Source organism: Nanorana parkeri, unplaced genomic scaffold (assembly GCF_000935625.1).
Source record: "Nanorana parkeri isolate BGI_ZX_2015 unplaced genomic scaffold, ASM93562v1 scaffold1356, whole genome shotgun sequence".
In the NCBI taxonomy this organism is placed as follows: domain Eukaryota; kingdom Metazoa; phylum Chordata; class Amphibia; order Anura; family Dicroglossidae; genus Nanorana; species Nanorana parkeri.
The window spans coordinates 391228-460891 of NW_017307624.1; the positions used below are offsets into that span (position 1 = coordinate 391228).

General features: G+C 42.9%; 4 protein-coding genes and 1 pseudogene across 4 annotated transcripts; all 5 read left to right on the plus strand.

Moving 5' to 3' along the window:
• Positions 1-14749: 14749 nt before the first annotated feature.
• LOC108797866 (olfactory receptor 1G1-like) lies at positions 14750-15622 on the plus strand. The gene has a single exon (XM_018569559.1). It carries the CDS (start codon positions 14750-14752, stop codon positions 15620-15622), a length of 873 nt encoding a protein of 290 aa, XP_018425061.1.
• A 6780-nt stretch (positions 15623-22402) lies between these two features.
• On the plus strand, positions 22403-23299 carry LOC108797867 (olfactory receptor 2B6-like). Its single transcript, XM_018569560.1, has one exon. It carries the CDS (start codon positions 22403-22405, stop codon positions 23297-23299), a length of 897 nt encoding a protein of 298 aa, XP_018425062.1.
• Positions 23300-28857: 5558 nt separating this feature from the next.
• LOC108797868 lies at positions 28858-29786 on the plus strand (annotated as a pseudogene).
• A 1115-nt stretch (positions 29787-30901) lies between these two features.
• LOC108797870 (olfactory receptor 5V1-like) lies at positions 30902-42055 on the plus strand. Its single transcript, XM_018569561.1, has 2 exons — positions 30902-30908; positions 41190-42055. The coding sequence occupies exons 1-2, from the start codon at positions 30902-30904 to the stop codon at positions 42053-42055; spliced, it is 873 nt and encodes a 290-aa protein (XP_018425063.1).
• A 9599-nt stretch (positions 42056-51654) lies between these two features.
• LOC108797871 (E3 ubiquitin-protein ligase TRIM39-like) lies at positions 51655-53199 on the plus strand. The gene has a single exon (XM_018569562.1). It carries the CDS (start codon positions 51655-51657, stop codon positions 53197-53199), a length of 1545 nt encoding a protein of 514 aa, XP_018425064.1.
• Positions 53200-69664: the final 16465 nt, after the last annotated feature.

Genomic DNA, 69664 nt, shown 5'->3' on the forward strand with positions numbered 1-69664 from the left:
GCCTATAGTCCGCACACAAGCGGGTCGGGCCATCCCGTTTTGGGACTAATACTACAGGGGAAGCCCAGGGGCTTGCTGATGGCTCGATCACCCCTAACTCGAGCATCTCCCTAATCTCTGCTCTCATCCCTTCTTGCACGGCTCCGGGAATCCTATAGGCTGGTTGTCTCAGGGGCTTCTGCCCGGGGGTCTCTACCTTGTGCACAGCTATGTGAGTGTACCCAGGGAGTGCTGAGAACATCTCCTGCCGGTCCTGGAGTAATTCCCTGACCTGTTCTCGTTCTTGGGATCCTAACCTATCTCCTAGCCGAATATCTTCCACCCCCCCTGGACGGGTACTGATTTCGGGAAGCTCCAGCATCGGTAGGTATTCAGAGTCCCCAGTGTCAGGAGCGCATATGGCCGCTACTGCCTCAGCCCTCTCGTGATAGGCCTTCATCATATTGATGTGGAACGTCCTCTTAATTTTTGTGTCTGCACAGCTGGCGACCACGTAGGTGGTATCGCACAGCTGTTTTACCACCTGATAGGGGCCCTGCCAGGAGGCCTGTAATTTATTTTGCTTCAGGGGTTTTAGTACCAGGACTTTCTGTCCGACACAAAAGGTACGATTCCGCGCAGACCGATCGTACCAAACCTTCTGCTGACTCTGGGCCGATTGCATATTCTCATGGACTAGATCGGTAAGTTCCCGCAGTCGCTCCCTGAGTTCCAAGACATAACTAAGGATGGGGAGGCCTTCCGGATCCTCTACCCCCTCCCACTGGGCCCTCACTAAGTCTAAGGGTCCCCTAACCCTTCGCCCATACAACAGCTCAAATGGGGAAAACCCCGTGGACTCTTGGGGTACCTCTCTATAGGCGAACAGTAGATGGGGAAGATATTTCTCCCAATCCCTTCTACTCTCCACGAAGGCCCGAAGCAGCTGCTTCAGGGTACCGTTAAATCTCTCACACAGCCCGTTAGTCTGTGGGTGGTAGGGTGCGCTCTGGAGGGGTTTAATCCCACAGAGACGCCAGAGCTGCTGCGTCAGCTCGGCTGTGAACTGGGTTCCCTGATCTGACAATATCTCCTGGGGGAACCCTACCCTAGTGAACACCCGCAGTAAGGCATCGGCTACCGTATCAGCCTGGATATTGGATAGGGGAATGGCCTCCGGGTAGCGGGTGGCGTAATCCACCACCGTAAGAATATACTTCTTCCCAGTGGCACTGGGGCGGGCCAGTGGGCCTATAATATCTACCGCTATCCGGCTGAAGGGTTCTCTAATGATTGGCAGGGGGTGCAGAGAGGCTTTTGGGTGATCCCCTGTCTTCCCTACTCTCTGACAGGTCTCACAGGTCCGGCAGTATTCTCGCACCTCAGCATGTAACCTGGGCCAGAAGAAAGCACGAGACAACCGACTCTGGGTCTTAGCTATCCCTAAATGTCCAGCCAAGGGGATGTCGTGAGCCAGCCGCAATAGCTCCCGTCTGTATTTCTGGGGTACGACTAGCTGTTTGTGGGGACCCTGTCGCTTCCCGGTGCCCACCCCCTCAGTGTAACGATAAAGAAATCCCCCCTCCCACTCTATTCTGTCTTCCCCCAACCCCCCTGGATCCTTGCCCGCCCTGTCCCGATAACCAGCTAAAGTAGGGTCACTCTGGGTCTCTTGCCTAACGTCGGAGGGAGAATCCCAGGACACGGGGTTGTCAAGTCGGGGTAACGTAGGAGGATTTGGTCTTACCTGGGTCCCCATAGGAGTGGAGTTGCCTTGAAGTTGGCTCTGTCGTCGGGTGGTCACGGCCATGGCGGTCTCTGGAGCATATGAGGAAGTTAAATGCCCCAAATCGTTCCCCAAAAGTACTTCCGCGGGTAACTCACGTAGTAACCCCACTCGCACTTGTCGCTCCCCTGAGCCCCAATCCAAGTGGACTCGGGCAGTGGATAAACGTAGCACCTTGCCCCCTGCTACCCTTACTGCAACAGTCTGGCCGGTCCGGGCCGACTGGGGAATCATGTGAGGCTGAATGAGGGTAATCGTAGCCCCGGAATCGCGGAGTCCCTGGGCCGGCTGCCCATTAACCCATACTGCCTGACGATGGTGCTGCCGATTATCTCCGGCAGCAGCTTGGACGGGATCCGCCTCAAAAAGTTCGCCGCACTCTTCCTGAACATCTCGCTGGTTGGGCTCATTCTGGAAGCAATGAGCCGCTGGTCTGGATGGATGAGCAGTCTCTCGGTACCTCGTGGATCGGGTAGGGCAATATCGCTGCAGATGACCGGTTTGGTTACAGGTATAGCACTTAGGTCCGGTAGAAGGGTTTGGTCGGGCTGAGGATCTAGAGGCAGACCACTGAGGTACTGGAGTTGGGTTAGAGGCTGGTAAACTGGGCCGAGGTAGTGGATAGCGCTCGCTTTCACCTGACCTCCGGGAGTCCAGATATTCATCGGCCAAAGTAGCCGCTTGCTGTACAGTCCGTGGTCGCTTATCTCGCACCCAATCCCGGACTACCGGAGGGGTGTGGTCAAAGAACTGTTCTAAGAGTACCAGCTGGGTGATGTCCTCTATGGTATGAGCGTTGCTTCCCTGGAACCAGCCCTTAAGGTTCCGCTGCAGACGATGTGCCCACTCCACGTAGGTTATGTTGGTTTGTTTCCGGGATTGTCGAAACTTAATCCGGCTGGCTTCGGGTGTAATGGCAAATCGGGCTAGCAGAGCTTCTTTTACCCGGTCATAATGCTTAGCGTCCTCGTCCTCCATGGCCCGATATGCATCCGCCGCTTTGCCAGTTAAATTACTCGCCAGTAAGGCGACCCAATCTTGGGACAGTACTTTATGTATCTGGCATAGTCTCTCAAAGTCCTGTAGGAACGCTTCAATTTCCTCCTCTCCTTCCTTAAATAGTTTGAACGCCCGAAAGGGCAACTTACGGAAAGGCGCTGTATCTCTAGGTGTCTCTGAATGCCGTATTTCCGCCATTCTCCACTCATGTTGCCGCTCAAGTTCTCTCTCAAGTCGCTCATCCTGCAGCTTGATGTCTCTAATGGCATTCTGTATGGCGGTCTCTGATGGGTTGGCACCATATAATGCCAACCGCTCTCGAACTCGTTGCTGAAACAAGTCCTCAACGGACCGGGGTCCAGCATCACCATCCCTCTGATCCATCTCGGCTAGCTCACTGATCAGGGTGTCCTTGTTCTTTGTCCCAGCGGTCCCTCCTCGGCTCTCAAGCAGGTCTTTCAGTGTGTCTCTCCTGCAGGCTGCGTAGCTGGTCATTCCCTGTGGTGGATTGGAGTGTCCCAATAACTGGAGAGCAGATCCCGCCGCTTGCCACCAATGTAACGAGCCCCTTGCTCGCTCGGTTCCACTCTCCCGGCACTCCTCTGCTACTAATGGATCAGAGGTCAGACCGCAACGTCTGATCCTTCGATCGTCCGATAATCCGGGATTGGAACTACAGCTATGTGCCGTTCCAATCCAGCTCAGAACAAACACCAGGCAGGCTGTATGTAAGTTCCAACAGGGATCTGCTTTATTGAATGCACACACACACACTTTTATAAACAACAGTTTGAACAACCCGCCCAAACCAACACCTTCCTATTGGTCATGCAAATGAAGGCTTGAAGCGGAGTCAGCAGGGATTGGTCCGATAACTTGAAGGGGAGGGCTGATATGTGTGGCCATGCAAAGGAGGACTTGAAACAGGGTCAGCAGGGATTGGTCCGATAACTTGAAGGGGAGGGCTGATATGGGTAATGACACAGAGAAGTCCCAGGAGATAATTAAATAAACACAGAACAATGCCTTCCTTCCAGACCCCGGAGCCGTTGGAGGGGATTATCCTTAAGACAAACTGTGACCAATGACACAAACACAGAGTGATTCAACCCTAAGACAGGGTGGAGGACCCACCACTGTGTAATATAGTCAAGGAGACATGGTTCAGTATTCCAAGGACCATGACAGGTACATTCCCGTATTAAGGAGGGGATGCCCACCACCGGTGTGGAGAGGCAAAGTAGCATGTCATCTGTGTATAGCCCCATCTTGTGAACCTAGGAGCTGACTCGAAGGCCCTGGACAGAATCATTAGCCCGAATTGCGTTAGCTAGGCGTTCCATGACAAGGATATACAGCAGCGGAGATAGAGGGTATCCCTGCCTGGTGCCATTGTGGATCTGAAAAGTAACCCGTTAACCCGTACTCTGGCAAAGGGACCTACATATAACTCCATAACTCTGTCCATGAATTCCGACAGAAATCCCCCCTGCAGCAGTGACCATTGGAGAAAGACCCAGTTGACCCTATCGAACGCCTTCTCGGCGTCCAACGAGGAGAAGCAAAGGGAGATTTTATGGGTCCGGGCATAATGTATCAGGGTGATAGCCTTTATAGTTTTGTCTTTGGCACTGCGGTTGGGCACAAAGCCCACCTGTTCCTTGTGAATCAAGGAGGGAATGTATGCAGACAATTGGGTCGCTAGGATCTTAGCATAGATCTTCACATCAAAGTTAATCAACGAAATAGTTATTACAGTGGGTTAGGTCCTTCCCAGGTTTGGGTAATACCACTATCTGGGCATCCAGAGATTGCCGAGGGAAGGGGCACGATGGAGAAATTGTGTTGAACGGATGTGATAGTGGAACCGTTAGCGCGTCCCCAAACTGCTTATAGAATTTGGCGGTGAGGCTGTGTAGACTTTTACCAGAAGGGAGTGCCTCAATGATCCGAAGAATTTCTGTTGTGGAAAATGGCTTGCGTGGAATCTGAAGGAAAAAATGAAAAAACGGACCGACTAACTAGTGTAGGAGGTCCAAGGGCTAACTGAAGATCGGCACAGACCCATTGGTGTTTAGTTTAGAAAATGTATTGGTTATAAAAATAGAAAAAAGACACAGCTGACCTCTTGCAATCAATCAATTAAAAACAATGTGACAGACAGTACAAAAAACATCAAATTACTGTAACAATTAGATCATTCAGTAGGATAAATTAACCCTAAAAATATATTCAGACACATCAATATCTCGATCGAAAATTCAGCTTCTAGATTTGGGTATATATTACACTCTCAGGCAGAATTAACCCTATTTCATCAATTCAGCACATCAATGTGCGGGGAAAGAAACATTAATTTGCTATCTCATTTCCTTAGTAGATCCTTGGGTTCGGTAATAGAGAATTTAATCATAAAAATAGCTTTTTAGTCCATGTATTCCCGTAATGTATGAGCTGGATACTTCGTAGTTAAAGGGTTTGTCAAATTGACACAGACATTCCGATAGTTCCTTTAATTAGAATATCTCAGATCAGAAAGGGGAGAAATATATTTCCCACTCGATTTAGAGTAGTTCTAATTCAATCACCACATTTAAACTGGGTAGATCATATGAATATCCGATATGAAGTGAGTCTTCCCCTTAGTACCGTGATGGTAAGGGGGTATTCATTCAGTAGTGGAAATATATTTCCCTTAATTGCCCTGGATCGGGCTAATAGGCAGCCTTACTCACATATCCGGATGTGTGTTTGTCTCCGTGCGGGAATCCGATGTATGTCTGGAGAACCCAAAAAGCGCTGAGGGTCAAGACATATTCACGATGTGTCAGGTAAGCTGAGGGTTATCCAACTGTTGCATGTTTGGCATCTACACGTTTCATCCCTCTCCCAGGGGCTTCGTCAGGACATGCAGATTCCCAGATGAGAGACGTATAAGATTACAGTCCTCATTTGTGGGCCATCTTTCAATCAGGTACATAGCAAATCGCTGGGTACTTTCTTTCCCATTGATCTTATAATAGTCATTAAACAAAATATATATAACATTTACATCGCACATAACTATATCGCACAAAGCTCAGAGGACCCAGTTTTATTTAGAGATAAACAGGGGCGAATACCAAAAGGTCTATTCTAGTGGTTCTTTAAGAGGTTCACAGAAACATATTCAAATTAAATTCGTTGTTTAGACCTTTTGGTATCATAGTGTTTAGCCTATAGATCCACATTTTTTCTTTTTGGAGGAGAATGGTATTAAAGTCCCCTCTACGTGCAGGTAGTTTCAAAGCATATATTGCCTTTACTTTTAGACCATCAAATGACCCGTCATGAAATTCCGAGAAATGTGTGGCTATAGGGCTATCTTTGTCTCTTTTCTTGATGTCGTTGAGGTGTTCTCAAATTCGGATCCGTAACTGTTTCTTTGTTTTTCCTATATAGTATTTGTGACATGGACATTCTAGCTGATATATTACTTTGCTAGTATCACAGTTGATGAAATGAGTTATATTGTATAGTTTAGTACCCTCCGTGTTTCTAAATGTGGCTGTTTTATCCACTAGGGGACATATCCTACAGTTACTGCAGGGGAACATTCCCCTTGGTTTGTTGGATCCCCAGGGTGGATGTTTTGGTCTGTATTCGGAACTGACTAGTGCAGTGGTTCTCAATCTGTGTAACCTCGGGACCCACATTTGTTCTCGTTCATTAAGTCGTGACCCAAGTTGCACTGCAATGGATCGCATGGCATTGAGGTACCACGCGTACCGATGCGGGCAGTAGAACTGTGGGTGGGAGGTGCGTTTGGGGAGCAATTCAAATGAATAGCAATGCAATGCACCTCTCACACCAGAATGCCTGGTATGTGCAATTGCATGCTATAGTGCGTTATTTGGACAGGACTAACACACTGTACTAGTGTGAATGGGCCCTCAAAAACACTGACAGACACACACAACTAGAGACACAATCTCACACACACATACGCACACTCCCCAAAAATTTTAATCTGAAAAAAAATCCACCCAGTCTCCCTAACTTATGAGAACTGGAGTGGATGCTCAGCCTGGGGTCCAATGTGGGTTGCTGTGCTGTGCTAGAGCTCCATCCATACGTGCATTACTTGTAATGCTCCCTTGTGCTCCCTGTAGAGGTGACGGGAGCCAGAATGTTACATCACTCTGGTCCAGGCACCTCTACAGGGCATGTGAGGGAGTAAGGGAAGTCAAACGACTATTAAATGATAAACATACATATGCGAAATTAAAAGAATCCCCTTTCAACAAACTGAGTATAGATTTCAATTTTAAAATAGGATTAGCATTAGAAGCATCATTACTAACTCAAAAATAATTTATTTTTATAAAGATAGGACAGTATAATACCCCAACCTTCTACATCATCCCAAAAATACACAAAAACCTTGAAAACCCACCAGGGAGACCAATTGTTTCAGCAATGGGAGGGCCCTTAGAAAATCTGGGCAAATACCTGGACACCTTACTTAAAAATATGGTCCTACAGTTACCATCTTATATCCGTAATACCATTGATGTCCTGAATAAAATATCAACTCTGGAGATAGGAAAGGACCATACATTGCCGCCCTCTGCGTGCGGATGGATTTGGCCAGAAGCCTACCACTTTTATCACTGTGTTCATGAAAAATACTTTTAACCCTGTCTCTATAAGAAAGGTATTTTGCATCTAACAATCACACTTTGGTCAGGTCTTGTGACAAGGAAGAGGACGGGTAACCCTTATGTGCCGTTTCTAAGGATGTCAACTGGGACAGTAGTGCCGCAAGAGAGGCACCTCGTTCTTTCTTCAGACGAGATCCGTGTTTAATAAAGACCCCTCGGAGGGTGGCCTTCAGAGCCTCCCACTGGAGAGTGGGCCGAAGTAGGGTCCCCAGCATGGTCAGAGACAAAATGAGAAATGGTGGATGTTACCTCTGCCTTACACAAAACATCCAAGAGAAGATTCTCGTTTAGTTTCCACAAGAACGGAGGTCTTGGGGCACCGGGATCTGAAGGGAAAGGAAAACAGGGGAGTGATCAGACCAAATTTGAGTTCCGATAGCCATGGAGGGAGACCATGATAAGGCATGGTGGGATGCTGGAAAAAAGTCTATCCTACTGTGGGACCTATGAGGGCCAGAGTAGCATGTGTAATCCCTACCCTGGGGATGTTGGACATGCAACACATCAATCAATTGTAAGTCATGGATACATTTTTTTAGTTTATTGAGAGAAGAAAAGGATATATGTGACTTTCCAGAGGTAGTATTGAGGCCTGGTTCCAACACCAAATTAAAATCGCCCCCTAAAATCAGAACGCCATCCGCGAAGTCTGCCAGCTGAGTCAGTATAGAGAGCAGTTGTGGGACTTGACCCTGGTTAGGTAGGTAAACATTCGCCATAGTGAATACCTTATTAAAAATTGAGCACTTTACAAAAATAAATCTCCCTCCCGGATCAACCTGTTCAGCAAGAATCTCGCATGCCAAAGAGGAGTGGAACCCCATGGCCACCCCCTTGGTTTTACGAAAGGGGTCAGAACTAAGAATCCATCTCGGGTAAAAACTGGAAATTAATTTGGGCGGCTTATGTAGTAGAAAGTGAGTTTCTTGTAAAAACAGGATCTGGCTGCGGAGCTTGTGCATGTTATAAAGTACCTGTGACCGTTTTTGCGGATAATTCATACCCCTAACATTAAGAGAGCCTATCTTCACGTCCCCCATGGAGTTGAAAAGTAGGGGAAGGATGCTTCATGAAATGGGACACCCCCATCTCTCCCACAAAGATAGAATACAAGAGAACAGGAGACCAGAGAGGAGGGAAAGAAAGAGAAAGAAGAACATAAAAAGAGAAGAGAGAGAGACATAGAATAAAACATAGAAGAACACAGGAAGCCAGTAAATACCAGTGCACTAACAGTGACAAAACCTACAGTCAGGACAAAATACGTCTCAAAATACCCCAGATGCCTGAAGACAGGTGGGGGAAAGCCTATGCAGGGGTGAATGGTTGCTTCAACCATACAGCCGCCCGAGACAAAACCCAATACGACAGAATCTTCAAAAACAAAACAGAGAGTCCCCCAACTATTGTGGGCAGCCCCCCACAGAGAACCCCCATAGCATGTAAATAATCACACATTAGTCCCAGTCTTGCAGGTGACTCATGGCATTTTTAAAATAAAAATGAACGGCAATGAAACTGCCATAGCAGGTATTGCATTCAGAAGTCAGCAAAAAAAGGGGGGTACATGAGATGGAAGCAGAAGAGGGACTCACAAAGCCATGAGCAGAGGAAAACAACCTGTAACAGTTCTGAACGTAAATTTACTGAAACGGCCATAGGTGCAGGATCCATATGCGAACCACCCGCAGCGAGAACATCACCAGGCATATTGACAGTAAGGGGGCTCGAATGCAGTGGCCTCAGGGGGAGGAAGCCGGTGCCGCATCCTCACGATACCCGTGGCGTCTTCTGCGGGGGAGAGCTGGTACCCACGACGAGGCCGCACCCAGGCGGGTAATACGGGATCAGGCCAGTCAGACAGGAGTACAGAAGCATAGAGACTGCAGAAATCCCGGTAGGTCGGCAGGTGAGCGTAAAAAAATATGATTTGCCGTCTTTCCGGGCGATCAACTGAAAGGGTTAACCCCAGCGGTAGGTGATAGAGGCATCCTGCAGCGCTTGAGTGAGTGGACGGAGAGCCCTGCGGCGAGCTAGGTCCCTGCGTGAGAGGTCCGGGAACAGCGTGATGTGTGCGCCATCAAAGTCAAAGTCTCTTTTTGCTTGTAAAAGTGCACTCTGGTACTCGGTTGCTGCAGGGAAGGGGCTCTAAATCCTGGTACTTTGTACTCTATGTACTCTATCCAGTTCTAGATGAGTAGTGGGATTCCCCAGTATCATGTTAAAGATGCCCAAGACAGTCGGCTGTAGATAAGACATACCTGTAGCCTCAGGGACACCCCGGAGCCGAATATTGTTACGTCGGTGTCTGTCCTCCTGATCATCAAGCTGAAGGCTTGAACCGTACGATGTTGCTCCCCCACTGTGTCCTGGAGTTGCTTCACCGTCACAGACAGGGACGTGGTCGTGCCCTCCAACTCGTCCAGACGCTGATGAAATGCGCAAACATGCCCTCCAGCTCTGACTTTGTCGGTAGGAGAGAGAAGTCAGAGCCCGCTCGACGAGCCCGCTGGTGCAGGGGAGAGGCATCAGAGTCCACTGCGTCCCCGTCCACACGTTCCGGCGAAGGGCCTGCGTCAGGAAGGCCCGAAGTTTTGAAAAAGGCTCCGATGGACGTTTTGGGAGGCTGAGGTGGGGCCCGAACCGGGGTCTGAGACCCCTTCTTGCTATTCCTGACCATGGGGGGAGAATAAAGAAGAATGGAAGTTGTCTCCGTGGGTTTCTCTTGGGTGGGTTGTCGGAGCTCCTACAACATGCAGCCGGTCTCCGCCATGCGCAAGCCACACCCCTTATTTTTTATTATTACTATGTATTTTATTTTTTTCACTTTTTTAAATCTTTTTTTTTTATGCATGCTGGCTGGTGAGTGTGCTGGGAAACGTTTTGCTATTACTGTATAAAGCCCTTCCATGTGCACCTTGCTGTAAAGCTGGTAACAAATTGATGAGTGCGTTTGCCATTTGTTTTTCCTGGTTCATACATGCACATATGGTGGCAGTGCCTAATAGTTGTGAAGTTTTGGGACCGTATTTTTAATCTACTTTCTAATCTCCTGGATAGACCCATTCCCAAAGACCCATCCGTAGCTCTTCTTAATTGCAAGCCAAATGATATCCCCTCTGCTTTTTTTTAAACGTTCTCTTCATATTCTTACAGCTGCAAAGAGGGAAATAGCCAAATCTTGGAAATCCCCTCCCCTTAGCATTCCTAATGTCAAACGTCATGTTCACTGGATAATGTCTCAAGAGAAAAGAACTGCTAAATTAAACAACACCATGCATAATTTTGAAAAATATGGTCACCATGGATGAAAAGATACTTACCCTCAGACCTACACCCGAACCTTTTTTCTCTTTGATGGATCATTTAACCATAGCTCAACAATGATAACCGGATACCTCCTTCCTGCACAGCCTGGACTTCTCTGTTTCTCTCTTTCTTTTTCTCTTTTCTTCTCTCGCTCTTCTTTCTCTTTCCTTCTTGTTGTCCGTTGCCTTTTTCTTCCTTCCTCTGTAATCATATATCTCTTTTTCTGCACAATATTGTATCTCATTTTTCTTTTCTTATATGGAGAGCTCGATTTTTACTATAGCTCCTATATTTGCCCTGACATCGTACATCTGTCAGTACGAATCCTACGTCCTCCTGAAATTGAAGAGTAGTAGATACGAAAATTTTTCTTAACAGCTGTGTAAGACTTCCTTGTACAGTTGGTATACAGTATATACACAGTACTTGTATATATTTTTGCTTGGCCGTTATGAAGAACCTAACCTAAAATTCCTCGGATTTGACGATTCGCAAGGACATTTTGACCATTATAGTTGATGATGCCTTTGACAATCTATAGCAATAATACTTCTTTTTTGTATATATATATATATTCCATGATGTACTTGTATTAAAATCTGTATTACTTATGATTGTACATTCCACACTGGCTCCCCTACTCTATTACAGCTTATCTCTTATGTATTGTTACATTTTTTTCCCAATAAAAATTTATTTGAGAAAAAAAAGAAACAATAATTAGAATTAGATTTTTCTTTACTATATTTTTTTTTTTTTATATGCATGTAAAGTGATAAATGAATGAACAAGAAATACAATTTTCCCCAAAAGGGGATCCCACCATTTCTTCAAAGTATGAAAAAATATTTTTTATATAAATAAAAATATATTTATTATCAAAATATTAAAATGTATGACAAATATATCAAAACTATCAAAAATATATCAAAACAATCACAAACACATACACATTGTGTTGCTCCAGGTCACAGAAATAATCTGGAGGGCAATAATTGTGACCTGGAGCAACACAAAAAAATCCCAATGGAACGAACATAGGAGTTCAGTGAAGGCACTGATTTAAAACAACCAGCATTAAAGCCGAGATCAATCTATTTCTCCTGAACTACCTATTTTCTCTGAATCGAACCCGTGAGAGCAGTAATAACAACCTGATTTCTTCAATTTGGATCCAGAAACGAGGACATAACTCACTGTGAGTTCATATTCACCTTACGATATTTTGATATTGACTGTCAGCTTTTTTCTCCCCTTTTTTCCTTTTTTGTCCATACACATGCATGTCTCATTTTGAAATACAGAGCTCTGTTCTCCAGAAATAGGGACACTATTTCCCGAATTAACGATTTTTGAACATGTCAGGTTTTAGTAATATACATGAAAAGAATCAGGTTTTTCCAGGGTATGCCTTAACATCGTTTTCAAATTTCCCCTTGTATATCTCTGATAAATGAATGACTGGGGAATATATTAGTATATTTTCTATAAAGACCTCCATAGAGGTTATGGTTAGTTAATATTTTTGAAAAACAAGACACTATTTAAAATGTCTTCTGGGATATAGTATCCTTATTTAGATGATGCTTATTGCAATAACACACAGTAGTGATGCAACCTTGTGACAAAGTAGTCCTACCACATATTCAGTGTACCTGTATATCTTTATAGCTGTGCTTCACCAGCATGTTGGATTTGAATAATTAAATAGTTCCATACTGCTTTCTTAAAAAAACTTGTGAGTGCCTCATCCTCCGTCCTCCAGCCGTTAATGACTTTCACTCAGGTTCTGCTCTTCACCTCTACTGTGTGCCTTCCAAATTCTATATAAAACTGTTTTAAAAAGTTTGGGCTTTTGATATACTATTATTTTGAATTTATGCAACATCATTACAACCATGGATAATATTTTTGTTTTATTCATCTGAAAACATTTTATTTTTGTACAGTTGTATTAACAGGAGCAGGTTGGTCTGGTTGTATCATTGGATTAGGAACTGTTCATAAATTAGGACTGTTCAGAAACCAATTATTTACAGTGCTTTGTTAAATCGGAACTAAATAATGATGTCTTAACGTGTAATTTCAGCCAGTTTTGGATAGGGCAGGAAGATGTTAAAGAAGACCTTTCCCCATATCTTTAAAATAGCAACAAACACGCCTTTAGAAATGTTTAGAAATAACAATCTACAAACACATACTTCTAGATAATTGCCGGCGTTGTATTCTTTGCATTCCTTATTTCTCTTTTCTTCCCCAGTCTTCTGACAGTGGCTGTGTTAACTAAGGGCAGGTTACTCACTCTCCCTTTACTTCCTGGAACTCTGGCTGATGTGACTAGGACACGTGACCATGTACATGATATCAGGGGAGGAAAATGCCTTTCATCAGAGCTGCATGCTGATGTGATTTTTTAATTTTCAATATTTCTTTATTGAAGTCAGGTTATGCATCACAGCAAATAGTCATATGGTATAAACAGGTGTGGGAAACATCAACCAGTCAGTAGTTCAAATAGTAATAGTAACATACATAGAGTATTATGCAGTATTAAAGCAAAATATTTCAGTTAAATTTTTCATTTGTAACGAACTTTGTACGGAACGGGGGGCTAGAGGGGGGACAGAGGGAAAAGAAGATGAAGAGGGGGAAGTAAGGTATGAACCGCTGATGTGATTTTTAGTGAAAGGGAGTAAAGGTCCAGTTTAAAGCCCCGGGCAGTTTTTTTTAATTTGCTGTTTGTCTATGACTGGGGATTGAGGAGTTAACTTCTTAGACAGTGGGAATTGAACAAGTGTCCTCTTTAGAAGAGTTCTCCTGATATCTCCTGTTCAATCAAAATTGTTGCTATCCCCTTACATTCTGTTTTGGTGACAATGGTCACCAATACAAATAGAAAGGTGAATCTGATAATTGAGGATAGCCATACAAATATAGCAGAGGATCTAACCTCACTTGGGAAATTCACCCTTTCTATGTGTTCCAGTGTCCCGTTTTCATCTTGAAAGAAAGTGATGGTAAATCCAAAATTATACAATTATCAAAGCAGTATAAGGTGAGAGGAAATTCTTCAAGGGTTTCACTTGGATAAAAATAGATTGCCCTAATTTTGGAGAGAACTTGGGGGTGATTTACTAACCTAAACACACGCATGCACCAGGTGCGTGTGATTTTCACACAGCAAAATGTATTTATCAACCAAAAAGTATCTAAAGGCATATTTCCACTAATGCCATATATGGAAAAATCATGCACATGATGCATATATAATGCTGCTTCACAGTTTAGACAAAAATGGTTAGCTCATGCATTTACATTCCTGCATTCATCAACGCAAGCAACATAACATAGAGCTAATTTAAACAACATCACCTTGCAATTCATGCAGGGCTTTGCACAACACACCTGCTGGGTGTGTACACACTACAAAGGTGTTTAGATTCCACCCATAGATCATGCTGGGAGGGAACAGACTACAGAGGTGTATACATGTTCGTGGTGTGTTTATAAGGTTAGTAAATCAACCCCCTTGTCTCAATTCTTGTTCTGTCTCCAGCACAGAAATTAAATACAAACTTCAACGAGACCCAGTTAGCAAAACAAATAGATGGTGTTTTAACCCAGCCCTAATTGATCCAGAACTCAAAGTTAAAGTTTTGGTTTTCGATATACTTTGAATAAAAGCTCCGCAGAGCATGAAGTCAAAACCCTGTAATCCCTTCAAAAGGCAGCGTGAAAAGCTTACTAAATCTGGATATATAGGAACGAATTATCTTTGTTGCCTCTAGTTACTTTTAATTTCTTTTTTAACTTTCTTTCAGATAATATGAGGAATAGAACAATATATACGATACAAACCATGTCTATAGTAATTTTCTTGAGTGTGAATGTGTGCTGGTCATACACTCATCAAATGGCAATTGGTAATAACAGAACAATAAGTAGAGAATTCAACCTAATTGCGTTTACCAGAATGTCAGACTTCTCCTTTCTTATTGTTTTTGGGGTTTTATTAATGTATATGTTGTCAGTGCTCGGTAACCTTATTATCATCACAGTTGTGTGTATAGCTCCACAGCTGCATTCCCCTATGTATTTCTTCTTATGTAATCTAGGTGTCCAGGACATCATATACGTATCTTCCATCCTGCCAAAATTTGTGTTCGTCCAAATTACTGGGGACACCAGCATTTTGTTTACTAGCTGTATCATACAGTTGATGGTTTTTCTAGTTTGCTTGGATGCAGAGTTTTTCCTATTAGGGGCCATGGGCTTTGACCGCTATGTGGCCATATGTGTCCCTTTGAAATATTCTTTAATTATGAACAAGAAAGCATGTCTGACATTGGCTTTCACCTCCTGGAGTGTTGGTTCCCTGAATGCACTATTGTTTGCCTTCCTAATATCCAATTTGACATTTTGTGACTCCAGAAGTATCGACCACTTCTTTTGTGAGATCAAGGCCTTAATGCGGCTCTCTTGCAGTGATATCACTCACATGAACACAATAATATTTGTTGAAGGGGGGCTCATTGGTTTTTTTCCTTTCACAATGATTTTGACTTCCTACACTTTCATCATAGCTGCTATTCTGAAGATCAGGACTTCAGTGGGCCGAACGAAGGCATTTTCCAGCTGTTCCTCACATCTAACTGTTGTTTTATTGTTTTGTGGCACATCGATTAGTGTTTATATGAAACCAGAGTCTGAAAACTCTGTAGAACAAGACCAGATCCTCTCTTTGCTGTATATTGCAGTGGTCCCAGCATTAAATCCCCTGGTGTACAGTTTGAGAAACAGAGAAGTATTGAAAGTTTTGCGAATGTGCAAGGAAAACTTTTTTTAAAGTTTGTTTTACTGAGATACAATGATACACAGCACAATGGCTTAGTGGTTAGAACTTCTGCATTGCAGCACTGGAGGTCCCTGAATGAAATTCCAGCCAGGACACTATCTGCAAGGAGTATGCGTGTTCTCCGTGTGCTTGTGTAGTTCCCTTCCACATTCCAAAGACATGCTGGAAGGTTAATTGGCTCCAGTCCTGTAAAGTCCTGTAAAGTGCTGTGTAAATTGTCGGCGCTATATAAATACCAATAATAAATTAAAGTAAAATCGCACTAACTGCTTAAAAGATTTGTATAAGTATTACCCAAATTTACCCTCAAACCTCTCTCTCCCACTCTAAAGTAGGGAAGAGCTAAACATACCTAGGTTTGATTCGGAGTGGGATTGTTGAACTGAACCCCATTGAAATCAATAAGAGCCTAATCTGTAAAATCAGTGATAGCCATATCCTGGCTGTTAGGCTAGGGATTGTCAAACCAATGCCATGGGTGGGCTGGACACTGCCCTGGGGACATTACCTAATGCAAAAAAATTAAAAAAAACTCCCCCTCCCATTTTGTTATTTTTTATTCTCCCCCCCCCCCCCCCCCAGTATTCAGAGACACGTACGAGCACCTGCATCATTCAAACCTGTATACCTAACACACAAATTGTATAGCAATATACTCATACTTAACTGTGTGCCTTACGTGATAACCTTTGTAACAGAGGTAGCTTTAGTCTGAGTAATGATTTTTTACCGTATTGCGTTACTTGATTCTCACAAGACTGTAACCATTACCTGTATTTTGTGAAAACCTAATGAAAAACTATGGTTAAAAAAATAAAATAAAAAAAACTTTCAAGTGAAAGCAGCTGTCTCAATGTGAATATTTAAAAATGCCCAATTCCTTTAAATAACCCGCCTTGGAGGTGCCCTAAGGCTGCCTATGAAGTGGTAAATTTGTATGATGTATGCAATGTACTACAGCAAATACTGACATTTGCAAATAAAAAATGCTTAAGAGTCTGGTATGCATTTTGGGGGAACCTTTCTGCATGGCTCCCCATGCTGTTTTTAGCTACGGCCAGATCCCTCGGCAGCTTCGTGAATAGACCCTTATATGTTTATGTACGGTTCTAATCTGCACACTCCTATGTATTTTTTAGTCCAGGATATCATTGTTGTCTCTGCTATCATACCTAAACTGTTGTCCATCACAATAACTGGTCATGATTGGATTTCCTTCCAAGGCTGCGTCAAACAAACGGTCATGTTTGCATCATGCGTTGATACACAGTTCTAACTACTTACCTCTTTGGCCTGCGACTAATATGCAGCCATCTGTTTGCCTCTACAGTACCATTTCTTTATGAATCAGAAAGTTTATGTACTATTGGCTGCTACGTCCTGGCTTTTCAGTTCCATAAATGCATGTATTTTTACTCCTATAATATCAAAGTTTTTCTGTCTGTATCACACTAAATGTCAACCATTTCTTTTGTGATCTGAAGACCATATAAAAAAGCCGACTTGTAGCCAAATTAGAACAATGAGCATCGTAATAGTTATAGAGAAAGTGTTTTTGGGGATTGTACCCTTTGCCTTAATCTTGACCTCCTACCTAAAGATAATATCCACTATATGGAAGATTCATATAGTAGAAGGAAGAATGCAAGCCTTCTCCAGCTGTTCCTCTCATCTCATCATTGTCTCCATCTTCTGTGTGACAGTTTTCAGCTTGTACATAAAACCAGAGTCTGCAAATAAGAGATAGACATAATCATCTTGTTATTGTATGCTGTTATGGTTCCTCTGTTAAACCCCTTGGTGTACAGCCCGAGGAACAAAGAAGTGCTGAAGGCTCTAAAAAGTAGAAAAAAATAAACAACACATCCATATGTGACACATCCATGTAACACATCCATATGTAACATTCCATATATACACTGCCTGTTCAAAAAACACACACTCTTATGTTTTATTGGACCACCGTTAATCTTTAACCTTGATTATGGCAACACCTTGCCTCCGTTTCAATAAGCTAATGCAATGTCAAAACATTTATTTCCATACAGAGTTGCATTCATTTTACACCAAGATCTTGTACTGATGATGGAAGAGTTGGACCACTGCGTAAACTCTTTTCCAGCACATCCCAAAGATTCTGAATGGGGTTAAGGTCTCGACTCTGTGGTGGCCAATCCATGTGTGACAATGATGTCTCATGCTCCCTGAACCACTCTTTCACAATCGGAGCCCGATGAATCCTGCCATTGTCATCTTTGAATACACCCATGCCATCAGGGAAGAAAAAAAAAATCCATTGATGGAAAAACCTGGTGATTCACAATATTCAGATAGGTAGCTGACCTCATTTTTTGGGGATAAAATATTGCTGAACCTAGAGCTAATATCCAGTGGAAGGCTCTGACCTATTTGCGTAGCTAAATCCATGTGGTGACTATTTTTTTGGACAGGCAGTGTTGATATAGCTCAGTAGTCACATAAAGGCAAGTTCCCCTTTTAGGATAATTTTAATGAGAAAGCATATTGTATTTTTAGTGAGCTCATGTTTTTGGTTATTATGGCAATGACTAATGACCTAAAAAATGATTATAGATGGTACATTGTTTTGTTTGCTCTTTCATTTGTTTATTATTTTAGAAATGCATGTAAGCTATTACAGGCACTGTAGAGAACCCATTACTATCACTCTACATTCCTGCTTAAAGTAGACTTTGCACTACCCATGCTGAAACGCTTGGTGAAAAAAAAACAAATTCCTGAGTGGGAAATGGGAATGATGTCACCTTCTTTCTGGTGAGATCCCAGAGATTGCTGCGTAGCCAAAGTCTCTAAGAAGGCATGCCAGCACAGATCAGGAGCATCTTCTTGTGAGATTTCCGGTACTCCATTTTCTGGAATCTCTCCAGAAATAATGCATCATCACCCTCGCCTAGATGCAATGGGCGGTAACTGGGATAAGTATATTAGATGACATTCCCCCCACAGGCTATTTAAAATTTTTTTTTTAGCATTGGGAGGAGCGAGTGTAAGTGGACCATGCTTTTTTTAGTGTGAAGTCTGCTTTAACAACTGCTTGGATAAAATATCTTCCCTGCCAGGATATTGTATTCTGACAGCAGTGGGTTTGCCACTGCTCAGAATACCCGAGCAGTGGGGTTGATTTACTAAAGGCAAATAGGCTATTCACTTTGCCAAGGGAGTTTGAACTCTGCAGTGGAATTTTCCCCTTAATTTAGTGAATGAGGTGAAACTCTTGTGTTGTCCATCACCCAATCATGTGCAAACAAAAGTACTCTTTTTTATTATTTTTTGTCCTTGCACGTGTGATAGTTTGGGAAATATCACACAACGGTAAGCGCTAAGAGACCACTCCTGAAGCCGACTTTAACCTAAAAGGACAGTCTTTATTCAGCATAAATTATGCATAACAGTTCATTCCGGAGTCTCATCAAGACATCGTGTTTGGTTTCACCAAGATCTGTCTGTCCCATACGCTCCCAGTGTGATAGTCCCAGGACTTTACCGTATTTCTCTGTGAATACAGTCCTCAGCACTGCTCAGCAGCTTTCCTCAGCTCCAAGCGGTTCAGTATTCACCCCTCGTGGGTCACTGCCTCTCTCTTTCTCTCTAGCGGGTATCTCAGGGTCCCCAACCATCTTGACCTCTCCAGCCTTCCTGGCCGTGTCACTTGTGCTCGCGCACGCAGCAGAGTCTGCCTGTGGTCGTGTGCCTTCTGCACACCCACAACTCTCCCCTGAGCACTGGGCTGGCTTCCTAATGAGGCTGCTCTCAGCCACCTGATCAGCCCATTGGCAAAACCCGGCTCCAGGACTCGAGATCTCATCCCACCCAGAGCTCTAAGAAATCTCCAGAGCTCCAGATCCCAGCTACAAATAGGAAAACTTGGAAGAATCTGAAAAGCCAGGTTCTTCCTTATAAAATGGTTCACATTCTGGACCCTCTCAGCCCCTCTGGCTTAGAGTCCTGGGTGCCAAAGTTGCCATACTACTCCATGGCATTGCCATGCACTGCCACACACATAATTGGGTATTCTTTGCAAAGTGACCTTTTACCTCATTCACCAAGCTAAAGGAAACTCCCCCTGCAAAGTGCAACTTTCCTTGCAAAGTGAATAGCCTATTTGACTTTAGTAAATCAACCTCAGTGACTGTAGCTGGTTTTCAACATACTGAAAAATAGACTTTTGTTGAAAAGAGCGGTTCAGGATCAATGTGTATGTTTTCTTGCTCATTTGATTTACAACTAATTTAGATGATGTCTCTGTAAAAAAAATAAATCGATTGCTGTATTTTTCTTGAAGATGTTTTGCTGGTCATTCAACTAGCTTTTTCAATACAGAATGACTTGTACAAAATTTATCTGGGAATAAATTTGATGAATGTTGCTCCAATGAACATAATCTGTTTAGGATGTCTCCTTGTCTAGAATGCTTACTTGACTGTCCTCAGAGAAGTGACCTTTTTCGTTTAGATGTAGGTACATGCCTGAATGCCTGAAGGGTTTGGCTCTTCTATGCTGTGCAATACACTGGTGTTACTGCTGTTTCCCCGACATAAAATTCTGAGCAATTCTCACTTCCCTGGACTGCATAAACAATGTTGTTCCTCTTGTGTTTAGGAGTTGGGTCTTTTGGGTGAACCAGTTGTTGCCTCTGTATATTGCTGGGTTTAAAGCAGAGAGGGATGCAATGTTTATTAAAAATCCTTCTGAGTTTCTCAGACACCCCAGCTACATATAGGATGACCATATTCTATCGTTTCCTTCTTTCTCTTCTGACAAAGGCCCAGTCTGGATACCCGCAAGTTTTAAGGGGTCTTCTGAGGTGTTTTATTTCCTTTGCCTTGGCCTCTGTGCTGCTGGGAATTTTCTCTGCTCAGTGTTGTAGAGTCCTGATGACTCCCAGTTTGTGACCTAGAGGATGGTGGGAGTCAAATAGCAGGTTTTGGTCCGTGCGAGTTTGTTTTCTGTAGACCTCTATTTGCAGCCTCCCGCCCTCTTTAACTGTTACCAAACAGTCCAAGAAAGCCAGTGTATTATTTTGCATAGCTTCAAACATAACCCTGATATTATGATCCACTGAGTTAATGTGGTCAGTGAAAGCCTGTAATTCATTTGTAAATTTTAACCCAAGTGTCATCTACATATCTGAACCAATGGCTGGGTTTTTTCCAAAGAATAAATGGAAAAGGACAATATTTTCCCTGAGAAGGCCCAGCATATGTCTGAACTTCTTTAGAAAAAATAGTTTTGTTAGTTACAGTTGATGTAACTTTCAAATACCCATGCTATTTTTTATAATTAGATTGTTCTCTACTATATATTTTTTTTAATAAATGTTGAATAATAAATGAATGGCTGGGGAATATATTTACTATAAAGACCTCGTTACGGCTCATGGTTAGTTTAGTTAATACTTTAGAAAAACAAGACACTAATTGAAATGTCTTCTGGGAATTAGTATCCTTATTTAGATGATTCTTATTGCAATAACACACAGTAGTGATGCGACTTTGTGACAAAAGTAGTCCTACCATATATCTAGTGTACCTGTATATCTTTATAGCTGTGCTTTACCAGCATGTTGGTTAAATACTGAAAAAGCTCCTTACTGCTTCCCTAAAAAGTGCCTCATCCTACCTATATTCCAGCTGTTAATGACTTTCTCCCAGGTTCTGCTGTTCACCTCTATTGTGCACCTTCCACATTCTTCATAAAACTTTTTAAAAAGTTTGGGCTTTTGATATACTATTGATTGGAATTTATACAACATCATTACAACCGTGGATAATATTTTTGTTTTATTTAACTAAAAATGTTTTATCTCAGTACAGTTGTATTAACAGGAGCAGGTTAGTCTAATTGTATCATTGGATTAGGAATTTAGGACTGTTCCGAAAACATTTTTTTTACAGTGCTTTGTTAAACTGGAACTGAATAATGATGTCGTAATGCGTATGTTCACCCCAAACTTACTTACAAATTTACAAACTAACAAATTACTTACAGATTAGACAGTTGACCTCAGAACAAGTGTCCCCTTTAGAAGATTGCTTCTCATCTCTTGTTCAACAAAAATTGTGGATAGCCCCTTACTTTCTATTTTGGTGACAATGGTCACCAGTACAAATGGAAAGGTGAATCTGATCATTGAGGATAGCCATACAAAAATAGCAGAGGGTCTAACCCCACTGGAGAGATTGACCCTTTCTATTTGTTCTGGTGTCTCATTTTCATTGTGATAGAAAGTGATGGGAAATCCAAAATTATACAAATATCACAGGAATAGAAGGTGAGAAGAAATAATTTAATGGTGTCACCTCGATAAGAAGAGATTGCCCTCATTTTTGAGAAACTTTGTCTCACTGTCTCTCTGTCTCCAGCACATGAATTAAATGGAAGCCTCAAGTGGATCCAAAACAGATGGTGTTGATGAAAAGTTTTGGTTTTCAATATACTTTGAATGAAAGCTCCACAGAGCATTGGGTCAAGAGCCCGTAATCCCTCTAAGTGAAAAGCTTACTAAATCTGGATACACGGGGATTAATTTTCTTGGTTGCCTCTAGTTACTTTTAATGTTTTTTTCGTTTTCTTTTAGATAATATGAAGAATAGAACAATATATATGTTACAAACCATGTCTATAGTAATGTTCTTGAGTGTGAATGCGAGCTGGTCATACACTCATCATATAAACGTGAATAGTAATAACAAAACAATAAATAGAGAATTCAACTTACTTGCATTTTCCGGAATGTCAGACTTCTCCTTTCTTATTGTTTTTGGGGTTTTATTAATGTATATGTTGTCAGTGCTCGGTAACCTTATTATCATCACAGTTGTGTGTATAGCTCCACAGCTGCATTCCCCTATGTATTTCTTCTTATGTAATCTAGGTGTCCAGGACATCATATACGTATCTTCCATCCTGCCAAAACTTGTGTTCGTCCAAATTACTGGGGACACCAGCATTCTATTTACTAGCTGTATCATACAAATGTTTGTATTTGCAGTTTGCTTGGATGCAGAGTTTTTCCTATTAGGGGCCATGGGCTTTGACCGCTATGTGGCCATATGCGTCCCTTTGAAGTATTCTTTAATTATGAACAAGAAAGCATGTCTGACTTTGGCTTTTACCTCCTGGAGTGTTGGTTTCCTGAATGCACTATTGTTTGCCTTCCTAATATCCAATTTGACATTTTGTGACTCCAGAAGTATCGACCACTTCTTTTGTGAGATCAAGGCCTTAATGCGGCTCTCTTGCAGTGATATCACTCACATGAACACAATAATATTTGTTGAAGGGGGGCTCATTGGTTTTTTTCCTTTCACAATGATTTTGACTTCCTACACTTTCATCATAGCTGCTATTCTGAAGATCAGGACATCAGTCGGCCGAACGAAGGCATTTTCCAGCTGTTCCTCACATCTAATTGTTGTTTTATTGTTTTGTGGGACGTCGCTTAGTGTTTATATGAAACCAGAGTCTGAAAACTCTGTAGGACAAGACCAGATCCTCTCTTTGCTGTATATTGCAGTGGTCCCAGCATTAAATCCCCTGGTGTACAGTTTGAGAAACAGAGAAGTATTGAAAGTTTTGCAAATGTGCAAGGAAAATTTAGTTTTGAAGTTTTTTACTGAGATACAATGAGACACAGCAAAGAAGGAAAAAGGGAAACGAGTGTGACTGCCTGGCGCAAAATGCATGAATAGGGAATGCCCCAGGACAAATAATGAATCAGGGTGAATGAATGTGAGAGGGTGGAGGTGATGTTTGACACTTACGTATGATGATGAGGGAGAGGACACAATGCTGGTTGGTGTGTGTTCAGTGGTGGGACACTCCTGATGATGTGGTCGTGGGGTCTCATAATTTGGGTAGACGGGTGTCACAAGAGTCGGTGGGCTGTCTTGATCCTTGCGTGGAAAACTGGTTGGAAACCGACGTGGAAGGGAAATTATAAAAATTGTTCAGAATTCCTGCGAGTGTGTATAATTGGATGTGAATTCTTTACTCATCATAGAATTTAGTGTGTAGTGATATCATCGTCGAAGGAGATTCTGTGATGGGTTGGAGGTGTGGAGGGGAGGCACGTTCTGATTCCTGAGGTTGCTGTTCAAAGTTGTTTCTATGCGGGTCACTGTTGTAGAGATGATGTGCATGTGACCTGCATAGAAACAATTTTGAACAGCAACCTCAGGAATCAGAACGTGCCTCACCTCCACGCCTTCAACCCACCAATGGATCTCCTTTGATGATGATATTGCTACACACCAAATTTTATTGGGAGTAAAGAATTCACATCCAATTATACACACTTGCAGAAATTCTGAACAATTTTTATTGTTTCCCTTCCACATCGGTTTCCGTCCGGAATTCCACGCAAGGATCAAGACAGCCCAACAACCCTTGTGACACTCTTCCACCCAAACAATGAGACCCCACAACCACATCATCAGGAGTGTCCCACCACTGAACACACAGCGACCCCATTAGAAAAGTTCACCACCATTGTGTCCTCCCTCTCCATCACATGTAAGTATCAAACATCACATCCACCAATTCACATTCATTCATCTTGATTCACCAATTGTCCTTGAACATTCCCTATCCACACATTTTGCACCAGGCAGTCGCGCTCCGTTCCCTTTTTCCTTCTTTGTTCAGTTTTATACAGTTGGGCACCCGAGTCTAACAACAAAAGGAGCCACACACCGGCCACTACATACCACAGCACCCCAGGAGTGCGCTAACCAGTCAGTCTGAGTTTCAACTTTGTACTTAATGAGACACAGCACTATGGCTTAGTGGTAAGAAATACTGCCTTGCAGCACTGGAGGTCCCCAGATTGAATCCCAACTGGGACACTATCTGCAATGAATTTGGGCGTTCTTCCTGTGCTTTCCTCCTACATTCCAAAGACATGCCGGAAGGTTAATCTTGCTCCAAATTGTCACACCTGCTCTTAAATGGAGGAGTTTGTGGATCACAACTGCGGAGGCTTCTCAGTCTCGAAACCCTGGTTTCACTCTCAGGCTTAGCGGAGAGTTAGGGTCTCTAGCATCACAGCCAAAACAATAAACGATAATTGGTGTAGTCAGGGTTATTTCCTCATACCCTGTACCTTAAGCAGCAACTGTTGCTATATGGGGATAGCGAGGAGCGTTTTCAGAGTGTGAACACAAAGCAGTAACTAATGTAACAGAAAAACCCCAGCAAGTGTGAGATGGAGCTTTCACAGTAAAGTCCTTTGTGGCAGAGAGTGCAACAGCACTGGGTACTTGCGCTTTGTAGTGTTGCAGAGCGGTAGGAGCTGGGGGTCCTTGGTTGTCTGGTCCTTTGGAGAGTGCTGGCAGTAAGGCTGGAGGTGATGGAGGGTCCCAGGAGACAGCAGACGTTCTGGCCCAATAGTGGAACGCCATGCTGTCTCGTCCGGCCGTTTAAATAGTGCTGGAGGGAGAGGGGGAGGAGCCGCCGCATGCCACGGCGCACTTCCGCGTTCCAAGGCGGAACGCAGCCGGCCTCCGAACCCGGAAGTGACGAGCGTGCGCTCCACCATGGGACACAAGCGGCCGGCACAATGAGCGGGTGAGTGCTATGGCTCCCGACGTCCTGCTACGGATGACGGCGGCCGTTACACAAATCGGCCCTGTAGGAGTGTGAGATATGGACCTTAACTTGTAAGCTCCTTGAGGGCAGGGACTAATGTGAATGTGTGCTGTGTAAATTGTCGGCGCTAAATAAATGCCAATGATAACTAAATTAAAGTAAGAAAGCACAAACTGTTTAAAGGATTTGTATAAGTATTACCTAAATTAACCCTTAAACCTCTCTCTCAGATAAGGAAGAGCTGAACATACCTAGGTTTGGTTTGAAGTGGGATTGGTGAACTTTAAACTTCACTGAAATCAATAAGTGTAAAATCAGTAATATGCATATATTGGCTGATAGGCTAGGGAATGTCAAACACATGCCATGGGTGGGCTGGACACTTCCATGGGGACATAAACTAATGCAAAAAAATTAAAAATCTTTTCAGGTGAAAGCAGCTGTTTTAATGCAAAAAATGTAAATTGCCCAATTCCTTTAAATAACCTGCCAGGGAGGTGCCGTAAGCCTCCCTGTGAAGTGGTGCATTTGTATGATGTATACAATGTACTACAGCAACACTGACATTTACACAGATAAAAAAATACTTTAAAAAAGACCTTCTCCTAAATACAAACCGGATCCTTAAGAGTCTGGTATGCATTATGGTGGGAACTTTGGGAGGTCCCCATTAACAAAAATAATGAAGCTGAATGGGAAAAGTCATTGATCATACATTTTAATTATGCTTTTCTTCTTTGTTATTGTCATTACAATAGTACATCGTGAACATATAGTAAATCAAGTAGAAGTACATAATACATCAGCAAAAATAACAATTAAAGGAAAAAATCAGCGTGGGGGGTTCTCACCCAAAAATAAATTCATACCAGACCCTTAACCTTGACGATGGTCTGTTATGGATTTTAAAAGAGAATTTACAAAACACAAAAAATGGCTTAGAATCCCCTCCAAAATCCATATCAGACCCTTCTTATCTGGCATGGATTTAAAGGGGAAACCCCCACACAAAAACAAAAGAAAATACCTGGGCCTCCCCAAATCAATACCAGACCCTTTTCCGAGCATGCAGTCTGGCAGGCCATGAAAGAAGAGAAGGCAAGCATGCTTTCCCCTCTCCTGAACCATACCAAGACACATAGACCTCAACATGTACATAGTACCCCTATTTAGTCACAAAAAATAGTGAAAAGTCAATAAAGACACCCAGACATTTGACAAGTTCTTTAATAAAATATAAAAAAAACCTGAAAGGCCCCATGCTGCAGATCCATCATCAATCATATGACCCCGTAATGTAGATCCTCACCAATTGTGATGAACAAAGCCCACTGTCAAAACGAACCTGCTGATCCACAAGCAATGATGGCCACTCATCACTGGCAGAACTACCAGGGTCGCAATGGTCGGATTTGTGACTGGGTCCTGGTGTTCCACCAGTTGGGGGAGCCCAGAGAGGAAGAAGAGGGCCTGCAGCTCCCTCATGCCGCCTGCAGTGTTCATGGAACTCAGGAATGTGGCAGGTGCTGTAGCCGGGGGTGTTCCTGGCCAGAGAACTACATTTTCCAGCAGGCAACGCGGTGAGGGAGCTGCAAGATACGGACTGGAGGTCCAGGCAGCATGGGCTCTGGAGAGAGAGGTGTGGGAATCAGCAGGCTAGAGGGACAGAGATTCAGAGAATGGAGAGCTGCAGGTACTGAGGATATCAACTATGTTATCCTCATTCCCCGTCCATCACTTACTGATGTTTGTGTCCCCCTCATACTGTCTGTGTTCTACGCACTGAGAATCTCCCAACCCCTCCACCTATGATAGACTGTATGACCCCCACTGATAACTCCCCCCACGCAAACTACCCCACCTACACCCATATACTACTCCCCATACCCCCATATCAACCATCATGGGAAAGAGACCCTTGCAGGGTCCTATGGAGCCACCCTTGACTGTGCTAGTAAGCTGTGTGCGTCTCCCCAAACACACTGGCACAGCAGGGCAAGACAATTCTCTGCTCCTCCCTCCTCCTTTCTCCCTTCTCCCAGCTTAGTAGATGTACAGTTACTGGAGATTGTTCTGTCCCTTGTGATCTTATATTGGACAGGAAGTTCATGGAAGCTGAGTTAAGAGAGTTGGAGCTGTTCTGAAACATGGTGACTGCAAGTGTTGGGCAAGAAATTAAATAAATACTTTTCTTGACAATGTATATTTGTTTGATCTGGATTCATTATTGAAAAAAGTTTGAGTGTTCAATAACACTCTATGTGGCAAATGGATTTTTTTTGTCTTTCTAAAATGTCACTTTTTCTGTAGCACATTCTACAGCAAATGTGACACAGAAAAAGAAGGAGTTCCTTACATTTTGAGAGGAGATCAGGTTGGCAGGTGATGAGGTTTGGTCTGAACCGGAACTCATCTGTAATTTTAAGTTCTGTAAAGTTCCTAAAGAAGAAAGGCTCTGACTTGGTCAGGCAATATTAAGAAGGTCTGAACATACATACAGAATGCATGGGAGGCATTAAGGGGACCAGTGCTGTTTCTGTGCCGTCTACAGTCTATGTCTGCCACTGTATAAATGTCAATAAAGTTTAGCATGCTGTATTTTTGACAACTATAATACAGTGTGAGGCTATCATTATTTTAATTGCATATAGTTTAGTTTGTGAATACCTGCAAGTTTTTAATATGAATACTGATTTCCCAAGTTAATTAGTTTAATTTTTCTCCCAGGACTCCAAAGTCTTTGTATTTCAGGCACCTAAACTTATAAATAGCATTAAGCTACAGATATGCATGCATCCCAGCATGACTTCCATTGAACGTTCAGATAATCGTATGCTTGATGTGTTAAATAATTTTTCACACCAGTATTTGAACACACAGGGTGAGGATTACATTCATAAAAAGACCGGATTAGATACATTTTTGTTACACCTGAATGAAAGGCGGTGTAATGCAGAGTTTGCCATGTGTGACAATAGATCGTAGATCAGGTTGCTGGACTGAATGGGATTATGTGATGAGATTTGCTTTTTGGACATGGTCCCTGTGTGTGTTGTAAAGTAGCAACTGCTCCAAGCTCACTGCTTTGATGGACTACAATTTCCAATTTAGTTTACTAATTTGTATAGAGATTGTAGTCCATCCTGGGAGCAAGCTTGGAGCGGTGACTACTTTACAACACACACAGCAACCATGGGGAACACAAGTAGCCCCCCTCCAGAAGGAAGGACAGTATCAGCACCAATTCCGAGATGATTTGAGGATCTACAGCCGAATGATACACAAATAAGATACATTTTTGAATGTATTTTTAGGATTTAATTCATAAGTTTAGTGGCACCTAAATTGCTCAGGACAAGGTTTCAAGGATTTCCCCCCTTAAGGTACAAGCAGTCCATGCATCAGGAACATACAGTAATCAGATGTGTTGTTACAAGTGCATTATCATGCACATTCATTTATACATTACAAAACTCTATTAGTTTTATGGGAATTGTAGATTATTAATGTTTGGAAGAATCGAAAAGCATTTATACAATCAAACGGTGATCGAGTGAACAACAAATTCATACTAAGACTTTAATGTTTTATCCAGAAACATGTGTTCCAATGATACTATCTATCAAACCAATTTTCATCTGCTGGCATTTTCTAGTTATGTCGTTTTATGGCAGATTTTATTTATCGTGGTCCTGATCATCTACCTGTTGACTGTAACTGCAAACATGATGATTATATTATCTGTATGTATTGTATCCAATCTCCACACTCCGATGTATTTCTTCCTATGTAACCTGTCAGTTCAGGATATTATCTATGTCTCTGCTATCCTACCCAAACTATTACATATCCTATTAACTGGAGATGATCGGATATCCTTCCAAGCCTGCTTCACACAAATGTTCATGTTTGTGTCGATACAGAGTTTTTCATACTTACCTCTATGGCCTATGACCGATATGTAGCCATCTGTTTGCCTCTTCAGTATCATCTCATTATGAATAAGAAAGTTTACTCACTATTGGCTGCTACATCCTGGCTTGTCAGTTCTATAAATTCATGTATTTTCACTTCTATAATATCAAAGTTATCATTTAGTATAACGCTAAATGTCAACCATTTCTTTTGTGATTTAAAGACCATTTTAAAGCTGGCTTGCAGCAAAATCAGGACAATAAGTGTCATAATATTTATAGAAATAGTGGTTTTGGGGATTGTGCCTTTTGCCTTAATCTTGACCTCCTACATAAAAATAATATCCACTATAATGAAGATGCATACAGTAGAAGGAAGACGACAAGCCTTCTCCAGCTGCTCCTCTCATCTCATCATTGTGTCCATCTTCTGTGGGACAGTTCTTAGCTTGTACCTGAAACCAGAGTCTGAAAATTCTGAAGAGCTGGAAAAATTCCTCTCATTACTGTATGCTGTTTTGGTTCCACTTTTAAACCCCTTGGTGTATAGTCTGAGGAACAAAGAAGTACTCAAGGTTCTAAAAAATGTTACTGGTAGAAGAATATCAAGATAGCAGTTCATCCATATTTGGAATTCAGTTTGTTTACCCCAAAAATTGCTTGTAAAGAGAGATAGCAAGTTGCCCAGTAGGACTATGTTAATGTAAATGTATAAGTATTGACACATCTATTAAGGGGCACCATGGTGACATAATAGCATGTATTTTTTGCAGACCTGAAGTTCTAGACTCAAACCCCATCATGGCCCTGTGTTCATAAATTATAATTTTCCCTTTTCATCTATATTTTTTTAGGCCACTTGATTCACTTACTGTAATATTGGTTCTAGTGTGGTGCTTCTATGACTGTGGTGGGGACTTGCAGAGCCTCCAATTCTACCTGATATATTTCAGGCTTTCAAATATGTTCATCATTTGAGAGGTGAAGAGAGTAACATTGATTATCTTGTTACACTGGCACCTGGACGCACCTGGGTGGAATATATTAGGCAGCAAGTAATGGTTTTGTCCCTGAAGTTGTTGTGTTGCCAGCAGAAAAAATAGGCAAGCATAAGGATTTGATCAACATTGACAAGGGCCCAATTGTGATGGCTAGACAACTGGGTCAGAGCAACTACAAAACTGCAGCTCATTTGGATGTTCCCACTCTGCAGTGGTCAGGACCTACCAAAAGTGGTCCAAGGAAGGAAAACTGGTGAGAAGGTGACCGACCGCACTAGGATGCACTGCTAAAGATGGCACCAGGATGCACTGTGGGAAGCGGGTGGAGGCATTGTGATGCTTTGGGCAATGTCCTGCTGGGAAACCTTGGGTCCTGCCATTCATGTAGATGTTACCATCTACTTAAATATTGTTGCTGACCATGTACCCCCTTCACGGAAACTGTATTTCCTGATGGCAGTGGCCTTTTTCAGCAGGATAATGCACCCTACCACACTGCAAAATGGTTCAAGAATGGTTTGAGGAACTCAACAATGAGTTTGAGATGTTGACTTGCCCTCCAAATTCTCCAGATCTCAATCCAATTGAGCATCTGTGGGATGCGCTGGAAAAACAATTCCAATCCATGGAGGCCCCACTTGCAACTTACAGGACTTGAAGAATCTGCTACTGACGGCTTGGTGCCAGATACCACAGCATACCTTCAGAGGTCTAGTGGAGTCTATGTCATGACGGGTAGGTGATGTTTTAGTGGCAATATACTGTATATAGAGATATATATATACAGTATATTGCACTTTTACTGATACTGATAAAGGTAGGTGGAGTAAAAGCACTGATTATTGTTCCCCATCTTCCGTGGCAATTTGCTAAGGCAGTTAAATATATACAATATTATTTGAATATTATTTAAAAAGACCTTTGTCTTTACCTTCACTCTTCTTTTCCATCATGGTATTTATGTATAGGGCAGTGATTCTTGATTTTAAAGTTTTAATTTTGTCTTTGTGCAAGGTGATTACATTGATCCATTATGATTTAATTACAGTTTTGACCTATCTCATAGGTTGGCTGTTGTATTTTCTTTTTAGAATGTATTTCCTATGAATAAGACAGTCAATGGTCATGCTAGCTGGTGAATCTACCACTAACCAGGAACATTTTTTTACACAGCTCTCCAACAGAGAATGGAGGGGGCCAAGAAAGATTAGGCGTTTCCAGAATCTAATCTTCCCTCTTCAATTACATTGCCGATTGTACTGAAATAAATTGGGAAGTAGATAGTAAAATTATTATTTCTATTTTCTTCTGAGACTAGATGGGGTTAGAGGTCAAAGGGAAAGTCTACCATTTTCTAAGTAAGAAAACACAAAATTGTATTCTCAGCATTTTGTAATTTTACTTTATTGGTGCATTTTTATGGCAGCATAAGATGGGTTGTGGCTTCGTCCCCATCAACCCCAAAGGAGTTATTTAAATTCTTATCCTAATGCTGGTAACTATTCTAATAACTATCTTCATCTCAGGACAGGATGGATTGTTGCTACACTCCCATCCACCTCATAGGCCTGGCTAGCTATTTAATTTCTTGCCCTAACTTTACCACCATTTTAAAAACTATTATGACTCCCTCTCATGACATTTAGGGTGCGAAGTTATGCTGTGACGAAGAGGCACAAGAAAAATATGTTTTCATTTTCTTGGTGCATCATGCCAGCATATAAAGGGAATTTTCTAGCACAAAAAGTCTCAAGGAATGAAAATCAATTTAAAGAAATTAATTGTGCAACACGTGCAGAGAAAAGTTGAATTATGTTTCTTCCAAACTCAGCAATGGTAAGTTAAGTTGGATCTATTCTGTAGTGGCTGATAACTGCGCCAACAGAAAACCAAGCATCTGCCTTGCAAATTGCCTCCGGAAAAACCTTGCAGAAAGCTGCCCAGGAAGCTACCATTACTTTGATGAAACAATCCCAAGAATTTTTCAGAGGCAAAAACATATTAAATCTTGTAAGCCTTCTGGACAGTTTTAAGCAACCAGGAAGCAATGGTTCTGGAAGATGCCTTTGATTGTTCTCTGCAGAATGATGAACTGTGTGACATCTAAATAAGATTAAAGGGGTTCTAAACCCTCCGGTTTTTTTTTTTGCTTATATCTACTGCTAGCAAGCAGTAGATATAGGCAAGAAGTGTAAAAAAAAAACCAAAAACGCTTGAAATCATTTTAAACTTACCTCGTTATCGCTGCTCGCTCCCGCGCCGAGAATCAGGAACTGCTCGTACAGCCGCAAAGGATCTTGGGGCGGGCGCATGCGCAGTTCCGATTCTCGGCCGGGAGACGAGCAGAGACGCAAGGTAAGTCTATGGACGCACCCGCATGCAGGCACCGCTGGATCGGAGGGACAGAGCAGTCAGCGCTGGATCGGAGTGACGCCACACCGCTGGAGGGACACATGAAAACATGGGGAAAGAAGAGGAAGACCAGAATAAGAGACATCATTTAAGGTAAGTGCTAACATTTACATGGGGGGAGGGAAAAAAATGTTTGCCTTTAATATCACTTTAAGGGCGCGTTTACCATCCCAGGCATGACCAAAGCCAGAAAGAATTGGTAAAGGCTGGATATTAGGGATGTACCAATACTGTTTTTTCGGTATTTAGTAGGAGTACCTATTTTTTTTTTGCTACTCGCCGATACCGAATACCGATACCGGAAGTTCCATTAAGGAAGCCGGGTGGTGTGTAATGACTTGTCGCCCGGCTTCCTGATTAGCCGGGAAGCCGAATCCATGCCCCCTCGCTACTACGTGATGAAGAAACATGAAGCACACTTTCTGGCCAATCAGGAAGCCGGGGGGCGGGTAATGACTCGCCTCTTGGCTTCCTGATTGGCCAGCTTCTTGACCAATCAGGAAGCCAGATGGCAAGTCATTACATGCTCCCTCCAAGTAACGAGGGAGCAGCATGGAGCCGGGTTCCAGGCCAATCAGGAAGCCGGAGCTGGAGGGGCAAATCATAACCCACCCCCAGCTTCCTGATTGGCCGGGAATTCGCCAGCTCCATGATCCCTGGTGACTTGGGAGCATGGAGCCAGTTTCTCTGCCAAACAGGAAGCCGGGCGGTGTGTAATGACTCGCCACCTAGCTTCCTGATACTGGATGTTCCGGTATTGGGATAAGTATAGGGAGCATTTGGGTGAGTACAAGTAGTATTGGTATCGGTGCATCCCTACTTTTTATTCTACAGAGCCTCTACTTTCAGAAAATATATCATTGTTTGGGGTTCTGAAGCTGTTTTCTAGCCAAACATGCAGATTTTATCATGTGTGTGCACATGTAAGAAATTGCTCTGGCAAGCAAGTGGTTAATGATGAATTAAGTTTAGGTCTTCCAGTTGATTAGGAACTTAGCCATTTCTCTCTGAGAGTCTGAGTGACTAGTAGAATGTTGTGGGAGTGGTGGACAAGCTAAAGGGAAGCTTAATTGATAAAGCATAGAACAAACTGAGAAACTTTGAAAGACATTTCTGATTTGTATCTGATAAATATATAAAAGCATGCAATTCATGTTATTGCTATATTAATATTAGCACACAATATTTCATATTTAAATGAAATATTTTTTTTAAAAAGTATTTTTTTTAGTGAAGAAAAATTTACAAGTTCAGTACACATTCTTTTAAACCTTAGAACAGGGGTCGGCAACCCCCGGCACGCGTGCCCGGCATGGCACGCGAGTCTGTCTCTGCTGGCACGTGTGAGCAGCTGTCAGTTACCTGATTCGCCCACCCACCTCTGACATTGCTGCATTTCATTGGCTTGCAAAGGCGCGCTGAGGAGGCTCTCAGCGGTCTGCCCGATCTCCCGCCTGCAGTCCCTGGCGGTTCCCTCACATGTCAGACGTACAGCAGCAAAATCTGTTCCCTGCCCAGTTTCATCAGGAGTCAGATCGCAGTGGAGAGAGCTGAAGGATCACCCTGCAGGTATACTGTAAAAATGAAAATCTAACTAACACTATGGAGCGCTGTTGTTCACTGGCACCCGGTTGTCTGATGGTTTCAAAAATGGCACTCGGTGTGTAAAAGGTTGCTGACCCCTGCCTTAGAATATAATCAACTCCCAAAAAAGACAGTAGAGTACTAAAGTACATACACTATATTGCCAAAAATATTGGGACAACACTCTAAAACATTGGATTCAGATGTTCCGTGAAATTTCCTTTCTACTAAATATTACACGGTCACCTGTTAGTGGTATTATAACAAAGTGGAAGCAACTGGGAACAACAGCAACTCAGCCACGAAGTGGTAGGTCACGTAAAATGACAGAAGCGCACAGTGCGCATAAGTCGCCAACTGTCTGCAGAGTCAATAGCTACAGACCTCCAAACTTCGTGTGGCCTTCAGATTGGCACAACAACAGTGCGTAGAGAGCTTCATGGAATGGGTTTCCATGGCCGAGAAGCTGCATCCAAGCCTTACATCAAGAAGTACAATGCAAAGCGTTGGATGCAGTGGTGTAAAACACGCTGCCACTGGACTCTAGAGAAGTGGAGACGTGTTCTCTGGAGTGACGAATCACGCTTCTCTGTCTGGCAATTTGATGGACATGTCTGGGTTTGGCAGTTGCCAGGAAAACGGTACTTGCCTGACTGCATTGTGCCAAGTGTAATGTTTGGTGGAGGGGGGATTATGGTGTGGGGTTGTTTTTCAGGGGTTGGGCTTGGCCCCTTAGTTCTAGTGAAGGGAACTCTTAAGGCATCAGCATGCAAAAGACATTTTGGACAATTTCATGTTCCCAACTTTGTGGGAACAGTTTGGGGATGGTCCCTTCCTGTTCCAACATGACTGCGCACCAGTGCACAAAGCAAGGTCCATAAAGACATGGATGAGCGGGTTTGGGGTGGAGGAACTTGACTGGCCTGCACAGAGTCCTGACCTCAACCCGATAGAACACCTTTGGGATGAATTAGAGTGGAGACTGCGAGCCCGGCCTTCTCCTCCAACATCAGTACCTGACCTCACAAATGTGCTTCTGGAAGAATGGTCAAACATTCCCATAGACACACTCCTAGACCTTGTGGACGCCTTCCCAGAAGAGTTGAAGCTGTTATAGAGGCAAATGGCGCAGCCAACTCAATACTGAACCCTACGGACGAAGACTGGGATGCCATTAAAGTTCATGTGCGTGTAAAGGCCGGCGTCCCAATACTTTTGGCAATATAGTGTATATTCCTCAGGCTTTGCAGTTAAAGCATGCAAAATTAAAATCCACTCTCTGAGTTGGAAAAGTCTGATACATCAACCATCCTGAGAGTCACTCATTCTGGGGCTGAAGGCTGTGGGGTGAGGGATGGAGTTTCACCCTATAAAACTTAATTCAAGACGGATGCCTCACCTCCCAAGAGGAAGAATTGGCATTGAACAAAGAAGATAAATTGCTCCACTGCAATAACATTCTTGGCTAAATTGAATTATAATGGAGAGTTGGGTTTTATTTATATATATATATTTTGCATGTATGTGGATGTGCAGGTTATATACCTGCATCAAACCTAATTTCTTCCTAATTTCTATATTATTATTTGTTGAGCATTTTATTTATAACTATGTGATCTATTAGATAATATTTTCATATATTTCATATTCATTTGTGTAATGTTCCCCTTAGACTTTTTGCTGTCTGGGTTTTGCAAATCATAATCATAAACAAATCATAAATCATATACATTCCCCCAGCACACTGACAAATTAATGTTCCACGCCCTCCAAAGCCCTATAAAGATCTGTGGTGTGAACAGTATATAAATCTGTATAAAATGTAGAAATTAACAAGAAGAAGAAACATGCTGTATTTGTAAAAGTTCTTATTTTCAGTTTCCCTGTTTTAAAAGATATGTTGGAAGAAAATTGGTATAGGTCTACACCAATTCAAAGGTAATATAGCAATGCAATTTTAACATGAATGGTCTTTTTTTTTTTTTTAAGTTCCTGTCTGCTTAGGAAGAGCTGATGAAAGTCTCAGTCACTTTGTACAAAAGCAAAATGAAGAAAAAGCAGCCATATTTAAACAAACTGTAGCAATCTTAATCCTGGCACGCACAGGCTCTCAGGACTTCCCTTTTTTACACATTTCACACAGTAACAGGCTCAATTTTGCAGAGCTTATACAGGTTCTATACAAGAAACTGTTTACCATTATTTTGTCTGGACAATTGTAACGTGTTCACAGTTTTATCCTGTGTGCCAAATTAGATTCAATTAGATTTAATACATTTGTATCAAAGTTTAATTCAGTCAAATAGAGCAAAATACATTGTAGATATCATTTTAAATTTAATAGGGATTGCTTAGGAATCGGAGATACATATTTAAAGGGGCAGAGGCACTATGAGAACATGATCTAGAGGGAACATGAAGAAAAAAAAAGATCTAGAGGGAACATGGAAAAAAAATGCACATAACTAAGGGTACATGGTAATATTTGCCATTGCAAACAAACCCAAATAGAATAAAGAAAATACAAAATGATAATTTATGGCAATATATTACTTCTGAAGCTATAAAAGACCTATGTGAAAGATTACTAAAACAGTGCAGTAAATGGATATAAACTTCCCAAAGAGAATAAGCCTATTAAAACCATATTCATCTTAAAGTGTATATTATTATTATTATTATTAATATAATACAGGATTTATATAGCGCCAGCAGTTTGCACAGTGCTTTACAATATAAGGAGACATTACAATCACAATACAATTCAAGACAAGATTGTAAGGAGGGCCCTGCCCATGAGGGGCTTACAATCTAAAAGGGAGGGGCAAGTGATATATGAGGAGGTAGCTGTGTGGGGGGGAATTGTTTGAGAAAGTGATGATTGAGTGGTTTCTGTTGAGGTGAGATAGGCTTCCATGAAGAGATCAGTCCTAAGGGATCGCCTAAAGGCAGTCAGAGTGGGATATAGACAGAAAGTTACATAGTTACATAGTTACATAGTATTTGAGGTTGAATAAAGACATTAGTCCATCAAGTCCAACCTATTAGGATCTCATTCTAGGAGTACCTGTACCCCTGTATATTACGGTCCCTTAAGAAATCGTCCAAAAGTTTCTTGAACAATTCCACATTATTTGCTGAAATCACCGCCTGTGGCAGTGAGTTCCAGACCCTAACTGATCTTACTGTGAAGAACCCCCTTCGCCCCTTGTGCTGGAATTTTTTTTCCACCAATTTTAGGTGGTGGCCTCTAGTTTTTGTAATGGAGTTAATTTTAAACAGTTTATCGCTAATGTTGCTACCACCATTGAACATTTTGTACATGGAGATCATATCCCCCCTTAATCTCCTCACCTCCAATGTGAACATGTTTAAATTTAGTAGCCTTGTCTCGTAGCTCTGGTCCTCCATACCCCTAATTAGTTTGGTTGCCCTCCGCTGGACTTTTTCCAACTCAAGGACATCTTTTCTTAGTACTGGTGACCAGAACTGGACCACGTACTCCAGATGAGGTCGAACCAATGATCTATAAAGTGGCAAAATTATAGACTTGTCCCTGCAATACATCCCCTTTTTAATACAGGACAAGCCCTGCTAGCTTTGTTTACAGCAGCCTGGCACTGCAAACTACCTTTCAGTTTGTGGTCTACAATGACCCCCAAATCCTTCTCCATTTCTGACTTCCCTAGCGGCATACCCATAATTGTATAACCCATTTGTTTATTTTTAATTCCAAAGTGCATTACTTTGCATTTATCGACATTAAACCTCATCTGCCACATTAATGCCTACTCCCCTATTTTATCCAGGTCCTCCTGTAATGTTATAATGTCTAAGTTTGGGGTAAAGAGTTCAAGAGGATGGGAGAGACACCAGAGAAGTCCTGTAGGCAAGCATGGGAGGGGTTGACAAGGGAGCTGGAAAGCAGGAGGTCTTTAGAAGAGCGGAGTATATCAAAGGCAAACCTTTTTTTTAGTTTTGGATACAGTGGGGAAGAATTAGAACCACTATCAGGTTTTAAAGCTATCCAGGGCTCCATTAGTGAAGGGACCTCCAAGAATCAAAACACAGATTTTTATGTAGAGTAGGGAAAGGCTAGAACTCATAACAGATTTGTATTTATGTCTTTGTCCCTGTTGCAACACCGGAAGTGAAGTTAAATCTCTTTTTTTGAGCCCTAATAGCAGCAAATACCTGATAGACATTTTAAACCTTTTCTATTCTATCCAAAACTAGAAACCTGGCTTGACAAACACTTTAAAAACCAGATAAACTTCAACCCAACTGAAGTGTCTCCCAAACTGATGAATAAAACCAGGGTGCAGAAAATTGTAAGTTTCCTATGTCTGTCCCATCCTTTTTTACTTAATCATCCCTAAGCTCATGCTCCTTTGGTATACAGAGAGAAAAGTCAAGGGTCTATGTATTTTCTAAAGAACCATGGAATCCTACTATAAATAAATACAGTTAACAATTGTATGTACACAGAGTAAATCTATTTGGCAATATTAAAGTGACACTAAACTATGGAGTTGAATCTTAAAAATACATTCAAGTGCCTTAAAGTAAAATTAATCCTTTGTTGTTCTTTTCTTTTGGCATATATCTACTGCTACCAAATAGGTAAAAACTTACCTGTGTCTCTGCTGCACCCTGCTGTCTGAAATTCTGAAGGTTTTTGAACGGCTGTGAAGCATCAACAGGACCTATCTCTGTATTTCTCTATCGCAATCTCTATCTCTATATTTCTCTATCTCTCTGACCCTACATCTATATATCTCAATCTCTTTTTCTATATTTCTGTATCTCTATCGTAGGGCAGGCGCATGCGCAGTAGGGATTTTTGGCCAGGAGAAGAGGAGGGACACAGGGTAAGTCAATGCACGCAGCCGGCAGCATGCACGTGGACAGACACCATGGGACACAGAAGACACAGCAGTCAGTGCTGGATCCGAGACCGGCACCAGCACTTGAGGGACTCCTGAATATTACTGGAAAGAAGAAGATGATCGGATCAAGAGGCATCATTTAAGTTAAGTCCTTAGAGCAGCTTGGGGGGAGATGTGACTTTAATGTCACTTTAACTATTACCAAAAATGTCTCTTATTTGTGTATCACTCGGCTGTAGATCCTCAAATCATCTCTGAATTGGTCCTGACACTGTCCTTCCTTCTGGAGGGTGACTACTTTTATTAACCATGGTCCCTGTGTGTGTTGTAAAGAAGTCACCACTCCAAGCTCACTCCCGGGATGGACTGCAATCTCATGTTTAGTTTGCTAATTTCTATCGAGATTATAGTCTATCACGGGAGTGAGCTTTGAGCAGTGACTACTTTACAACACACACATGGACCATGGGGGACACAAGTAGTTACCCTCCAGAAGGAAGGACAGTGTCAGCACCAATTCAGAGATGATTTGGGGATCTACAGCCGAGTGATACACAAATAAGATACAATTTTGGTAATAGTTAAGGCAGTTGAATGCATTTTTTAGATTCAACTCCTGAGTTCAGTTTCATTTTAAGTCAATTAGCATTTTTTTTCTCTCTCGGACACTCAACATTTTAGAGGAACTTAAGCACACCTGCAATTTACCCAGTTATGGAAAAGGGATTTTCTTTAATGCCCAGCAGCAAATACTCACCCTTCTTTCACTCTCCTAATGCTCTGTTTAGGCAGAAAATGTAATATCTGGTACTTCTGGGCATCGAGGATCCTGTAACCCACAACTCTTCTTCTCGGAAGTCTGTGAAGGTTCACATTCCTCTACGATGATTTTTCAGCACTGGGGAAGGGGGAGGAGGCAGTCCTCAGCCCTGTGCAAGCTCTCAATAGAGAAACTCTGCTCTTCCATAGGGCATAATTTCTCTGCTAACAGCAATTGGTTATGGGGAAAGTGGAGGTAAAAGGAAAGTCCTTCTGTGGAGGGCAGCATTAAAGGGAACCTGTTTGCCTGCCCTCTGTGGGCAAAGCACAGAGTCACCTTAACTACCTCCCGGCCAGCCGTTGTGTATACAAGGCCGGCCGGGAGCTTCTTGGATGTAACTGGGTGTGTATACACGTCCTGTTAGATCTACCCACTCGTGCGCGCTGCGCACGAGCGGGAAAGACGAATAATTTAAAAACCGGCAGCGATGCCAGTTATCATACAAGCGATCCGCCGGCTATAGAGCCGGCGGATCGCTTGTATGGGGTTCCAATATGTGCGCCCCCCCTCTGCGGCCCCCGGGAGCCCGGGACCAGCATAGTGACTCTCTGAGAGGGGATTAGAGGGAGGTCGGTTCACGATCTCCCTTCAGTCCCCTCTCCGCTGTCAGAATGCGGAAGTAGTGTATATTACAGCACTTCCGCATTCTCGTGTCACTCTCCAGCTTCAGATGCTGGAGAGAAGCTGATGAAGCAGATCACTGCTTCATCAGCTTCTTCAGGGGGGTCCTAGGTGACATTAGGGGTCTTGGAGACCCCTGATGTCTCCATAAAGAGGACCTGTCACCTCTTTTGCTATCACATATAGGGGTGTCTTAGCCCCCTATGTGATAGCAATAAAGTTAAGTGGAAAAAAAAATAGGAAAAAAATTTAAAGTTTCCCCCCCAAAATGTTTTAAGTTACGCATAAAAAAGAATAAAAAAAAATAAAAAAATGTTTTATAGTCCCCACCCCTACATACACGCATGTAAACATGCGTCAGGTGCGCATACCTGCACAGCGCTGTGACACTGAAAAATGGCCTTGCCAGGAAGGGGGTCTAAACACCCCGGTATTCAAGCGGTTAAAGGATTGCTTTTCACTCACCTCATAGTTCTAGCCGACCTGTGACAATAAGACTGTCACAGACTTCTAGAAAATAATGGTACAGCTATCCTTTAATATATATCTGTATTATGAATTTGTGTAGTACATAGAGAAAAAAGTTCTAATAAAACATATGTTTAAACCTATTGTTAATCAGGCATGGACATGCAAATAACGTTACCATTCTTCAAACATTCCATATTTTGGCATTTTCAAAAATTCAAGGTGTATCAGCAATACTTTTTATAAGCATTTTATTAATGTATTTGATTTCATTAGTTGGAAACCTGCTCATTACATCCCTTGTTTGCCTGGCTTCCACGCTGCACACTCCTATGTATTTCTTTCTGTGCAACCTTTCACTACAAGACATGTTTTACATCTCCTCCATTTTACCAAAGCTCATGGTTATCACAGTGACGGGGGACACCAGCATATCTTTCCCTGGCTGCATATTGCAGATGTTTATGTTTGTATTCTGTCTGGATGCAGAATTCTTCCTTCTGACCGCCATGGCTTATGACCGCTATGTAGCCATTTGTAAACCCCTTCACTACTCTGTCATCATGAACAACAGGCTCTGCTTTCTGCTGAATGTTTTATGTTGGATTGCCGGTGGATTAAACGGCTTGATGCATTCACTGATGGTGTCTAGGTTATCATTCTGTATGTTACAGGACATTAACCATATCTTCTGTGAACTTAAAATAATTCTAGCAATCTCTTGCTCTGATACATCAAAAATGATTACTATCATTTTAATTGAGGGATTGTTCATTGGGGTAATTCCATTTGTTCTAATAATGACCTCTTATGTATTTATCATATCTTCCATTCTAAAAATCCGCACATCAGCAGGTAGACTCAAGACCTTCTCCAGTTGCTCTTCTCATCTGGTCATTGTTATATTACTCTATGGAACATCTCTTGGGTTCTACATGAAGACAGATTCAGAACATTCTCAAGAGCAGGACAAACTGCTTTCCTTACTGTACATTGCTGTGGTTCCAATGTTAAACCCATTAGTGTATAGTCTGAGGAACAAAGAAGTCTTAAATGCTTTGAAAACATTTTTGAAAATACCCAAATAAAAAGTCAATATTACATTAAACTCTGGGAATTCGAAAAGTTAATCCTTGTAGTGGGGCTATCCTTCAGCCTCTTCTACCCTGGGCTCCGGCAGTCTGATGTCCCGTAAGTTATCTCGTTTTATATCAGACATGAAGACAACGAGGGACATTCCACAGCCAGAGCGGAGGGGAAGAGAGGCTGCAGGGACTACCAGACTGGACTACCAGCTAGGCTGGACCGAGTAATTAGACGAAATGAGCAGTTAACCCTTGAAGTGCAGGGCGGGGGTTGGGGTGGGGGTTTTTAGATACCAAGTACGGTACTTGGTACAAGTACTGATCCTTTTTCAGGTCCAAGACTAGACTAGAGAAAAACTCAAAAGTTAGGAGGCAGCTGTCATTTTGTAAGGTGCATTGGCTAATGACAAAGTGAAAACAGAATTTTAGAACTGTCTGTGAATTTATTACAAAGAAAAAAGTGAAATATCACATTGGCATAAGTATTCAGACCCTTTGCAACAACATTTGAAATTCAGCTCAGGTGCCTCCCATTTCTCTTGATGGTTGCTGAGTAGGGATGGGCTGCATGTTCGAGTCGAATGTGAGTTCGACTCAAACATCGCCAGTTCTTGTGTTCAGCGAACACACAAACTTTAAGGGTGTTCGCGGTCTGTTCAACCACTCAACATCCCACAAGGCAATGGGCCTTGTGAAGCCCTATTTGGGTAAAGGCTTGCACCTGACCACTCAGGGCTGCCCAATCAGGGCTCAGTACTCTGTGAGAGCCATGATTGGGCAAAGGCATGATGACTCTGCCCAATCATGGCTCACCATGTTACAACTGTAAAAAGTTGGGCGGAGCTAGCTGTGACCGCTAGCTCTGCCCAATTGTTTATGTTTTGCCACCATCTGTCAAAATGCCATCATACGGCGGTTGTTCATCACGTGCGGACGGGACGGCGCTCGTCGGGTTTTTTAAAAATTCTTATTTCTATTTCTTTTTTATTGTTTTATTTTTTATTTTGACGAGTCGTCGTCGTTGTGGGCAACACTGGACGTTGTGATTGACTCATTCATAGGGGGAGGCGAAATCTGGGTGTCCCTTTATTAAAGGGGTACCCTGATGTGAATAATCCCCCTGCCCGAATCCCACACAACCAACGCCCCAGGGCTTGGGGAAGAGGCCCTTGTCCCCATCGGCACGGAGATAGGGTGCTTTTCCAGGGGTGACCCTGGAAAAGCACCATCCCAGTGCCGAGGGCATGTGGCCTGATATGGGAGGGAGGGGTGGGCGCTCACTCGCCCACCCCCCTTTTTGGACCTGCCAGGCCTATGTTCTGATCAAGGGTCTGGTATGACTTTTGGGAGGAACCCCACACTTTTTAAAAAAAAATGTGGTCCCTCCTAACATTCCTACCAGACCTAAAGGGTCTGGTATTGTTTGGAACGGGGAACTGCACACTTTAAGAAAAACAAAATTTCTTTTTTTTTTCTTTAGAAATGTCAGTTTTCCTGCAGCAGGTTCTATACATTGTATAGATTTACATTTTTATTGTTACCCTTTAAGTGATGAAAACTTTTTTTTTTCATTAATTCCTGTCCCCAGATCAGTAACCGGATCCCCATACACCTTTTATGGCCAATAACTGGCAATAAGCTCTATTAAAGGGGACATTTGTTTTTGAACGTTCTACCCCCATCGACTTGCATTGAGTTCGAGTTCGAATACGAACGTTTGCTCTGTTCGAAAGTTCGTATTTGAACCGAACTCGGGCCTCTTCAGCCCATCACTATTGCTGAGATTTTTCTACACCTTGATTGGAGTCCACCTGTGGTAAATTAGATTGATTGGACAGGATTTGGAAAGGCGCACACCTCTCCTCAGAAGGCCTTACAGCTGACAATGCATACTGTATCAGAGCAAAAGCCATTATGGTCATAGGAACTGCCTGCAGAGCTCAGAGACAGAATTATTGCAAGGCACAGATCTACGGAGGTTACAAAAAAAATTCTGCTGCACTGAAGGTTCCCAAGATCACATGGCCTCCATAATTCTCAAATGGAAGAAGCCCCGCCAAAACTGAGCAATCGGGGGAGAAAGGCCTTCATAAGAGAGGTGACCAAGAACCCGATAGTCAGTTTGACTGAACTCCAGAGATCCTGTGTGGAGATAAGACAAAGTTCCAGAAGGACAACCATCACTGCAGCCCTCCACCGATCTGGCCTGTATGGCAGAGTGGCTAGACGGAAGCCTCTCTTTAGTGCAAAACACATGAAAGCCATTTTATTTACAGGGTCTGTGTTTTCAGAATATATATATGTTTTGGGGGGTTTTAACTAATTTTCAGGCCAAAAATGTGGATAAACCTGTGTCTGCAAGCACAAAAAATAAAGCCTTAGCAGTGAAGGGGTTATAGTACGTTTTGTGTTTTCTATGCTTTTACCTGCAATTTCATATGTTGTTGACAGAGTCTCTTAAAGGAGAACTATGGGGTAAGTGTTTATCCCCATAGTTCTCTTTAGGGTCACGGGAGGACATATAGTACCGTCCTACCGTGACCCAAAGCTCAGTATATCGTGGGCTATTGCCCGCGATATACTGGCAGTACCACAGCCAGGACGGATCCGGACAATACTGTCAAGATCCACCCAGCTGCGTGAGTGACAGCTGGCTCTGCCTATCTAGAGGCAGAGCCAGCTGTACCCGCCCCTCCCTCGTCCGTTCCTCCAGTCAGTGCTGGAGGATCGGAGGGGGGAGGGGGGTTTCCCTGCGGTGAGCTGTGACTGACAGTCACCGCTCACTGCAGGGGGATGATCAGGAAATGAGCGGATCGGCTGCATGTTTCTGCTCACTTCCTGATCAATAGAGCCGACCTGTGACAGTTTCTGTGTCACAGGTCGGCTCTATGAGGATAAGTGGAAATCACCCACCTCATAGTTCTCCTTTAATCCTATTTATAGAACAACATCATCCATGAAGACAGTTCTGTTAAAAGTTTTTCAGACGCTAGGCTCCAGTATGAGAGGCCTGTAAAAAACACACAGAGACACACAGACACACACACACACACACACCTTGTAAAATGGATAGGTGTTAAAAAAATACCCCGATTTCTGGTCCATTTTCTTATTCATTGGTGATGTCACAAAATGTTTTCTTTTTTTTCAAAGAATAGAAGGCATTCTGTGATTGAATCACAGAATGGCTTGCATTCTTTAAAAAAATACAATACAGTATCCTAATGGAGAATAGTGAGGGTGGGCGGGTAATGCGACTGGAGCGCTGTACAGCTTGGGATGCATCTCTGTCTCTCTTCAGTGCCCAGAAGCTCGTTGTTCTGTGCAGGGGACAGCATGCTACAAGGTAAGATTTATATACTTTGCAGTTGCCCTCCACACAACATACAGCTTTTTAATGATAATTTACACACTGTGTGTGGTGTGTGAATTATCTTTCTTCCCACTGTGTAGCTTAAATCTTTTAAAATATTGTAATAAAAGTTTGATAAATACAGGAACCAAACGGTGCAAATGTTTCATTTTCCATTGTCATGAATCTACTGTTCATCACAGTTTCATGGCACCATAGACATGAACTGAAGGAGCACAATTACTACTAGTGTCACGTAAATGTTCAACCTTTCATTTGATTACGAATGGTAAAAACAGGAAATGTACTGATAGAAAATCAAATATAAGCTATTCAGTATACAACCTAGAACATTTCTGCTAGTAAATACTTAACCCGTTCTTAGTTAATAAGTATTCATATTTATATGATACTGTAAATTCCTGAAGGGACTTTCCACATAACATGTCTGAACTTACACAATAATTGTACAGCATTGTGTGAGTGGCTAAGGATATTTCTCTGTCTGAGACATCTGGTGTTGCTTGTTTGCCAGGGTTGCAGGAGAGAAAATATGGTAGCCAGGCAAAAAAGTAATTAACCAGTAGACATCCGCGGTGTTAAACCCCCTTCCCATCCAGGCCATTTATCTGATCGGCGGCTATAGAGCCGCCGATCGGTTGTATGTGAAACAGCCGTTAACGGCTGTAGTAACAAGCGGGTCTTTCCTGCCCGTGCGCGCGCGCTAGGGGGCGCGCGCGAGCAGGAAAAAAATGCCGTCTGGCGACGGCAACCCGCAGACAGGAGTCAGCCGTCCGTCTGTTTTTTCTTAACGGGCGGACGGCAAGAGGTTAAGGAAGTTTGATACTGGTCCAGGAGGGCGATAAATCACATCAAGAAAGACAGTTTTAAAGAAATGTCCACTGAGGCATCTGGGATGGACTGGAAATTAGGGATGCACCGATATCTATATTGGTATACTTGTACTCGCCCAAATGTTCTCGATACCGGTTGACGAGGGAGCACGAAGCTGGCTTCCTGGCTAATCAGGAAGCCAGGGCGGTGAGTCATTACACGCCAGCCAGCTTCCTTAATGGGACATAGTTAATGTCCTTCTGTGACCCAAAAGAGAACTATGGCCTGAAAAAGTTGAAAAAGGTTGGGTCATAGTTCTCTGTTAAGGAAAAAATGTCTGAAAAAAAGAGAATTAATGACATTTTTGTTTTTGGGTTTACATTCACTTTAATCTATCTGAAATAATAAACTATTGCTTGTCAGCGTGTACCTAAAAAGCTCTAAAAATATATTGTAAGCATGTAAAAATTACAAATGTAACCATCATCTCATGTTATATGTAACACATACATGTGGTGCATTCTTCTCTCTAGCTTGTATGTTATTATTATTATACAGGATTTATATAGCGCCAACAGTTTGCACAGCGCTTTACAATATAAGGAAGACATTACAATCACAACACAATTCAAGACAAGATGGTAAGGAGGGCCCTGCCCCTGAGGGCTTACAATCTAAAAGAGGAGGGGGAAATTATACATGAGGAGGTAGCTGTGAGGGGATGAATTATTTGAGAATGTGATGGATGTTGAATCTTAATAAATATAAATGAAAAAAGAACGAGGTGAAACCCTAATTTTAATTTTATCATTCAGTCAGATGCTAAGAAAAACGTTTTAATTTCCCTTGGGCAGAATTGGATCCCCAAACTGAACATAGCTGACTATGTTAAACCCACATGGGAAATAGCCTAATAAGACCATTAACCTCCCTGGCGGTCTGATTAACGCAGTATCTTTTTTTTTTTTTTATTTATATTTTTTACTTTTACATTTCTTGCCGGTTCCGTCCCCTGCGATGCGGGTGCTCGCAAGGGACGGAACCCGGAAGACGGATGCCAGCATCGGCTGGAGGACACAGTGGGGCTGGTAGGGACAAGGTAAGTGACGCTACAGTGTAATCCCGAGTGTGGCTCGGGATAAACACTGTATGTAAACATTTTAGAGCCCTTATATTATATGTCCTGGTGCAGCATCGTTGCTGGCTTCGGGCCCCTGTAAATAGGCTCGGTTTACCTGTGTAAAGCTGACTGTTGGCTTTACACTGGAAGCAATTCTGGCAGTTGAGCTGCTGCCAGATCTCTTCCAAGGGCCAGTAAAGTGTCCCCTCCCATCCAACACCCCACCTTGCTTCCCAGGCGCCACTGCCTCCTGCATCCCGGGACTGGCACCACTGGGGGAGAACGGTGCACATCCATTCACCTATCTCCTTCCTGCTGAATGGAACCAGAAGTGATGCAATCACATGTCAGCTGTCATTCCCCGGCTTCTCTATCTACACAATTAAAACTTGAATAGCCTCTTTGAAGGGGAAAGGTGACACTAGGGGTCGGGTAGACCCCTAATGTCACCATAAAAAGAACCTGTCATCACCAATATGCTCTCACATAGGGGGCTTGTGATCCCCCTATGTGATTGCAATAAAGTTAAAAGAGAACTATGGGGTAACCTGTTTATCCCATAGTTATCTTAAGGGTCACAGGAGGACATATTCTAACGTCCTCCCGTAACCCAAAGCTCAGTATATAGCGAGCTCCTGCTCACTATATACTGAGATCGCGGCAGCCGTGGCAGATACTGACAATGCTGTCGAGATCCACCCAGCTGGCTGATTAACAGCTGGCTCTGCCTATCTAGAGGCAGAACCAGCTGTGCCCGCCCCCTCCCCCGTCCGTTTCTCCACTCAGCGCTGGAGGATTGGAGAGGGGAGGAATCCCTGCGAGGAGCGATGACTGACAGTCACCGCTCACTGCAGGGAGACGATCGTGAAGTGAGCAGATCACTGCAAGTTTCTACTCACTTCCCGATCAATAGAGCCGACCTGTGACAGTTTTCTTGTCACAGGTCGGCTTGAACTATGAGGATGAGTGGAAATCACCCACCTCATGTGGTCTCACAGCCTCATCCCTCTTGTCGCTGCAGGTAAGAAAAGCACACTGTAGCTTGATACTGGCTCTCACAAAAACGACTGGCATCACAAGCTGGACAATGTTTAGTCTCAGGGTCAAAACATGCTGTAAACCAGTGGTTCTCAACCTGTGTAACCTCAGGACCCACATTTGTCCTTGGTCATTAAGTTGCAACCCAAGTTCCGCATGTTCCGGTGCAGGCAATTGAACTGTGGACGGGAGGTGCGTTTGGGGTGCCATTCAAATGAATGGCAACGTAACGCACCTCCCACACCAGAACATGTAGTAGGTGCGATTGCATGGTACTGTGCATTAATCGCACAAGACTGTTCGATTAACACACTGTACTAGTGTGAACGGGCCCTCAAAAACACTGACAGGCACACACAACCACAGACACAATCCCACACATATATATATAGACGCTCAAAAAAATGTTTTTGTTTTTTTTTTTAAACACCCAGTCTCCCTACCTTACCAGAACTGTTGTGGATCCTCAGCCTGGTGTACGGTGTTGGCTGCTGTGCTGGCCTGGGGACCAGTGTGGAGCTGCAGCCATATGTGCATTGCTTGTACAACTCCCTTGTGCACCCTGTAGAGGTGCCGGGAGCCAGAATGAGATGTCACTCCAGTCACTCTACAGGACATGCAAGAAAGCTGTAAGCAATTCACGTATGGATGGAGCTCTCTTGCGGCCATAGCCCCAGCCCACTCCACCTCAAGCTGACATTCGGGGCCTAGCAACATAGGGACAGTGCTGCGCTAGGGGGAGGCTGAGAAGCCTCTCACCTACAAAAGTGAAAAGCACATGGTGACCCACTGAACATGGAGTCACAACGCACTTTTGGGTCACGACCCACCAGTTGAGAACTAAGGCTGTAAACAAACGCAGGCTTCTCCAACTCTAACATGTTTCACCAAACGGCTTATGCATAGAGATGGAGAGATTACAAAGAAAACATTTTGCCTTTAAAAAAAGACTTAAAGTGACACTAAACCCTCAGATTTTTTAACATAAAACAATAGTGTAATGTGTGCCTTACTGTTATCCATGGTAGTTTCCCTTCTCTTTGCTGCTCTTCCTTTTAAATCTGTATCTGTTCTCATGCTCTGCAGAACTTCTGTTTTGCAGCAGACTGCCTTGTCTCAGGAATGGATACACGGTGTCTGTGTATACGTTTGTATAGGCTTGAAACCTGAGCCAGCACTACAGGAAGAGGCCCTGAGCTGAAAAGGGAAGTTCTCCCCAAGCATGAGAAGACATGAGGATTTAAAAGGAAGAGCAGCAAAGAGAAGGGAAACAACCATGGATTACAGTAAGGCGCACATTACAGTATTGTTTTATGTTAAAAAATCTGAGGGTTTAATGTCCCTTTAAGCTAAAATAAATGAAATAAAATAAATAAATACTAAAAAAAATGTAAAGTACCCCTTTCCCACAAATGTGCGCGTACTAGTGCCAACAGGCATCTATGTACTAAAACAATGATTGCGCTACATATGTTGGGAATCACCATGTGCGCCAGAGTGAAAACAATTATTTTAGGGCCAATATTTATGAATAACTATTAACTGATGACCTGTACAGACTTTTAAAGCATCGCCTGTGGACAATTTGGGGTACCTATTTTGTCCCCATTTCATGGGCGCGTACAATTTTTAAGCTTGTCATGTTGGGTATCTATTTACTCATCATAACCTCATGTTTTACAAAAAATTTAATATTATATTGTGTTTCTGTGCACTAAAATTAACATAAGGGTAATTGTCACGATACCGTGCACGGGTGTCCTCAAACCACGTGCAGGTGTCTATACAAGAGAACCAATATGTGACCACAAATGCTTACAAACTATAATTTATTAGCTGCACCAAAACACCACAACCATAAACACCCCCGCCACCACCACCCGCAAGTAACATGTAAAACTGTAAGCAACAATTACACCCCGGAAAACAACAGGTCAACCCCTGGGGAGCAGAACAAAAAGGAGGGAGCCACTGATCAAGAGACCTCAGGGGTAAGGGTCAGGAGTTAGGTCCAAGTCAGGGTACAAGGCAGGAACAGGATACAGACAACAGGAACAGGATACAGGCAACAGGATAGAGGCTATGGCAACAATACTGAAGCACAGGCTTCACCGCAGGGAGAGGTTAAATACCCTCCCAAATCAGCACCAGGTGGTGCCTAATTGCTGGGAGACACCTGCAGGCTAGCACTGGAACTGCCGGATCAGGTCCCGGATCCACAGTACCACCTGGAGGTGCTCTGGTCCCTGACAGTAATTTTTACTGAATTTTGGGTTTGATAAAGAGTTGCGCTAATATCATGTTATGTAAAAATGTGCAACTGCCACCGCTTTTTTTTTACAGGGTCTCTGATTTCAGGAAATATATAATCCTGGAGGATTTTAAGTAATTCTCAGGCCTAAAATGAGTATGATAACATGCGTTAAAAAAAACACACACAAAAAAAGCCTTGGTAGCAGAAGGGTTCAAGATTTATTTATATAAAATATTTTATTAGATTTTATTCTTAAGCACAGTATGTAAGAAAACCGGCATGATTAGCATGGGGCTGCTCAATTTTCTGTTTGTGCTTGTGTGCTCTTTTGCCCTATCTGTTAAAGGAGAACTATGGGGTCAGGGCTTTTCCCCATAGTTCTCCTAAGGGTAACAGGAGGACACAAACTAGCATCATCCCGTCACCCAAAGCTCAGTATACCGCGAGCCAGAACGGATCCCGACAATTATGTCTGATCCACCTGCGTGAGTGACAGCTGGCTCTGCCTATCTAGAGGCAGAGCCAGCTGTACCCGCCCCCTCCCCCATCTGTTCCGCCAGTCAGCGCTGGAAGATCGGACAGGAGAGAGGGAAATCCAGTCCCTCCCCTGCCACGGCTCTCTGCAGGGATAGATCGAGAAGTGAGCGAGCGACGGTATGTGTTCACTCACTTCCAGATCTACTGAGCTGACCTGTGACAGTCTCATTGTCACAGGTCGGCTCAGATTATGAGGCTGAGTGAAAATCACTCACCTCATAATTCTCCTTGAAAGTTTTTTTGCTCTAGTTTTCTTGAAGAAAGCATTTTTGTTTTGGGCTAAAATAAAGAAGAGGGTTTTTTTTCACAAAATTGTACTTTTAATTCTTGTTTTCCCTCGTTTGTGTTTTATAACATTATAAAAAAATGATAAATCATGAGTCACCGTATCACCACGCCCTGTTTGGGAAAAACTACATAACTGCACACAGTGACTTTCGTTTTCAATTTCTCTCTCTGTGCTTGGAATGGCGACTACGGACTTGAGAAGCCAGCTGAACTGCTCTGTCTGTCTGGACATTTTGAGGGATCCTGTCACAATAAGATGCGGGCATACGTTTTGTGAACTCTGTATAAGCAGTGTACTGGACAGCCAGGAAAGAAGTCAAGTTTTCACCTGTCCTGAATGCAGGAAAAGATTTAAGGTGAGACCTGCACTGCAGAGAAATGTAATATTGTGTAATATAACGCAGTACTTCCATCCGTCTGAGTCTGAGGACAACGTACCGCATTCACAATCAAGCTCCTGCTGTGGCAACCTATGTAAAGCTTCACTTTGTGAGGTCCACCTGAATGCCCACGTTACCACTGAGGAGAATGTTTTCTCTGAAAGCAGCACATTATCAGAGAACAGGAACTGTCCCATTCACAAGAAAGTCTTGCAAAACTTCAGCCCTCTGGATGGTTCGGGTGTTTGTGTTTGCTGCATCCTGGAAAGAGAGGAATATAGACATAGAGGGAGATTGGTGGAAAGACTAAGTGAGGCATTTTTACAAAAGAAACATCTGAAGAGTGTTCAACAAAAGCTCACTTTCAAGCAAGAGGAGACTGATAACAAGGTGCAAAGTCTGCAGGAACACCAGAGAAAAGTGATAGAAAAAGCTGCTGGAGTAACGGAGAGTGTGAATAATCTGTTTAGAGACATGAGAGAGAAGATTGATGTCCTGGAGAAAGGTGTCATGGATGAGATTGCCAGACAGGAACACCAAATTGTACATTCCACATCTGATTTACTTACAAAGCTGCAATTAAAACAAGACGAGCTGTCGGCACAAATACTTCACATTGAGGAAATGTGCAAGATAACTGATCCATTGACAATTTTAAAAGGATGGAAGGAAGACTGTGCACAGTTTTGTGATGCTGAGAAAGATATGGAGAGAGAAGAGGATGACTCTACTGTAGATTATTTAGATGAAGGCATTATCTCCACCATGCTTCATTCAGGTTTGACTAACATTGTGTCTGGTGTAAAGAACGGGTTCTATGTGCAGGAAGCATCAAATATATTGCTAGATACTTCCACAGCTAGTGGTGGAATAATAATATCAGGAGACAGAAAGATAATTTCTGAAGGTACATTACATCCATCACATGAGCAATCACCAGAACAATTTGAGTATTTTCAAACTTTTAGCACCAGAAGTTTTTCATCAGGGCAGCACTACTGGGAAGTGCAAGCAAGTGACTCTGGTAGTTGGAAAGTGGGGGTGGCCTATCCCAGCGTAGAAAGAAGAGAAGACTTTGGTGCTGATAATAAGTCATGGGTTTTATGTTTGACACAATTGGATACATCTGAAAAATGGTATTCAGTAGAACATGACAAAAATGACATTGATCTCAATGTCTCCTCTCAGAGGTTTGGAATATATCTGGATTATGAGGCTGGTAGACTTTCCTTTTATGAGCTGAGTGACTCAGTAAAACACTTACATACATTCATTGCCAACTTCACTGAGCCTCTTCATGCCGCCTTTCATGTAATGGAGAGCTGGCTGAAAATTGCAAGCTAATGTCTTTTATTGTTTTCTGCATTACGGTAATTTTTACTAATCTGCTAATTTTTTCAATCCAAGTATAACTTAGATCTCTTCCATGTTGCTTATTGGTGCAATGCGTACATCGGATAAGAAGATAAGACATTAATAGCTGTCTGTAAGATTAATTTAATTCATGGCCAATAGTATTTGCAATTTAAAGTAAAATGTATTATTTGTTCAGCCACTTCCTGTCTGAATGCATGCACTCCAAGAACTGCTGTCAGTCACTTTCTGATTAGAGATGGAAAGTTCGGATCTTTTAAATGAATCGGTTCATTTGAATCAGTTCATTCAAAAGAACCGATTTATGAATCAAATCTTCGGTTCACTTGCTGAGTAGGCTGACAAGCAAGTGAACCGAAGCTCAGGAGCTGTCTGAACTTTCATAGAAGAGCAGAATCAGAGGACTCTGATTCAGAGAAGGGTGTCAGGCAGCTCCTGAGGAACATTGATCCTAACGCTATCAATAAATTTAAGTGAAAAAATATGTTAAGTGAAAAATAATAAAATAAATAAAAACTTAAACCAAAAATTGTTTATTTTTTATTTTATTTTTAATTTTTTTGTAAATGTGTAATTATCTCCCCCACTGTAGAGGTCATGGTTGTCGGAACTAAACAAATCCAAGTATACAGGGAAAAACTCAGGACTGGAGGGGTAAATAATAGAATTAAAAAGGAGGTTTAAATGTATTTTTATGTTATTAAAAAAAAGACAGCTCTCTCATTTAGTTATATAGCTACTGAATGAGACAGATGTTTCAGAAGGGATGTCTGTACCTTTAACATATATATCTCCTTGAGAAGCCAATTTGATCCTAAAGGGTTAAACCATCAATCTGAATGAGGATCTCTTCTAATCTAAACTCTCTCTGTCCCTTATCACTGCTTCAACCTGCTCATTGATTCAGTGTATTGTTCTACTGGTGGTGACTCACGATTCTTATGACTCAGTAACTCCTCTGATGACTCACGGTTCTTTAACTCAGTAGACTCTTTCGATTCTAAAAGGTGCCCATCCGATTATCGGATGACACTTTTCGTCCGATGATTGAACCGGCGTACGATTGCCGTAGGCTGCCCCATTATGCCCCGATTATCACAAGGTTCAATTAGCCGTAATTAAACAAAAGCACCTGGACGAATTGCGGTAATCAACCGCACGTAATTTAGTTTGCGCATGAGCAGTGTAGATTGTACGATTTTTGAGGTACGGAAACCTTGCAATAATCGTATGATCGACCGAAGTTTTCAAACATGCTTGAAAGTCAAAAGTCGTACGATTGTACAGTATTTACGGTTGTACACCCCCCATACACCTTGCTATTGTCATACGATACTCGTAAGGTGTATGTGCACCTTTAGAGTCAACCGACTTCTATGATTCTTAAGGTGCCCACACACCTTGCGATAATCGTACAATAATCGCGGGAAATCCCGCGATCGTACGATTATCGCAAGGTGTGTGGAAGGCGTGCGACCTCTGCTACTGTAAGGTCGCACGACTTTTATCTTAGGAACATGTTCGAAAACCCACCGAGAATCGTACGATTCTCGGCGGGTGTGTGGCATGTTCGTAAGATAAATGCCGCAAGCGCACACTGCCTGCTCAGCATTGCGGTCATCAGATTATCGCAAGTATGATCTGCCTGTCCAAGATGGGCAGATCGTACTTTTTTTGAATGACCTTACAACCATCGCAAGACAAAAGTCTTGCGATGGTTGTAAGGTCTGTGGCCAGCTCAAAGGAGAACTATGGGGTTAAGGCTTTTCCCCATAGTTCTCCTTAGGGTAACGATAGGACACAAACTAGCGTCCTCCCGTCACCCTAGGCTCAGTATACCGCGAGCTGCTGCCACTTTCATTTTCTCCATTACATTACAGCCGAGGCGAGCAGAAGAATACTCACTGCTGACAGGCTGGGGGCTAGGAGAGTCTTCTGCTCTCAGGCTTCAAGAGCAAAGCCGTGGAAATGGACGGCCGGAGAACGAAGCAAAGACCCCCAGGGACCTGAACACAGGTGGACCAGTGGCGGCCCAGGGAGGTCAGCTGCTATCTGTCTGCTGAAGGTAAGGGACTGGGCAGAGCAGTGTGGGGGATGGGGTCCCGTGGACTGGAGCACTGAAAGATCACTGCAAGTGCAGTGTGTGCTACAGGCAGCCTTGTTTAATAGATCTCTGCACATAGACTGTGGTATATATAATAAATCTCTATACCTTTGTGACACAGGTATAGAGATCCCTGCAATCTATTATATATACCTGTAAGCAGATGTGCTGGAAACCATTATATTTAGAGCTTGTTCACACCTAATCCAGTGCGTTCCATCACAGTGAGTGGCCGGAACGCACTGGATCGCATACAGCAAGCCTCCCTGCCTGCTAGGGTAGGAGGGGGCGTGGCAGTGCCATTCAAGTTAATGGCACTGCAGACATGCCCAACCCGCCCACAGTGAGATCACCTGCACCATATTTAGAGCTTGTTCCGGCACAGTTAGTGGCCGGAACGTACTGGATCGCATACAGCAAGCCTCCCTGCGTACTGGGGTGGAGGGGTGCGTGGCAGTGCCATTCAAGTTAATGGCACTGCAGACATGCCTAACCCGCCCACAGTGCGATCACCCGCACCAGAACACATGGTACAGCAATGCCATTCTGGTGCGATCGCTAAAAATAGTGCATGACATAAATGCATGCACTATTTTTTGCAATCGCACTATACCAGAACCCGGGCATTGCTGAAACACAGCCTCCCTGAGACGGTGCATAGCCTCCTGAGACCCCGCACAGGCATTCATAATCCCCTTATAATGTACAGCGAGGAAGAGGCGGGCTCAAAGGTGAAAAGGGGTGGGGCAAATGTAGATATGGGGGGGGTGCCCGGCTTTAGTCTTGCCTAGGGCAGCACAAAACCAGAATACATCACTGTTGGGCACATGTGACAGGGGGACAACATAGGAAAACAATTGTGAGACAGGGACAAAACTTTGTCACCTTTATAAAAGGAAGTATCTATAAAGGTAAATATTAGGGATGTTTAGATACCAAGTACCGTACTCGGTCGGTACAAGTAAAAGTACAAATACTTTTCCAGCTCCAAAACTAGACTAGAGAAAAACTCAAAAGTTAGGAGGCAGCTGTCATTTTTAAAGGAGCTTACGGAGCTCCTGTGATTTGTGCATTCCTGTTTTAATGCATTATTTTTTTGTATAAGTGTTAGCTAACTAGTTTGCTGTATTTGTGGGAGGTGTCACCCCACCCGCCTCACCCCTTTTAGTAACATTTACTCTGAGTATGCCCCCTTATGTTGCATACTGACCATAGTGACCATGGCACATTCCAAGGTCAATGTAGGCATGTTCGTTATCTCGGTTCTCGGGTACATATCAGTGGGGCTCTGACTACAAATACTGTATATATTGTGAGGATTTAGCTTCCAATGGTAGCGCATTAAGGACTCTTCCACTCGCTTATGACCTCTTTTTAAGGGCTTCTGTGCCCACTTTTATTGATTCCAACTCAAAAGTCCCCACAGGTTTACTCTCACAGGAGTTTTCAAACATAACATACAGCTTTTCTTCAGCAAAAGTTACACTTTTCAGTCTCACTGACTTTAGATAGGTCCTTTAACAAAACGTCTGGCCACACAGGCCGATTGCCACACAGGCTGCTCGTTTGCCACACAGGCTGTCTGCTCCCCAGTCCACCCGCCACACAGTCTGGTTCTAGGGTGGAACTGTTCTCGTAGGAGGCTGGGACTTCTTGTAGAGGCCCTAACAAGCCAGCTAGCTTCAGCTGGGCTTGTTACCTCCAAGCCTCCAGCCCTCTCAGCACTTACCCCTAGAGGACAACCTTTTGTATAACACCTGAACCTAGACCCAGAGCTTTTTATCAGCCTGCTGCCACAATATATATATATATATAACAAATCATACAATAAAACAGATGCACAAATTCCAGGAGCTTCGTAGTCAATGCTCCTTAAAAATGACAGCTGCCTCCTAACTTTTGAGTTTTTCTCTAGTCTAGTCTAGTAGCTGGAATTATATCTGTACTTGTACCAAGTACAGTATTTGATATCTGAACATCCCAAGTATTACCCAACCATAGAGAACCTAACCTGGTCTTAATACTGTTTTCTGGTTATCTTGCTTTCTGCAAGGTCTTGACTACTTGTACTGTTTAGTATTTTGCATATTTTCTACAGTTGTATTATCTTTTGTGCATTGTACTTGTGGAAATGGCTAAAAAAACAATAAAGGGGCAGAGGCTGTTCACCTAGCAAAATTAATGTTAACTTTTCAAAATTAATATTAGGTAATAAGGTATACTTTGTATACCCAAGCATGTTGATGAAAAGAAAAAAAAAACTAGCGTGTGAACGGGTATTCAAAATAAACATAAATATTTATTTTAGTAAATCAACCCCTGTGTTTAATATACAGTATCATGGTAATACAGTACTTGTGATCTCCATAGTCATTCACAGTGACCACAGACTAGCAGGTGACTCCCAAATGAACATTAAGGTCCCTTAGAGAACCTAATAATAGCTTCTTCTCTATGAGCATTTCATCCACCCAGAACTGAAACATTCCCCTGCAAACCACTTACCAGATATGTACTGTATGATCAATTAGACACAATTAAAAGGTTAAATTACCTCAATGGTCCATCCACTTTACTGGAATTTTACATTCCTTCAAAATGATATAAAAGTCAAAATGTTTTTAAGCTGTTTCAAATGCTGATGAAATCACTTACAATGGAATGCTGTTCCTTGAGGTTTAGAAGTTTTAGTTGCCTGCCAAATTATCTGGTCCCCTGAACACTGGTCCTGATATCCTGTTTTAGGGTGGCTCCTTTCCCTTACAGGGTCCTAGGGAGCCACCCTTGTGTGTGCTTGTAAGCTAAGTGTGTCTCCCCAAACACACGGGTTTAGAAAGGCCATATCCCCCTCCTCCCTCCTCCTTCCTCCCTTCTCTCTTCTCCAAGCTAGTAGATGGACAGTTGCTGTAGATGGCTCTGTCCCTTGTGATCTTGTACTGGACAGGAAGTTGAGGGAAGCCGAGCTAAGAAAGTTGGAGCTGTTTAGAAACATGATGACTGTAAGTGTTTGGGCAAAAGTATAAACAAATACTTTGCTGGGCAATTTATATTTGTATGATCTGCATTCATTATTGGAAAAAAAGCTTGAAAGGTTAAGACTACTTTAATGTTCCAGAAATATTATTATTATTAATATTAGTATTATTTTATAATTATTATTATTATTATTATTACCTTACCACTGCCACAGGAACAGCACACCACTAATCACTAACTACTGAACTACGTATGCTGTGCTATATATTGCATATATATCGCCAGACTGCTGAATTGTTTTCCAAAATGTGTCAAGTGTGTCGTCCTGTTATGTGAATAAATACAACTTTGTTAGAAATTATGAAAAAAAGGTGCAATATTCAAGTTTATTATTTTCCAATGTCCACCTGACTTAGTAATGCCGCAGCTGCTAAGCTTAAAGGAGAATTATGGGGTGAGTGAGCCAGCCTATGACAATGAAGGTGTCACAGGTTGGCTCTTTTGATCCCAGACTATTGACTTCCTAATCATATCCCTGTGAGTCACCGCTCCCTGCAAGGATCCCCCTCTAGATAGGCAGAGCCAGCTGTCAATCAGCCAACGGGGTGAATCTCGACAGTATTGTAGGGATCTGTCCCAGCTGCGGAGATCTCAGTATATAGCGGGCAATAGCCTGCTATATACTGAGTTTTGGGTCATGGGAGGAGGTTAATATATGTCCTCTCGTGACCCTGAAGATAACTTTTTACGAGGGGGTAAGTAGAGATCTGGACAGAGGGAGGTCTGTGGATGTGGTATATCTGGATTTCGCTAAGGCTTTTGATACGGTACCTCATAAACGCTTGCTACACAAGCTGAGAGCTATGGCCATAGACGGAAGGGTGTGTACATGGATAGAGAACTGGCTAAAGGAACGGGTACAGAGAGTATCAATAAATGGTGCCCTTTCAGAATCTAAGAACGAGATGACTCAAGGACTTATGCACACACACACACACACACACACAATAGGTTGGACTTGATGGACATATGTCTTTATTCAACCTCAAATACTATGTAACTTTGGGAAAAAAAGGTTACCCCACAGTTCTCTTTAAAGCTGAACTCCAGGCAGATATGATAGATATAAATGATTGCAGCTCAATTCATTAATATATCCCTAAAGTAAGCAGTGTAAGTACCCATTGGAATCATCCTCTTCCAGGTCCTGTACAGCAAGGCTTAGTCTGTGAGGGATGGAAGCAATCAGTTGTGATGCCGTGCATGGAGCTTGCTGATAGGACGAGAGATCAGGGACTCAGAGAGATGAGCTCATCAGTGTGCTGCTTCTCCCTTTACTGTCAAGTCAAAGGCTGTGGGAGGGACAGGACCTGTAATTGTTACCCAACTTAAGCAGAGAAGAATAAGGTCTCCTGCCACTAGACAGGGTTATGCTGTGTATATCACAGAACTGGATGGACAGAAATACAAATCCGTTGGTGGTAAGGCAACCTCCTTAAGTGTATTTCATTAATGAATTTAGCTGTTTGCCTGAAGTTCACCTTTCAGTCTCGGGTATGATCTTGCGACCACTCACGGCTCTCTGCATGGCCCTTGTGATATCTTTATTTCGCAAACTGTAGACTACTGGATTCAGCATGGGCACCAAAGTAACAAACATGACTGCAAAGAACTTGTCTTGCGCCAGCGAATATTGCACATATAAGCAGAAAGCTGAGCCATAGTAAAACAAAACAATAGTGATATGAGAAGTACAACTTGAGAATGTTTTCTTCCTTCCCACTGAGGATTTAATTTTCAGGATGGTGGAAATAATGCAGACATAGGAAGTCAAGATTAATAATAATGGAACTGCACCAATACACATTGCATCTACAAGAATTAATTTTCTTAAGAAATTTGTGTCACTGGAAGAGACAAACATCAAGGCTTTAAGATCGCAGAAGAAATTGTCGAAGAGCTTTAGGAGTGTGTCTATAGGAATGGTTGACCATTCTTCCAGAAGCGCATTGCTCTAATTCATCTCAAAGGTGTTCTATCGGGTTGAGGTCAGGACTCTGTGCAGGCCAGTCAAGTTCCTCCCCCCCAAACTCGCTCATCCATGTCTTTATGGAACTTGCTTTGTGCACTGGTGCGCAGTCATGTTGGAACAGAAGGGGACATCCCCAAACTGTTCCCACAAAGTTGGGAGCATGAAATTGTCTAAACTTTATTTTGCATGCTGATGCCTTAAGAGTTCCCTTCACTAGAACTAAGGGGCTAAGCCCAACCCCTGAAAAACAACCCCACACCATAATCCCCCTCCACCAAACTTTACACTTGGCACAATGCAGTCAGGCAAGTACCGTTCTCCTGGCAACCGCCAAACCCAGACACGTTCATCGGATTGCCAGACAGAGAAGCGTGATTCGTCACTGCAGAGAACACGTCTCCACTTCTCTAGAGTCCAGTGGCGGCGTGCTTTAGACGACGGCATCCCACGCTTTGCATTGCACTTGGGGATGTAATGCTTGGATCGAGCTGCTCGACCATGGAAACCCATTCCATGAAGCTCTCTACGCACTGTAGTTGTGCCGATCTGAAGGCCACACGAAGTTTGGAGGTCTGTAGCTATTGACTTGCAGACAGTTGGTGACTACTGCGCACTGTGCGTTTCAGCATGCACTGACCACGCTCTGTCATTTTACGTGGCCTACCACTTTGTGGCTGAGTTGCTGTTGTTCCCAGTTACTTCCACTTTGTTATAATATCACTAACAGGTGGCCATGGAATATTTAGTAGCAAGGAAATGTCACAGATGGACTTATTGCACAGGTGGCAACCTATCACAGTACCACGCTTGAATTCACTGAGCACCTGAGAGCGACCCATTCTTTCACAAATGTTTGTAGAAGCGTCTGCATGCCGAGGTGCGTGATTTTATACACCTGTGGCCATGGAGGTGATTGGAACGCCTGAATGCAATGGTTTGGAGGGGTGTCCCAATACTTTTGGCAATATAGTGTATATATTTATAATCGTATTACATAAATATTGTATGTGTATTAGATTGTAAGCCCTCAGGGGCAGGGCCCTTCTTACCATCTTGTCTTGATTTGTATTGTAACTGCAATGTCTTCCTTATATTGTAAAGTGCTGCACAAACGGTTGGCACTATTTAAATCCTATAAAATAATAATAATATTATTATATCAATGGAAATTATACCAAGTTGATATCCAATCTTAGCAGTAAGAAATTATATTCTGATCAACTGCAATAGTGTTTCCAGTTTCAGTCTAATTCCAGTTTCCACCACATGGCCCATTGAGGGGAAGCGTAACAAGAAGACAGGGGTGCTTATAATGGTCAGCTTTTATTCATTTAGTTAAAACCTTTATCCCAAAAGGAAAAAAAAAAAAAACCTTTCTGTAAGTCTGTAAGTGCTTAATAAGTGCTAAGTTAAACTAAAGTGTTCAGATTTCATTTGTTAGTTACATATGTAAAATCTATGTAAATCTACTTGCCCATCTAAAACTACCCTTTGCACATGTTGGAAATGCTGCTGTCCAAGGATGCCTATGTTGCTCCTCCATGGATAGAGTGGACCAGTGAGCGTAGCCATACTAAGACAGGAGATGTGTTACTGGCCAGATCACCAGGTAAAAATGGAAAAAAAACTAAAAACTAAACTAGATTTCTTAGTCGTAAACTGAAATATATTCATTTTTGGGAGGGTTTTGATGCATTTTAACATTTAAAGTTTCTATGAAATTTTAGTGATTGGGTTTAGATCTACTTTATGCGATAATAAAATGTCATCCATTGAAACACAAGGATGTTGAAAATAAAACATCTTGCTTTTTTAAAATTGATGGCATTTCCATTGACACAGACAATCTAGTGTAATATATAATCCTGGAGTACCTTGTATAATAATTGATATTATTTGTTTATTAATGTTTATTAAAGATTAAATGCAGATCGCCAGCTGTATCAGCCACAGATCACTGACGTGACTTCATACCTGTCAGCATACTCCTTGAACACAGGTGCTGTTTCATCACACGGTCTGCTTTTATCATATTCAGGAACATTTGGGAGCACATCCCTCGTGATTTCATTCAAGAACATTTCATCATTTGAGTATAGCTTAGAAAATAAATAGCTTTATTTAAACTCTAACAAATCCCTGGAGCCCCAAGTCTTTGTTGAGCTTTGGGTGGAAAAAGCTTCCATTCCAATGTCTACATCTGACAGGGGGCACCTGTCAATACCACCCTATGTCCAGAAGTAGGGATAAGCTTAGGTTTGGACTTAACCCGGTCTGAACCTGAGCTCCTCCGTACGCAGGAGGAGCTCCTCCCAAAAACGGAAAGAAGCTCCTTTCATGCCACTCAAGGTAAATTACATTTATATGGCTGCACAAGGTAGCTGACATCAGCACAAGCATCCCACCCCTTTGTCTACATGTAACTGCCAGGAGGGGAATGCCTGGCCCGCACCTGATTAGGTGGAGAAGTTCAGGTTTGGACCAGGTTTGGTCTGAACCCGGAACTCATCCATATCCATCCATATCCAGAAGCAACACCTGTCAGAAACACATCCTATATGGTTAAAGTGAAGGAGATATCCAGGAAGTCCTGTTCTGGGTCCTTGAACCCAGCCGTTTTGTAGAGCTTTGGGAGAAAAAAGGTTCTATTCCTAGGTTGATATCTTACCTGCTAACTAGGGATGCACCGAAACCGATACAAGCATCGGTATCGGCGGCGATACCGGGTATTTGCATGAGTACTCGTGCAAATACTCAGATACAAAAAAACGAGTACCTGTGCCGCATCCGCCATCTTCAGGGACCCGAAACCGCCGCACACAGGACCTCCATCGCGTCTTCAATTAAACAAGATGGCCGCAAACTCCTCCTCCAAGTCCTCAGTCATCTGCTCCATTCTGACCTCTTCTTCCGCTGATTGGATGATTGACAGGCTTCCTCACCAGTCAGGAGTGACTGGTGAGGAAGCCTGTCATCATCCAATCGGCCAATCAGCAGGAGAAGAGGTCAGAATGGAGCAGATGACTAGGCTGTGACACGGAGTGGCTGAAGCAGACAGAGAAGACTACACGACACAGCAGGTTAGTAAAGTCACAGATATTTTTGATGTTGTTGCTTTATGCCAATAAAAAGGTTTTTACAGAATACAGTGTCCCTTATGAAGCTGTAATGGCAAAACATGCTGGGGGGAAGAAGTCATGTCATACATACAGTACTCTGGTTGTTTGCAGAACACAAATTAATGTAGGGGGCGGGAAGAGACTTAATTTGTTGTCACTTGTCTGAGATCACTGCAATCTGTGAGCAGAGGCACTCTTGGGAATTGTAGTTCTGAGATAGAGAAAAACAATGCTGGTACATGCAGAGTAAACTACAGTTCCCAGGTGGCTTGAGGGACAAGGCTGCCGTAAAACCGTCTACCCCCGGTCTCTTGCCACGAGGCAGTGATTTGATCACTAGGTGAACTTCTTGCTCGGTGATGGGTTCCTCAAAGAAGGCTATTTGGGAGGACATGAGAGAGGGGAGGTCTTTAAAAAATCGGTCTGTTTGGTCTATAGAGAAATTATCTTGGGAGGCGTACAGGTCTGAAAGGTGTTGTTGGAATATGTCGAGGACTTTGGTTGGAATACTAGTATGAGATCCTGCGGGGGTTCGTAGTCTGATGGGTTTAAATGTCGGGTCTAAACTTTTTAGTCTGGAGGCCAGGAGGGAGTCTGCTTTGTTGCTTTTAAGGTAGAATTTATGTGCAGTATGGTGGAGTTGTTTGGCGGCATGATCAGTGAGTAGAAGATTCAAGGCTTGGCGGGCCAACTCTAAAGCAGTTTTATGGGCTGGGGAGGGATCCACTAAGTAAGCTTGAGAGCTTTCGTTGAAGTCTTTCTCAGGAGAGTTTAGTTGTCGCAGTCTTTTCCTCTTAAGCTGAGAAGACAATTGAATGATCCGACCTCTTAGGACTGGCTTATGAGCCTCCCAAAGGAGGACGGGAGAAATTTCAGGGGTGCGATTAAGTTGAAAATAGTCCGAGAGGTAGGATTCTAGCAGGATCTTGGTGGTAGGGTCAGTGAGTAGGAAGTCATTCAGGGTCCAGGTCGGAGAGTTGGGGGTGGGGTGTAAGGCAGGGAGGATCATGGTGACAGCTGAATTATCAGACCATGGGACCGGCAGGATGTGGGAGTGGAGGATGTGGGGCGTCAGGGTGGTGGAGGCAAAAATGTGATCGATTCTGGAGTGGACAGCATGGGGGTGGGAATAATGTGTGTAGTCAGTCTTATTTGGGTTGATTTCTCTCCAGCAATCCACTAGTGAGTAGGAGGACACTAAATCTCTAAAGGGCCTTGCCATGTGCAAGCAGGCTGGAGAAGTTCTGGATCTCGATGCGGGTACAGTACCATGTTGGAATCCCCACACATGATGACCGCGCCCGTCGAGCGGGTGTGTATCTTTTCCAAAAGATCCCGAAAGAAGTCGAGTTGGTCCACATTTGGAGCATAGTAGGATATAAATGTAATCTCTTGATCATCTAGGAGACACCGTGAGGATAAGGTAGCAACCCTGAGGGTCACGGGTCTCCGAGTGACATGTGAAATTGGCTGATCCGCGGAAGCCGATCAGGATACCCCTCTTTTTGCACGAGTCATTGGCCATGTATACCTGAGGAAATTGGGCACTGAAATATTTGGGGCAGGATGTTTTGGAGAGACGGGTTTCCTGAAGAAAGATTACGTTTGCGTGGGAGGGTTGGAAAAATCTGAAGGCTCGCGTCCTCTTGTTAGGGGAGTTGAGGCCTTGTACATTAAGGCTCAGTATTTTAAGAGACACCCGGCCTAGGTGCCGGAGGGGCCGTAGTTCCTGTCGTTGTCACCAGCGCGCAGCTCAACCCAGGCTTGACAGCAGGACCGTACAGTTCTCTTTTATGCATTTTTTTTGTTCATGTTTTTCTATTACATGAGTCTGTGCGGTTTACATGTCCAGCCTCTTTTTGTAAGTTTGAAGATTGGTATTTTCCAAACTGATCACTCACTTCTTGCGGAGTTTACTGTCCATTACTTAATACTCACTCTGGGTGGTTTAGGATTACCTACCAATGCCTTCGATGGACATTGCTCCACTGATAGGAATGCCAAGTTATGTGATGTAGTTTTTTGCACGATTTGTACCTTAATTTTTTTTATAATACTGTGTAATTTGTATTCTGATGTTTCATATCTTTATATATATTTAGTGCAGTGTAATTCTCTTTGCTTTCCATCTGTCCTCATCTTCTTTTACCCTTTGTTGACTCTTCCGTATTGTCCTTTTTTTTTACATTCACATCCGGGCCTTTTTCACTCTAAATAAGGCAAAGGTGCTTGCCATAAGCATACGCAGGGATACTCCCTTTACGCTTACTGATGGTGACGTTGGCTGCCCCCGAGGTCGCTTTCTGTTCCTAAAGGGTTCTGTGGGCACTTTGCCTTGTACCATAGCAAATGATTATCCCTTTAATGTCCATCAGATCACCTTCTTATTGCAGATTCTGTCTAAATTAGCTGATTTTACTACGGGTTGTGTCATGTTGGCAATGGACTTTAACGTCACATTTGAACCCTCTCTAGACACCTCCTCAGGATGTTCCTCAATCCCTTATAGTCAGCTTAGTAAGTTAAATAAACTATTTCATGATTGTTAGACCGACAAGATAGGGATTTTTTTTACTTTCTATTCAGCCATTCACAAGTCATATGTGACACTATTTTGCTGGGCCATCACTATCTTGAAGGCCTGAGAGGAGGGCCTCAATTGAAACCTCCACACTCTCCGATCACTCCCCTGTCACTGTTAGTGTACTTGTGTCCAGTTGTGTCACAAGGTGTGGCCCGCAAAGGGTGACACCAGCAGAGGGTCAAAGCTGTCAGTCATTTTGGTGTCACCCCCTCTTAAAAGTTGGTGGCATACCTGATCCCACTGAGTCAATATCCCCTGCTCTCTTTGCCGTCATTCATCACCAAGATGGCCGCCGGCAGTGAAGTACATCAATGTGCATGCACCATGGGCATCATAACCTATGCGTGACGACCGGACTGGGTGACACCTAACCTAGTGCCTCTGCGGCTTGTGTCTGCTTTCCCACTGCATCAAAATGCTTGGAGGTTAAGCGACTCCCTGCTCTCTGACCAGGGAGCTACGATCCCTTTTCAGTATGAATGCTCTCCCTGATATTAGTCCTGGAGTGGGAACCTCATAAGGTCACTATCCATGGTAAATTGATAGAACTTGGTGCCCGCTATAAGAAACGCAAATCGCAGTGTATTCGCACACTTTTGTTGGACATAACTTCACTAGAGACTTTCCAAATCAACTAACACTCAAACAATCTGAACTTAAAGCACTTTTGAACACTGACATAAAACGTACCTTACCTCCCAGAAATTATACGAGTGGGGGTAGTAAGCCAGGTAAACTTCTAGCCAGATCTCTTCATCACAAACAGGCCTCCTCCTTTATTTCAAAGATAAAAACTTCTAGTCACACATTGGTTCATACAACCTCTGCTATAGCTAAGATGTTTTGGGATATTGAGTACGTGTACTCATGCAAATACTCCAATACAAAAATTTGGAGTCAGGAGTGACTGGTGAGGAAGCCTGTCATCATCCAATCGGCCAATCAGCAGGAGAAGAGGTCAGAATGGAGCAGATGACTAGGCTGTGACACGGAGTGGCTGAAGCAGACAGAGAAGACTACACGACACAGCAGGTTAGTAAAGTCACAGATATTTTTGATGTTGTTGCTTTATGCCAATAAAAAGGTTTTTACAGAATACAGTGTCCCTTATGAAGCTGTAATGGCAAAACATGCTGGGGGGAAGAAGTCATGTCATACATACAGTACTCTGAGATAGAGAAAAACAATGCTGGTACATGCAGAGTAAACTACCGTTCCCAGGTGGCTTGAGGGACTGAGAGAGAACTGTGTGGTTTAGCCCCTTCTGAAGTGCAGGGAGATCTGCTTTCACTCCCCGGGCTGCGGGACACGTGTAAAGAGGTAGCTGATTTGCAGCTGTCAAGAGAGCGGCTGAGGTTGTGGGGGATAGCAGCGGACATCAACAGTGAACAGAGAAAGTGGACACAAGGAGATCTATCTGATACATGACCTGGCCCTTTAAGAAAAAGTATCGGTAATTGGAATCGGCGAGTACTTGATCAAAAGTATCGGTACTCGTACTCTGTCTTAAAAAAGTGGTATCGGTGCATCCCTACTGCTAACCAACCTCATTATTCGTCTTGGCTGTCCATAAGCCTTTTTATATAAGAGCTGATTGATGCACAAGCCTAAACTAAAAGCTGATTGATGCACAAGCCTAAGACTAAAAAGGTATAATAGCTGCCTGTTTGTTTTACGCACATGCCTGTTAGGCACAATCAAAAGGTCAAATAACCTCAACAGTCCATCCACGTTGCTGAAATTTTACATTCCTTCAAAATAATATTAAAATCAAAATGTTTTTAGGCTTTTCAAATGCTGATAAAATCACTTACAATGGATGCTGCTCCTTGAGGTTTAGTTTCCTGTAGAATCAGCCGACCCCCTGAGCACTGGCCCTTATATCTTGCTTTTGGGTGGCTTCTTTCCCTTACATCATCTTTTGGAGCCTTGTGTGCTAGAAAACATTAAATAGTTTTTCATATTCATCCGTAATTTTTCCTGGTGCATATACATGGCAGCATACTCCTGATAAGCTTCATCCCTATCTCCACTTACTGGACAGTGTAAATCTATAAAAGTGAGAACCCCTGCCCCCCACCAGCATTCTCGTAACTGGACTCTATCAACCATGGGATGGAAATATGCTGCCATGGATAGGCACCAGGAAAGAATAACAAGCTGACTGACAGGGTGGGTTCGATGCAAACATTTTATTGAAACATAGAAAACGAAGCCCAGATAACACTCCTCCCAAGTCCACAGTTGTCAGGACCCCGGGATCAACTTTGTAATGCTGGATAAAGGTGTGTTGCGAGGTCCAGCTTGCTGCTCTGCAGGTCATCTCCATCGGTACTCTGGCCTGGGCTGCCCACGACACTGCCATCGCTCTGGCCGAATGAGCTCTCCCCAAGATCAGGAGTTTGCTGACCCACTAGCCTTAATGCTCTCCGAATAACCTTCATGATCCAGGAAGATATGGTCTTTGTCTTTTCTCTACCTCCCAGGATTACAAACACATGTTTTGACGTTCTCAAGGATGTGTCAGCTTAAGGCAAGTCTTGAGAGTCCTAGCCATGTCAAGTTAATTCAGGCTTTGCTGATTCAACTCTGCCAAAAAGGCTGGTAACACGTGTTTTTGGGCTAAATAGAACTGAGTGACCACCTTTGAAAGGAAGTGAGGTAAAGGGCGTAACTCTACCCTGTCTGATATGGTACTGTATATGGTTGAATCCCTGGCATGATGCATGCAAAAGGAACACCAATAGAACTTTGGTGATGTCACACCATTGGTAATGGCACAAAATGTTTTCTATTTTTTCAAAGAATAGAAAGCCATACTCGCCAGTGTAATCAATCATGTACATTGGGTTATGGCCCAAGAAAAGCGTACAGCGCAACTTAGTGATAAAATGTCCAAATTCGAGAATACTTGGTCCCCGTGGATAGACAAATATTTAACACCAGGTACCTCTCACCGCCTATGCACTATTTAATCTGACCTACGGTAATTGACTAGTTCACAGTCCACTGGTGCCAATGCTCTGCCCGAATCTACTTTTTCCTTCCTTTTTCCCTTCCTCTCTACCGCCTAACCCCCCAAATAACTGATTAACCTCACCCCCCCTCTGTCTCTGTGTGTCCACCCCACTCAATGTCGTCCTGTCTGAGTTCAGTAGTGCTGTTGTCTGAAAATTTCATGGACCGGTTATACGCTAGCCTTAAAAGAGTAAGACTGTTGACTCCTTCTGATATTTCATAGCAAATACTAACCTTTATGGGTACTAAAAATGCATCCTGTGTACCTTCTCCCATACATTCCTAAGAGTAACCTAATTTACAAATTAATTGGCTCAGACAAGATCCCAACTACATACGTATGCTGTTACTATTTTTTTGCAAGTTTATTTTGGTTTTAATGAAACGAAGATCAATTACAACAGAGTTGTCATATAGTTATTACAATCTTTGTAACAATGATAGATAACCTAGAGCATAACAATGCAGTCTGACAAAACAGGTCTACACATTCTTGAACAAGAAAGCAATAACAAAAGCAGGTATTCAGAACATTCCTGAATCATGAACTCAGAACATCGTGTTTGCCCAGAGAGCCATCTATAGATGCTAGAAGGTACCAT

Bases quoted from the DNA above. Each gene is read 5' to 3' on its own strand.
- LOC108797867 (XM_018569560.1), top strand. From the start codon at position 22,403: ATGTCAGACTTCTCCTTTCTTATTGTTTTTGGGGTTTTATTAATGTAT.
- LOC108797866 (XM_018569559.1), top strand. From the start codon at position 14,750: ATGTCAGACTTCTCCTTTCTTATTGTTTTTGGGGTTTTATTAATGTAT.
- LOC108797871 (XM_018569562.1), top strand. From the start codon at position 51,655: ATGGCGACTACGGACTTGAGAAGCCAGCTGAACTGCTCTGTCTGTCTG.